The sequence below is a fragment of the Manis pentadactyla genome, chromosome 16, assembly GCF_030020395.1.
Source record: "Manis pentadactyla isolate mManPen7 chromosome 16, mManPen7.hap1, whole genome shotgun sequence".
Lineage (NCBI taxonomy): Eukaryota > Metazoa > Chordata > Mammalia > Pholidota > Manidae > Manis > Manis pentadactyla.
The window spans coordinates 60167464-60239552 of record NC_080034.1 but is presented as its reverse complement, the minus strand read 5'-3'; the positions used below and the strand labels follow the sequence as shown (position 1 = coordinate 60239552).

At 38.7% G+C, this 72089-nt stretch overlaps 2 protein-coding genes across 5 annotated transcripts; both read right to left on the bottom strand.

The window, feature by feature from the left end:
* Positions 1 to 23038: 23038 nt before the first annotated feature.
* Positions 23039 to 47119, bottom strand: SLC35B3 (solute carrier family 35 member B3). Of its 4 annotated transcripts, none has more exons than XM_036888720.2 (11): positions 46985 to 47093; positions 44899 to 45004; positions 43795 to 44088; positions 41352 to 41473; positions 37883 to 38037; positions 36497 to 36604; positions 33394 to 33491; positions 27892 to 27984; positions 27365 to 27476; positions 25353 to 25422; positions 23039 to 24281 (listed from the first exon to the last, which is right to left on the bottom strand). In XM_036888720.2, exons 3-11 carry the CDS (start codon positions 43993 to 43995, stop codon positions 24131 to 24133), a joined length of 1110 nt encoding a protein of 369 aa, XP_036744615.1. In that variant the 5' UTR covers positions 43996 to 44088; positions 44899 to 45004; positions 46985 to 47093; the 3' UTR covers positions 23039 to 24130. The 4 variants fall into 4 exon arrangements, with proteins under 4 accessions (XP_036744615.1, XP_036744616.1, XP_036744613.2 ...); XM_036888721.2 differs by lacking the exon at positions 46985 to 47093 and adding an exon at positions 46774 to 46978; XM_036888718.2 differs by lacking the exon at positions 44899 to 45004 and having other exon boundaries at positions 33394 to 33458; positions 46985 to 47119.
* Positions 47120 to 49841: 2722 nt separating this feature from the next.
* On the bottom strand, positions 49842 to 52137 carry LOC118914170 (histone-binding protein RBBP4-like). Its single transcript, XM_036888758.2, has one exon. The coding sequence runs from the start codon at positions 52067 to 52069 to the stop codon at positions 50792 to 50794; it is 1278 nt and encodes a 425-aa protein (XP_036744653.2). The 5' UTR covers positions 52070 to 52137; the 3' UTR covers positions 49842 to 50791.
* Between the last annotated feature and the right edge of the window lie 19952 nt (positions 52138 to 72089).

Sequence of the window (72089 nt, the reverse complement as noted above, 5' to 3'; positions counted from 1 at the left end):
CACTCTGGGGCTAATCCTGGTATACTCGCTGACCTCAGAGGGGGACTACCAGACACAGTTAGGGGAGAGAAAGGGGACAAGGAAAAGTTCTCCAGAGCTGTGCATGCCTAAGGGGAATATTAGGACAAGAAGGAATTAGCCAGAGTAGGAAGGAGAGGAAAAACATTCCAGGCAGATGGAAACATTTGGTGAGAAAGAAAGTGAGAAGAGAAAGCTCGTCACCTGTCTCGGTTTGGCTAGTGTAAGACATATGCGCCGGGGACAGTGAGCAATCAGGCTGGAGACGCAGGCAGGGGCGAGGCTAAGGGGAACCCGGGAAACCACATTGACTCTGGCAGTGGTACCCCTTAATAACCAGCACATTGATGGAAAAGCAGGAAGGAAGAGGCCTGGTTAGAGCACAGGCTTCTGTGGATGTTGAGAGAGAGAGATGGGAGAGTTTGGAAAGCAAAGGTAATGGAGGGCTTTTCTTGTCTTTCACAAGCAGTTTGGATTTGAGCTGGAAGGTAAGGTGGCCACTGCAGGCTCACATTCCTGTTCCAGCACTTATTTTTGTGAAACTTATTTGACATGAGTTTCATGATCATGATAATATGCAGTGAAATAATCAAGCCCGATTGTGTGAATTGGGGCAATCAAAGCCATCCTCTCTGATTTAGCTATTTGTCCCAATTTCTGATGTGTTTGAATTCCTTGTATACAAAAAAAATGTGCTAAAGTGAATCTGGACATCATAAGTGGTACATTTTAGATTTTTAATACCTACTTATAGATTAAGAACCTTCAGGAGTAGGGCGACCTAGCACTATATTAAGAACTGTGAAAACTCAGTGGACACTGTCTTCCTTGGTCTCAATCAATCAAGAACATTTGGAAGGTCTTTAACAATAAGGTCATGTTAAATGGAAATGTGGAAGAGAGACCAAGGGTGGAATATTGCATTGTGATGCTTCGGCATGATTCTGAAAATGAATTCATTCCATCTTGCTAGTGAGTTTACCAGCCTACAAAATGCCCTTAAAGCTTTCCCACTCAAATGCCCTAGGGATCAAAGCAAATAATGGCAGCTCTCTGTGTGACTGTAGGATTTATTGTCAAAAATGGAAAGTACTATCATTTAGAGATTTTTATCTCTTCCAGGTGTAAGCAAATAAGTACTGTCAATAATCTAACATGCTTGTGCAACAGACAAAAATGTTGAATCTTAAAGGATAAAGATAAAATGATAATTAAATTGCCTAAAATTTTTATGTAATGGAAGAATAGGCTGTTTTTAAATATAGTAATTAGAATTAGAAGAAGTGTATTCAAGGTTATAATATTTATGAAATCCTTATAGACCTATAACTCCGGGGGGTAAATCCCAGGGCAAAATACCTTTGAAACCAAAATCAGTCAAAAGGAGAAATAAAGTTTAAGAAACCCGTTTATTGCTTACACGCAGTCATCCCTTGTCTCTATCGACTGGGCTGCCACAGCAGAGCAAGCTCCACCCAACCTCTCCAGCCCAGATAATCCCTTGCTCATCCTTGTAATTACCTATTGACATGGACATGGTACTTCTCTCCACCCCTTGGAAACACCTATTGATATGGAAATGCACTAAAGCCAGGCAAGAGATTCTGGAAATACTGCAATTTTACCCACAGCCCAGTCCTCCAGATATCTCACCTTAAAATCTATTCGTTCCCCATCTTCTGCAATGGTCCCTGGGTGAGAAACTTGGAGCATTGTAACCAGACTAATAACATATGATAGCAGCAGCAATAAAATCATGATGATCCTCAAGCCGGAGGATTCAGCTTGGTTCCAAGTCTTATGCAGATTAAGTCCATAGCTCGCCCATTCCACAGGCAGGCAGTAGCTGAACAGGTAGGAAGGTCAGAGCAATCATCACGAAGCAGCTGCAGCCAGGGGATGCATCCAGGCCACAAGGATGGTAGAAAAAAACAACCTTAAGGGCGATAAGATACATGTTTTAATGACACCAGCATAGGCAAATCTTGTCCATCTCTTGACCATGCAAGAGTGGCCCTGTGATAGGACAGTGGCAGGAATGGGATCTCATCCTGGTCTAATATACCAGAATGTTCCCCCCTCCCTGTGGGATATAGGGCTATGGGAGGTACATGCACTGGCCATAAAGATAAAACAACTTCCCCACAAGATGCTCTCACCTCCTGGATGTTTTAGGTATAGTACTGTGATCTTTGGTGGCCGCTCTGCTGTTACTCCAGGAATACACAGGAGGCCAGCTTCCAGGCCTTTCCCCCAAGGTGCCAGAAGGGCCAGCCATCGCAAGTCTATATGTCAAAATGTCCAGGGCCACGTCCAGCCAACAGAGTCTCCAGGGCTTAATGCAGTGGGGCTGGCAGCAGGATGTTGCTCTGCTAGTCATATCCTGGCTTTAATAACTCCTCTTTAGTTTGCACATACAGTTGTATAGGAGACGCAGCAATGTGTGTTAGCATGTCCACAGGACTCAAGGCTCCTTTCCAAGGACTTCTCATTCAAATGCCACAACCCTGTCCATATGGGAACTGACCAGCCCCATAGACTACTGGTGTCTAACTTCATGGCAGATTTCAACAGACGGTTGTACCCCTCTATCACAACTGCCCTGGTAGGGTTATATGGTAGATGAAACTTCCACTTTATTTTTAATTGCTGCACCAATTTTCATACCTCATGTCCAGTAAAGTGGGTGCCTTGATTGCTCTCAATCACCTGTGGCTGGCCATAGGCTGCAAAGAGATGCTCCAGGCCCCTCTTGGTGGTTTGACGATCTGCACACCGTGCAGGAAAAGCAATCAACAGGCCAGTAGCCATGTCCACACAAGTCATGGCATACTGATATCCTTCTGGTATGGGCAGAGGCCCAGTATAGTCTGTCTGCCACCTGACAGGGGGTCCTGGCCCCTTTACTATTGTCCCATGTTGCTGCAGGATTCAGTGGAGGCCCCTCTTAGAGCACACAAGGCACTCCTTCAGGGCTCTGCTGACTTCTTCATATGTCAATGGCAAGCCCCACTGATGGGCTACAGCCTACATTGTCTTTTGCTTCACGTGCAACAAACGCTGATATAACCATTGGGCTACATCAGAGGCAGGCTTTCCTTCTAGCCAGTGCACCTGGGCCAGTGTGTCTGCTTCATCATTCCCTGGGGATGCCAGAGGCAAATGGCCAGTCACATGATATATGATAGAAGTCTTAGTCTGACCACAGACCCATAGGTCTTGCCACAACTCTTGCCCCCAGAGGGGCTGGTGACCAACCATCCAGTTGGCATGGCACCATGTCAGTAGCCACAGGGTCAAGCCCCGGTAGATGGTCTAGCTGTCAGTGCAGACAACTACAGGGGAGGGCTCCTGGGAGATTGGGTAATTAGCTGCTCTTCCCCTCTCTGTCCTCCATCCATATTGTCTCAGTCTTAGGATGGAAAGCCACAGCCCTCCACTTCGGGGGCTGCTCACAAATGGAGTCATCTGTATACCAAGCATCTTCAGTATAGGAGCTTTTCCCTCCTGATAAGGACTTTTGGCTACCAATGGCTCAAAAGCAAGTTCTTTCTGCTGTCCACTGGTATAGGTCACTGGCCCCAATAAGCACTGGAGTTCTCCATGGGACTAGTAGAGAGGGCTCTACGCTGCTGTAAATATGCGTCCTATTTGGCCAGTGTAGGCATCTGTGCTATGCTACCCCATGGCCTTTGGGTCCAGTCTCACACCCACTCTGTGATGGGGTAGGTGGTTATTGCCTTGATCAGAGCTGTTCCGGTGATGGCCTCCACAGCCAGCAAGGCGTGGTACACAGCAGCCAGTTGCTTCTCTATCAAGGTGACCCGGACCTCTCCTCCTTTCCATAGTTGTGACCAGAATCCAGTAGGTTGGCCTGTCTGTTCAAGCTGCTGCCGAAGACCCCGTCCATAACCATCTTTGGTTACAAGAACATCTAGCTCACAGGGCCTTGATGAGCCCATTACACTCGAGGCCTGTATGGCCTTGACTGCCTGCTCAGCAGCAGTGAAAGCAGCTGCACATGTCTCATCCCAGTCCCACCTGATGGCCTTTCATACCAATTTGTATAAGAGCTTTAGAATTTAGGCCTAGTGTGGGATAAACTCTGTTCAGTAGCCCAGAAGACCCCAAAACTCTTGTAAGACTGCCACAGTGGTAGGGGTGGGGAAAGCCCGGACCTTGTCTATGACTGCTTCTGGAACAACTTTAGTTTTACCCGACCAGACAACCCCTAAGAATTTCACAGACAAACCAGGTCCCTGAGCCTTGGTGCTGTTCACAGCCCATCCTTTCTCCTGTAGATGTTACAACAGTCTAGGAACTGCCCCTTCTAAATCTGAAAGAGAATCAGTCGTGAGCATAATATCATCAATGTAGTGATACAACCACATCATTTGCAGTTTCTTCCATGTGGCCAAGTCCTGGGCTACAAGTCTGTGACAGATGGTGGGACTGTGGAGGTGTCCCTGTGGAAGGACAGTGAATGTCCACTGCCGGCCCTCCCACGTGAAGGCTTTCCTGGCTTTCCTGTGCTATGTCAATAGAGAGAAAGTATTAGCAAGGTCTACATAATGATACGTCCCTAATTCATGACTTAGTGTCTCTGTAAGGACTTCTATAGAGGGGACAGCAGCATGCAAAGGTGTGTCTTTACTCAATTCCCCGTAGTTCGTGGTCATGTGCCAGGAACAACCATCTGGCTTTTTCACTGGCCACACTTGGGAATTAAAAGAACTATGAGTGGGGCTTTATGATGCCCACCTTCTCCAACTCCTGTGAAGTTTCTCCATTTCTTTGTGACCCCCAGGCAATTTATACTGATTAGTATTTGTCACCCACCAAGGTACAGGCAGAGCTACAGGTGGGTGCTGAGCATGTCCCCTCAGAGCTGACTTTACCACATGTACTCTCACTCTGAACTCACCTGCAGTGGTCGGTAACCACAGGCCCTGCAGTATATCTACCCCCAACATATATTCAGTGATGGGAGAAATGTACACAGTATACTCCTTTGGGGGTAAACAACCTATCCCCAATGAGATATGGGCTTTCTTCACTCTAACTACCCTACCCCCATAGCCATCTATCAGCAGGGTTCCTGGGAAAATGCTCAGGGTTGCCATAAATCAGAGAATATTGAGCTCCTGTGTCCACCAGCACCAGGACACATTGTACATTCACAGGGGACCAATGAATAGCTAATTCTACATGTGGTCTCCCATTCCCACCACGTCTCCCAAGGTGGGGACCTTGACCCCCTCCTTAGTTGAACTGTGATGCCTAAACATCCTCCTGTGGGGGTGAGGGCCCAGGCAAATCCTGAGTACTGTCCCCCAGGAAGTTTTGCAGGGACACGGGCTGGGCATGAGGCTTTGACTCCAGCTTCTGTGTCCTGGACCTTAGAGGTTGGAACTGCTTCTCTGGCTTTAATTGGTCCACAGCTCTAACAAGATCCTATTGGGCTGCCCATCAAGTTCTTCTGCCTTTATCAAATCAACCCACATCTGGGTCCTTGAGACCTTCATGGGGCCTTTTGCAGGTCTCCTTTCAGTCATGGCCCATACTTCCCTCCATGCCCTTGCTGTTTCGACCTCCCCCAGATCTGCTAAAGTACAAGTAGCCCCCCTTATGGGTTGCCCTAGGTGGGGGGCAAGAGTAGTCACTAGGGACCCACAGAGAGAGGTGGGAGCTGTGTGCAGCACCAGGCTTCTCATTCCTATGGAGAACAATTCCTCATCCGGGCCCTGGGGCCCATATTACAGATGATATTTTTCATGCCCAATTCCCGCAACACCTGTTGGAGCTCTACATATCTTTTCCAGCTAGTGGTTAAGTATGATAAATCACTCTGATTAGGCCAAACTGCCCTGATGGCAGCTGTCAGCCAATCCAGAAGCGCCTGATTTCCTGAGGTATGACAAGCACTTTGCAACTGTTGCTGGAAGGGAAGGGTGAGTTGTCAGGGAAGCCAGTCTACTCATTTCAGAACCTACATAACAATGTTTTCCACCCCCATATCCCAGAGATGTAAAACCCACATAGGCTAATCCTGGGTATAGGGGCGAAGCATGGAGTGCTCCACAATCTTAGCAGGGGGTGGCTCCTCCCACTGAGGCGCCTTTGGTTGTTTTGTTGTTATTTTTTTAAATTACTACCTGGTGGGCCTTTAATATAGGAGAAGATGGTGCCTGGGGCAGTGGCCTCGGCAATAGATTGGCCCTCAGCCCATCCCCTTATCCTCTCTTGGCACCTCCTCCACCATCTTTGGGGCTGAACTCACTGCTCTTTCCTCCACCACCCCCATGGGTTCCTGCAATGTGGCCTCTCTTACTGTCTCCCCCATTGTCACTGCAAAGGAATCTTCCAGGAGTGCGACCTGTCTTCTCAATAACTGTCTCTCTTCCTTAAGGGCATCCCGTAGGTCATCACTCAGCTCCTCCAAGCAATTCTGAAGTGTGTCTCTCTCCTGCCAAAATCACTCTGTCTCCTTGATAACATTTCCCACTATCTCGAGGAAAAGAGGCCCTACAATGCCAGCTGCTACATGGCCACTCAGGGCCTCTAAGCAGTCTTCTATCTGATGAAGGGCTAATTCTGCAGCTTCCAGTGTCTCCACTTTTCCCAATTTTGGGGAAGGCCCCACCCCTCTAGGAGGTGCTTTACCCTAGACCAATTCCCCACTAGGGGCTCCCCAGTTGGAAACCCACAGATAGGGGGCTCCTGGGTGAAGCTGCAACCTCTACTGCTGCAGCCACTGGGGCCACCCCATTATCCACAGACGGGGGATTCCAGGCATCTCCACACCATCTCTAGGGGAAGCCCACCCAATGGTTGCATTCTTATAGACAGATTTTGGGTTCAGAGGTCCTGCTGACTATGGCCAGGTGTAACTCTGGGGGAAAAATTCCAGGGGCAAAACACCTTTGAAAGCAAAATCAGTCAAAGGGAGAAATAAAGTTTAAGAAACCCGTTTATTGCTAATAAGCAGTCATCCCGTTTCTGTCTGAACCCAGATGCCTCAGCACAGCAAGCTCCACCTAACCTCTCCATCCGGATCCAGATGGTCCCTTGCTCGCCCTTGAAGTCACCTACTGATATGGAGATGGACTACTTCTTCCACCTCTTGGAGACACCTACTGACATGGAGATGCACCAAAGCCAGGGGACAGATTCTGGAAATATTGCAATTTTACCCACAAGACCTTATCTCTAGATACGCCACACTGGGGTGAAAGCTTTAACACATGAATATTTTGCGGGGCACAGTTCAGTCCATGACAGTCATCAATATCAATTCTGAGAAGAGTTGAAGCAGAACTTACGTTATTCAAATGAACACTAAGACAGTGTCCTCCACTGTCTTATGCATTTATATAAATTATTTTTAGTCACCTAAGTCTTCATACCTGGTGTCATTTGTAAGCTCTCAATGCATTTATAAGAATATCAGCAACACTGACATAATTTCTTTGGAGATTTAAGTAACACTCTAAGCAAAGCAGTGGATAAGAAGTCTAGGTTGTGACAGCCAGGCGGAGGAGGAGAGGTCACTAAAGGGGAGGAACAGAGCCAGGAAGAGGCTGGACTCACCTGCAGGCCGAGAGTGGAAAGAAACCTGTTCAAACTCATTTCTTCAGAGAGAACAGCAGGTGTGGTTTTGAAAAGCTTGCTGTTGTTATTTTTCTCTTGTCCAGAGCTTGGAAGTCAGAAACTTATATTTTGTCTCAACCAGTTGTGCCAATACCTCAGTGTAAGAATTTGGATAATTTGCAAAATCCTGAAGCCCTCAATTTCCTCTTCTGCATAACGAGGTGTAGATGGTAATAGGACCCTATTCTATTCCTAACAGTCTGGCTTCTGTGACCCTAAGACTTAGTTCTGGACAACATATATGGGGTTCCAATGTTTCTAGAACACTTGCTATTGCAGCATATAAAAATGTTCCTTCCCTTTTTTGATGTATTGCTGTAATGTCAAGCTTTATGCTCAACTTGATTGAACTCTGAGGTGTAATCTGGAAACCACTGTAGTATGAGAAGCAGTGAGGAAGAAAGAAAAAAACCCACAATATAAAATCCCAGTAAATGGCCTTATTTCCATGGTGCTGTTCTGTAGTTAGCTCGTTTAGAAGTAATTTAGTTTTAATTACCCCAATACTGTTTCCATAATGCTCGTATTAAAAAGGAGAGACTGAACTTAAGCTTTATGTGTTGAGAATAGAATGTTTGCTTAATAAACATTAGAGTTTTATTTAGCAAATGCTGTTCTTAGTTTATTGGACAACTCAAAACATTTGCAGTTATATGGGACATGTCACTGTCAAAGAATGACATAGTGGAAGCACTTCATATCATTCATGCCATTAGTCATACTTTTTAGGAGTTTCCATGTATAGCATCTATATATGGCAGATGTTAATCAAATTATTTGCCTTACTCAATCTTTTTCTCAAGAGTATCATTTCCCATGGCCCCTATCAGTCAACATTAAGAGGTGGTCACATAATCTAATTCAGGCCAGACCAATAATCTGACCTGAGAGTGTCTTGGCTAGTTGGACATTGATATTACTTCTGGGGTCATGTAGATGTAGGGGGTGGGATTCCTTTAGGGATATTGTAGATTGAGAGGGAGCAGAGAAAGTTACTCCATGAAGGAACCAAGAGATAAGAAACAGCTCTGTGGACAGGAGTAGGTGAACTGCCCAAGATCCTGGTGGCTTTCTTTGTCCTTCCAGGTCCCTGGGAGGCTAGTTTGCAATTCCTGTTCTGTGTCCTTCTAGGAGATACTACAACGGCCTGACAATAAATCCACTCCCGCCCTTCAGACAAAGCTACTTAAATATGGCTTTGTAGCACTTGCACTCAACACTCCCTTCACCACCATACTTTACCTTGGCAGACCACTCTAGAATTTAACTGGATTTGTATTGCTTTTTCAGTCAGTGTTCCCTTATTAGCTTCCCCCCTAAAAGCAATTATATATAGTTTGCTCAACTAGTCAGTAATATTGTGCTAATTGGGCCATGCATGGCCCTAGACTAAAATTTAATGAGTTGAATGACTCATTTCATGATGAATTCCAATGTGCCATGTTAGTGATCTAGCATGATTTTCAATAAATGCATGCCATTGGTTAACAGGGAGTGGTTAGATTTCAGAAGAGACATATCACTGCACACCCACACCAGAATCCAGTGGAAAATGCCCAAAGAGTGTAGGTTAGTAGTGCCAGTAAGGGAAATGAATTGTTACTCGTCATATTCACCTTATTTGTTAATTTATATCAGCAAACACTGGCTGAGATGAGAATTACCCAGGAAAGCTCTTTAAACATAAATTCCTGGGACCATTCCAGAGCTGTGGGAGTAAGAACCTGTGGAAGATGAGGTCCAGGGGATCTGTAGATTTATAGGTAATTTTTGAGGCTCAGCCAGGTTTGAAGACCACTGTTCTAGAACACATATAATGACCAGGGGAAATGTGTGACAATAAAATGCCAATAAGTATAGAAAAAACAATTGTATTTCTATATATCAGCAATGAGAAATTGGAACTTGAAGTTTTAAAAGTACAATTTATAATAACACTCAAACTATGAATACATAGGTATAAATCTAACAACATGTACAAGATATATATGCTGAAAGCTACAAAATACTGATGGAAGAAATCAAAGAAAACCTAAATAAATAGAGATATATAATATAAATGGATTGGAAATTTTAATATTGTTGGAATGTCAATTCTCCCAAACTGATCTATAGTTTCAACTCAATCCCAATCAAAATCCTAGTGACAATTTTTTAAAAGAAATTGACAAGCTGATTTTAAAAGTACATGGAAAGACACAGGAACTAGATTAAACAGTTTTTAAAAAGGGGAACAAAGTTGTAGGACTCACAGTATGTAGTTTTGAGATTTATTTTAAAGTTAGAGTAATCAAACAGTGTAGTGTTGGCAAAAAATAGATACAGAAATTGATGGAATAGAATGGAGTTCAGAGTTAGATTTATGCATATATAGTCAGTTGATTTTTGAGCAAAAGTATAAAGACAGTTTACTGGAGAAGTGAACATCTCTCTAATAAGCGATGCTGGAACAATTGAAAATTCATATGCAAAGCAATGCGCTTTGACCTATACGTCACATTATTTGCAAATATTAGCTCAAAAAGGATAACTAGATCTACATATAAAACCTAAAACTATAAAACATACAGAAGAAAACATAGGAGAAAATTTCTGTGATCCTGGGTAAGGCAAAGCTTTACTGGAAATGATTGAAAAGAATGATCTACAAAAGAAAACAATAAATTGGACTTCATCAAAATTAAAAGCTCCTGCCCTTTGAAAAATATTATTGAAAAAGGACAAGCCACACACTGGAAGAAAATATTTGCAAAAAAATGTATCTTCTAAAGAACTTGTATCTAGAATATGAAAGAACTACTAAAACTCAATAATAAGGAAACAGTCAATTAAGAAATGGGCAAAAGATTAACTTTCACCTTTTACCTAAATGAACAGACACTATACCAAAGTAGATATACAGATGAGAAATAAGCACATGATAGTCAATATCATACTCATTAGAGAAATGCGTATTAAAATCACAATGAGATACATTTATACATCTATTAGAATGACTGAAATTTAGAGATCATACAATACTCAGTGTTGGTGAGGATACAGCTGTAACTCATATGTTGCTGATGGGAAAGCCACTTTGGAAAACAGTTTGGAAGCTACTTAAAAAGTTAAACATGTACTTACCATATGGAACAAAGATCCCATTCCTAGGTACTTATTTATTCAAGAGAAATAAAATATATGTTCATATAGAAATCTTTACATAAATGGTTATAGTAATTTTATTCATAATCACCAAAATGGTCCATCAACAAGTGAAATGATACACTGTGGTACATTCATATAATGAAATATTATTCAGCAATGAAAAGGGATGGTCTACTGATACACTCCACAATAGGGATGAATTCTAAATGCATTAAGTCTGAAAGAAGTGAAAGAAGTCAGACCAAAAAGGCTGCAAATAGTCTTTGATTCCATTTTAAATGACATTCTGGAAAAGATAAAACTATAGAGTCAGAAAACATGTCATTGGTGGCCCAGAGCTGGTGGAGAGGTTGAGTGTAGAGGTCATGGGGAAATTTTTTGGGTAGTGTAACTATGATATGTTACACCACTGTATGTGTTTGTCAAAATTTATGGAACTGTATATGAGAAAGGATGAATTTTACTTTATGTAAATGATGTCCCAGCAAACCTATTTAGAAAGAAAAACAAAATGAAGACAAGCAATATCCCAGCTTAGTGTAACAAGGGTTATGTGTTTTAGTTTCATCATTTCTAGGAAGCAAATTATCTCTCTTATTCTTCAAACTGACCAACGTAATAAATGGGCTGCCAGTCTTCCCTGCTGTGGTAATTCTGCGAGGACCGTGTGTTATGCACCACTCCATTTGTTGTGAGGGGTTTTCAGCATCTACCGTTATTTATTGTACAGACTTAGGATATAATGGAGAGGTCCCTGCCCAGCTGCAGTGACATATAAACAGACCAGACAGGAGGAGGAGACGAAGAGCTTTGTTCTGTTTCTATTATAGGCCAGATTACCTGTGGGATGAAAAAAAAAAAGTCAACAGGTCTAATAAAAATGTTAAATTGCACACCAATTTTTGCTCTTTACACAGGCATGGTTAAGTAGTTCTCAGCCACTGGGCCTCTGCATGGCATTTTCCCAAGAATCTTCACGGAGAGAGGAATGCTGTGGTCTCAGGGGTACCTGTTCCTCTCTAAGCAGGTCCTATGCTAAAAGAAAATATTAACTAAGCCCCAGAATGCCATCAAATTTTTTAGTATCTGGTAGTATGCTTTGAGTACAAAAGGGTTTCGGAATATGAATTGAACTGTAAAAAATATACTCAGTTTATTTAATTTCCAGAATTTTCCATCTCCTTGTTGGACCTCAGATAGGTTAAGTGATTTGCCCACTGCTGATAAGTGGCAGGAAACATATCAAAACTCAGATTTCTGACTCCAAGGCGAGGGCACATTGTATTGCTTTACTTTTTCTCTTAGAAGTTTGCAAATGCATGAGCCACGGTTGTGTGGCAAATCACACGAAGAGATGCCAGCAGTGTTTCTTCTCTTGATTCTAGTGCTATTAAACGGAATGCAACGATTTTTAAATTAATTCTTATTTGGCATTCCATTATCATTACATTGATTCAACTCAGCTACATGTTTAATATTTCCAAGTTAGAAGATACATAGATAGCACATCATTTTATTTTCTTTTGTGACTTTTTAAAATACTTCAGAAATGAGGAAGGAAAATACTTGGTAACATTCTTCACCAGAGCATAACATTTCAATCCTCTTGCCTTCCACGGCCCCAGCCTCTCAGTTCTCCCTTTCTGTCCAGTTTCCTCTAGATCCTTGGTGGGACTGTTTCACTCTGCTTGCTTGTTAGATGCTGGTGGTTTTGGTTTTGTCCTGCGGCCTTTCTCCTTCTCAGTGTACATGACATCCCTCGGGGGTCTCATGCATTCAATTTCCTCTGCTCTGTGGAACAGTGACTTTATCTTCAGTGCAGACCATTCTGACCTGTAGAACCAACATCCCATTTCTTTCTTATTGGATGGTACTGCCTGGAGGGCCCATCGGAAACTAAATGTCACATACGCCCAGTGGAATCCATTGCCCTCCCTGCCTCTGGTCCCTCCCTCTGCTCCTCCTCCATTCCCTGTGGTCAGTGGCACCTAGGAGTCATTCCCAAGTCCTTTCTTTTCAAGCCTTACCGTTCTGCCTCCTCTATGTCTCAGGCTCCTCAGTATCCCTGCACCACAGTCCTCCTCAGGTCCGCTCTGCATTATTCTAAAACAGCATCCCTGCCGCTTGGCCCCCATCATTCCTGAAGAACCCAGCTAAATCATGCTGCTTCCAGCCGAGCACCCCGCAATGGCTTCCTATTCCCAGAAGGCAAAACCCGACTCCAAGCCCTCCCATCCCCCTTTGCAGCCTGACTGTAATCGAAATCTGAGTTTCAGTGTGTGAGCTACGTGCAGCTATCCAACTACTTTGGCTGTTCATCATCTTCATCTATTCACTTATGCTGCTTCTCCACCCAACCTCTTGGTACTGGCATATTTGGTCTTTGCCTTTAATGTCCTTGTCATTTTGGATTCTTTCAACAGATGTTTATATATATCTATATATCTAAAATATATTTTATATTATATATATATTTTAGCATTTAAAATGATTTATTTCCATGTTCTCACCCCATCCCATTTTTTCACAATGAGCAAGCAACTCTTTTTAATGAATGCCTAATGGATTTCCCTTCTTTATTTCTCTGATATGGCTCAGATGAATATAGGAATTGTAAAACTTCAAAAAGTTTATCATTCTTTTAAGTCTATTCCTTTCTTCAAGGATTTCAGTTTTATGTAGAACTCACACCATCTTGAAGCCAGCTTGGGGGTTGCGGACTTATGTCCAGATCTCCAGTAAGAGTTTAAGGCATTCCTTGCCTACCATCGTTGGTTTCTTTGTTCCCTTCTAATGTCTTTTGAAAGCTAGTGGACCCCATTTTTTAGTACAGTTCTAAATTTACAGAATAATTGAGCAGATAGAATATAGTGTTCCATATATGCATCTCCTTCCCCTCCACTGGCCCCCCTTTCCCCCCAAATGCAGTTTCCCAATTATAACATTCTTTACTACTATGGTTCATTTGTTACAATTAATGTTCAATATCGACACACTATTATCAACTATATTAGTTTACAGTAAGTGTCCACTGTTTACATTAAGGCTCACTCTTTGTGGTGTGCAGCTCTAGGGGTTTTGACAAATGTATAATGAATGTAACCAATATTACAGTTTCACACAGAATAGTTTCATCTGTGCTTCATCTGTTCATCCTTCCCTTCCCTCTCTTCCCCAACCTCTGATCTTTTTCCGGTCACTCCAGTTTTTCCTTATTATTATATTTGGAGACAGAGATTTCATCACCTTTTTAGGCAGGCTTCTGTTTTCTCAAAATGAAGAAAGAGTATCTTCATGCAACAGTTATTTTGCATAGATGGTAAATGTTCACAGATTGAATTTTCTTAGCTGGCAGGAGAGTTTCTTCCAAGGATCAGGTTGCATTTCCTACTTCTATGCATGTGCTTACTCTGGATACGTCACTGGTCAACTAAAGCTACAGGAGGAAGAAAGACCCTTGGGGACAACAGAGGGTCCAAGTAAGACCCAGAAATGCCCACAAGAGATGCTGATTTCTCTAATTTCTTACCAAATTGCAACCAGCAGTAGTGTCAACCACTTGGTAAGAGTTTATTGATTTCTTACATATGAGAGTGATAATTTGATCTACAATCTAAGTGATTGCAATGGTCAGTATTATCATTTTCTGTATTTTTCCATCAGAGAACCCCCAGTTGTGAGAGTTTACGGCAGACCTCAGCACCATTCATTTTCAAATAGGCCGTGATGGCCCATTTCTAGATGCCACTCCCATTTACTTCGATGGTGCTGATCTGAACGAATGGAGCACATACTTATTACTCTTTGTTTTGGGGTAAATGATCACAAAACCAGTTTAGTAAAGCAGCTAAAAGCTCGGTGCATAACCCTGTTCGCACATGTAATTCACAGGCAGGAAGCTGTGACCTTTGCTTGACCACATTGAAGTCATTTGATAGAAAATAAGGGGACACCGAATGATCAGAAGTTTACATGGGATATGGCCAACATAAAAAAGAAATTCGTTTTTAACCATGAAAGCAAGGTATTTTGGCTAAGCTTTACTTAGAAAAAGCTGTGTTAGAAGCAGAGTGGATGGATGTCCAATGGTATGGAAGAGGATGGTCAGATGAAAAACTTAACAAAAATTAATATTTTTACAGTGCTTTATAACCTAAGTACCTTTTACCATACCTAGTTTGGTACAAGTTATCCTTATCAGATGTGCTATTAATGTTGCAGTGTTTTAAGGTTTTGAAAATCTGCTGCTAAGAGCAAGAGATGACTAATCAAAATGATCCTACACTGAAAACAGGTCTTTCCTCTTCCTCTTTGCTTGAGTTAAATGCTTGAAAGCCTACTCTTTTGAGCTGGAAGTATGATTTGCTATCCCCAAATTATTTTAGTCTCAGCAGAGATGGAGTCTGCACATGCATTTTCTATAAACAGGGATTGACTCACAATAGGGGGTCAATAAATTATATGATTCATGTAAGCAATTGCTGCTTTTGAAATCACTTCCTACCATAATACTGGCCACTTCATTACAGTGGTAATTAGAAAGAAAAAACAACAACCAGAAATGGCCATTTGAGGGGGAAATTAGTGCTTAATTTCCAAGACTGTTTTATTCTAATGGATGCAACACTGGCAGGGTTTTATACTTAAATTGCAAACGGAGGAATGATAAGACTAGTGTTTTTAGATCTGTCTTCTAAATGGAAAACGCTTAATGCAGCATGTGATGAAAATGTATCTAGTGAATGAATACATCTCTTAAAGTCAAATATACTGTCTTTGACGTAGGGCTTAAAAATACACATGTATATGTAGGTAGGCACATGTGCATAAGTTACATCCTTTTGTTGCCACTGTCTTTAAGTAAAGAACAACTCTTTCTGCCTGCACCTTTAGCTCCCTAAAGATATTCTAATAGAGAGAAGGCACTGTTAGAGGAAATCTCATACTTTATTAAAAGTGTCTGATGAAGTCCAAAATGAAGGAATGGATCTCAGTGGACAAGGAAAACAAGATTTAAGACAAAGAAGTAAGCACAGGGGTTGGTCTAAGATTTCCCCTTTGGTAGAGAGCTACTGAGTCATCTCCTGAAGAACATGTTTCCTGTTTCCTGCCTATTTCCTTTTAGAAATCTGTTTCACTGTGGAAATACTCATACTCTAGAAAACTGTACCAGATAAAAAGATACAGCCCAGTGGTTGTATGAAAGGGCACAGAGTGTAATCACCAGAGAGGGCAACAGAACATTGCCAAACACGGTACAGCCCCTCCTGCCGTGGCTCTGCCTTCCCTCGTTCCCCTAAATGCAATTGTCTTTGATTACTCCCTCGCTTTTCTTGATAAATCTGCCACCAAAACATGCATCCCTAAACATTCGAGTTTTGCTTTGCCTTTTTTGGGGAACTTTGTATAAATGGAACCATAGTTTATATTCTTTTGTATCTACATCCTTCCATGCAACAGTGCAAATGTGAGATTTATTCTTGTCAATCTTTCATATCCATTCCACAATATGTATATACCACAGTATTTTTTATCCATTCTATGATTCTCAGTTTTTGCACATATGAACAATGCTGCTCTGAATACTGTGTCCTGATGTGCATATGCACATAGGTACACACATGTATGTGCGTGTGGATAGGATCGCTGGTTCACTGGCTATGTTCTATTCAAACCTGGTAGATAATGCCCCAGAGCTTTCTGAAGGGACTGTGCCAATTTACATCTCTACCAGGTATCGGAGAATTCCTCTTTCTTCACATGGTTGTCGGTATTTAGTAGTTACCATCTCTAATTTTAGCCTTTGGTAAGTTTGTAGTAGATTTTCACTTGAGGTTAAATTTATAGTTCCCTGAAGACTAATGGGTTAAGTACCTTTTCATATATTTATGACCATTTGGTCATCCTTTTTTTGTGAAATGACTCAAATCTCTTCCCAATTTTTGTGTTGGGCTTTTTTCTTATAGATTAAAGGGGCTTTTCTCACATTTCTAGAAACAAGTTCTTTTTTATTTATATTTGTGTGGTGAATTTCTTCTCCCATTCCATGGCTTGTGTTTTTGCTTTCTTAGTGATATCTTTTGATGCAAAGAACTTTCTATTTAAAAATTTTTTATTTTGAAGTCATTTCAGATTTACTGAAGAGTAGAATAGAAAGAGCTCCCATGTGCACTTCATGGAGTCATGTACCCAATATAGCAAGCATTTTTCAAACTGAGAAATGAACATCAGTGATATTACTAACTGAACTACAGGGTTTATTCAGATTTCACCAGTGTCTCCACCATTGTCCTTCTCCTGTTCCAGGATCCAATCCTTGCTCCGCACTTGCCCTGAAACTCACACTCTCACCAGTCCTTTACCCTCTACCCCACCTCCACTGCCCCTAAACCCCTCTCCCTATGATCAAGTCCTGTTACCCATGCTTACCTGTAAGATGGGCCCTCCTGCTGACTCATGGGTGGATTTGACTGATCAGGGATACTGGCAGAAAATCCCTTCTTTCACCACATTTGTGCCTGCCTCAAAGACTGGTTGAGGAGGCAGTGTACTGAGATGGTTAATAGGGCACCAGCAGATTGCTCACAAAAGCCCTTCCTTGGAGTAAGTCTTGCTCAATTTTAGCGGACAAGAGAAGGCAGGCGGTGGTAAGTGCTTTGGGAGGACACAGAAGCAGAACTGGGGAGGATGCCGGTCCTGACCTGGTGGTGTGGTGGCTGGAAGTCATGGAGGTTCAGGAACGGTGGGTTATCAGACAGGCACTAGGATGCAGTCATGGAAACGGGCTCCAGGCCCACTGCCTCTTACCACACGGGAACCTCAGGGATGGTATTTAGCTTATTTTAGCTTGTTTCTATGTCTGCACAACAGAAATTATTTCTGCCTTTCCTGTTTCACAGGGTTTTGTTTGGGTGTTGCTTCCTTCCCTGGGCACTGAACAGCACAATGGGGAACTCTTAACAAGGAACATGAATTGGCATCATCTCAAATATTCAAAGCTTTAAGGTGTCGTAAGATTTTCCAATCCCAAACAACCACCCAGATGTAATAAAAACAATCTTAGCTAATTAACCATGGTATAAAACTTAATGACTGAATTCTATGTTGTATTTCCATCACTTAATTGTCCTCCTGAAAGATGAACTCTATACTCAGATTGTTAAATATTACAAATCTCACTGCTTAAATTTGAATTTTGCCAATTTAAACTGGTAAATGTACCAATAATTCTAAAATAAATTGAATCAAAATAGCAGTCAGCAAGCTATTATTTGCATGGATTGGGGAGGCAAAGCTGATAGTCATTAGTGTAAATCTCTAAGGCAAAGAACTGGGAGAACTTCCTTCTTATTTAGTTTTGACTCCTGGCAAGATGGTGAACTAATACAGGCTGTGGGCTTCTTCCTAAAACATCTCTGGAGAAACTTGAGAGACACGGAGAGGTAGAGAGAAGGGGAGAGGGAGTGGGGGCGGGCAGGTAGACATTCTAGGGGAAAAAAAAATACCAAAAGTGAGAAGTCCTGAAAGATCGTCTTGAACCTTGGAGTATGGCTGGGAAGCGGCATGGTGTGTGGTGAGGAGGCAGTGGGCAATCCTTAACGCCTGCACAATACAAAAGTGTGTGATTACTCATTAAAAATATCTACTATCAGAAACAGGACAGGGAACTCAGGAATTTGAAATAATATCGAGAAATTTGGGAAATAAGGGAAAATGCTAACATGAAGCAACATCAAGAAATCATCAGAAAAATCCAAGTTGAAATGTGTGAAAATATAATAATTGGAATTTAAAAAAGCATCACTACAATGGGATAAATGGCAAGTTGAATAGATAAAGAATAAATAAATGTTGAGAGGTCAGATTGAAAAATTTTTCTAGAAGCAGCAGGAAACAGCAAAGAGATGGAAACCATGAAAGAACAGCCCAGGGATACGGGAGTGGAGATAACATCATAGGAGTCCCAGGGGAGGGGGGAAAGTCAAACTACCAGGCCGTCTTAAAAACTTTGTGAATAGACAAAACCTCAGGATTCAGGGGAAAAAATTACTACCCACGCCTTGATTTTATGAGAATAGCAAGCTACTAAGAACTGAGTGAACAAATAAATACATGCTAGTAAGATTAACTTTCAGAATTTATGAAAAAGCCGGGACATTTGAAAGGGCAAATTTCTCTCTTGCTCAGTATCTGACCGTCAGCCTGCGCACCTCACCATCTGTGCTAGTCCCGTAAGTGTGGACTTGCTCCGTCAGCCGCCTTGCCAACAGGGCCAGGGCGCTCCTCTGGTTCTGTGCTTTTCCTGAATCCAGCAGCAACTCCCAGCTGTTTAAAGACAGACATCTGTATGACCCGAACTGGTTGTGGGTATGCTTGCAGGCATTTTACAGTAAATTTCCCCCAGCCCCACCCTACCTTCTGAGATCAAACCTTTTGAAGAACAGGCATTTCAATCAACTTTGATTTAATGAGAGGTGTCAAATATCTAAACAGTCCTGAGATTAGCAACAGATATTGAACACGAACATTCTATGAATTAAAATATAGTTAGAAACTAGAGAAAAGATGGTAACTTGACATTACAAATCTTCTCTGGATATATATATATAAAGCAAAAAAAAGCTTTACACAATTAAATTAAGATACATTAGTGGACTTTTTCAGAACATATACAAAAATCAATTCCCAAGTGCTCTCATATCCTGTTGAGTCAGAAATGAAACACAATATACACTTGAGCCTATTTGATTTTCACTCCTTTCATTGTAATTGGCATGAGAAAAAAATGGGAGGTGGGTCCTGCAAAGAAATCTGTAATAGACAACAAGGTCTCATTTCTATCATTAACTATTGTGAATAGTTATCCACATTTTACTTATTCCACCTATTTAAATCTTATCATTTGTGTAAAACTGATTAAAATGGTCAAATTAATTGTTTCAGAAATTTTGGGGCATATCATAGGATTAAGATATTTAATAAAACACATTAATGATTATTTATTAAGATATTTAATAAAACACATTTTGTGATTAAAGTCGCAGAAGAATCCCTTAAGTATTAAGTCCTCCTTCCCGAATCCCCTGTAAGTGAACATATTTCCTTCATAACGTCACTACAAAATAGTATAAAATTATTCTAACTGCATGACATGAAATTAAAACAACAGACCGTACTGGCAGGAAATTCTGGGTTTATCTTCCTTTCATGAAGATTTTTTAAAAGTAACATTTATGGCGAAAGTAATGAATATTAAATCTTTCACTCATACACATAAATGATAAAGAACTCTTCACTTACACCAACTTTACAACATGGTTAAGGTTTCTGCTCAGTTTCAACAGACACTCTGAGAAAGGTTAAATAGGCTATGCAGACTGGAAAGTTTAAAAAGTAAATGGAAGGAGATCAGGTGAAAATTAGCCAAATAACTTAAGATGCCTTGATATTGAAAATACCCGGAGTTAGAGTCTAAGCCCTCAATATTTGTGTATGGTGCCTCAGCTAGCAGCATTGTCTTGTTGGAGCAAAATCTCAAAACTCCAAGCCAATCCTGTGGATTAAAATCCTCCCTTTTTCAGATCCTTGGGTGATTCAAATGAATATTAAAGTTGCAGAAGCTGGGGAATGGCTATTTTGAAAACTTAAGGCTAATGAGATACCTTACGACTGCCAGGAAACCCCAACATAGCTTTTTTAATGTATTTTTATAGAGATTGTAGCAAATCTTCATAGCAAATAGGTGTTCCCTAAGAGTGAGGGTTATATTTGATTCCTTTTTGCATCCTCAGCATCTATTTTAATGCCATGCTCACATTTGACCCAGTGAGAATGGATGACTATATGGTGTTAAAATTTTAAAATAGCAGTCAAGTCAGTAATGTTACAGTATTTGTTAAAAAGGTTAAGATGGTTGGCTCAATGGGTAAGTACAAAGACATTCAAGGGAGACACATGAAAAGCTAAATAAGTGAAAATAGAAAAACTTTTGCTCAAACACATAATGGAAAACACTGTTAAGGGCTTAATTAGTGAGAAGCACACAACGGTTTTGAGCATCATTATGTATAACCTGTTAACTTCTTAACCACATAGAGCAAATGTGATATCAGAATGTATACCTATTTTCATTTTGCTAAGCCATATTATTGGTCTATTATCCTGGTCAAATTTGAATGGAATTCTGTGCACTTTGACCAAGGAAGAATCTAGAATGTAAAGTGGGTTTTAGATAAAAATCATCTGGGGAAATGGACTCGGGTTACAGTTCAGAGAATGCTAACAGTTACTCACAAATACTTGTTAAGCATAAAGCCTACAGTGTAATTCTACCAGGTCAAATTTCACAGGCTATAGCCACCTTTCCACACCACTGCCCTCCCCTCAGTGCAAGTGCTGAGGATCCCAAGGGCCACTCACACTTGTTACCAGCTGGTTACAAATACAGGGGTTCCCACTAACCCTCAAGTTCAATAGTTTGACAGGACAATTCACAGAACTCAGGGAAGGGCTCTACTTTCCATTAGTTTCATTATAAAGTATACAAATCAGAACCAGACAAAAGAAACGTATGGGACAAGGTCAGGAGGGTTACACTGAGCTTCGATAACCTCAGGACACATCACCCTCCGGGCACATCGGTGTGAAGTTCTCACCTCGTAGCCCTGATTGATTGAATCATTGGCCACACAACTGAAGTCAATCTCCAGACCCTTTTCTTTCCCTGCAGATTGAGCTGATACCATTTAGTATAAACCCTAAACTGTCAATGACATGGTTCTTCGCCGTATGGCCAGCCCCCGCCCTGGAACTATCTAGGAATCTGCCATTAATAACAAAGACACTTTTACCACTTGGGAAATTCCAAGGATCAGAAGCCCCCACTCAAGAACCAGAGACAAAGGCCAGCCAAATTCTGTATTCTACAACAGGGCCTGCTGAGGATTCTGGCTTGCCTTCAGGTCCCATCTTAATACAGTGATCCACAAGAGTTGGCCAGATTCTTCTGTTATTTCATAGCACTGAACATTATGCCAAAAAAGGGGACTTAAATATGGCAGAATTCAGAACATCAATTAGACAGTAACTATTTTGGTCTAATGGTATTCTTTGATGATAAATTTGTATGACATGCATACTTAGTGTCTAGTACATGATAGGCACCTCATGTGAACACTGCTGAAGAAAACAATTTGTATCTATGCACGGCTTAAAACAAATTGAACTGCATTTAACTAATGTTCCAATCAGATGATCCCTGCCTTTTCACTTAAGTATGTCTCACAAATTCTTTACTAAAAACACTTCATCATTCATTATGTTACTTTGGGTTACTTAAATGTTCACAGTGGGTACAGATAATATGGTTTTGGGTATGGCAGAACTGGGTTCAGAGCCCAGACCTATCCCACAGTAGTCAAGTAACTGTGAGCCAGTAAGTTCCCGCTCTGGTCCTCAACCTCTGTATGGTGAAGAATGTGAACATGCATAATCACACCTACTTAGCCAATATAGTAATTAAGAGTGTGACTCTGCTTAACAGCTCCGGCATTCTAGCTACGTGAGTTTAGGAATGCCACTTAATTTCTCTGGCCATAGCTTCCTCATCCATAAAATGAGGTAAATAAGAATTTGCCCTCATAGAGACAGTATGAGGATTAAATAAATTATTGCATATAAAGCATTTATATAGTGCCTGGCACCTAACAAGCACTTAAATATTAGCAAGTGCAATTATTTTTATTCTCTTATTACTTATTTTGGTTGTTGGGATGACATGAGATCAAATTCATTAAAGCTCAGATTATAAAATCTCACACTAAAGAATGCTCAAATTTATTTCCTTTAGTATAGGAATTCTTTTACATTTCAGACTATTTATGGGTACAAATAAGTGAGATGAAGTTTACCTCCATCTGATGGCAGGTGAACAAAAAGGAAATGGAGTATAAAGGGTTAGTTAGGCTGGCAAACTCACTTTTCAAACAGTGCTAAATTGTTTAAAATTAGGCAGGTGGGATGAGGAAACTGGTGGTAACAGGCAAGGTAAAAAGTTAGAAAAGCATTTCTTATTTTTTTAGAGTTTAAGGCGGCATGATGAGGTATAAATTAAGATTCCTTTCATTTTAACATACAAAAACCTAAAAATGATCACCATTAATTTGGGGAAGAAATCCCCACATTATTTTATCATATGACAAATAAAAACCAGAAATCCTTATGCTAGATCTTTAAATTATCATGGGCTCTTGTACCCACATATTTATTTATAGGTTAAAGTCATCATCAGAATACAATGGAACTTTAATAATGAAATTAAATATTCCAAGTATATTATACTCACAAAATATGTGGTATCACCAATAGCATAGATATTAAGCTGTTTTAACCAACATTACTTAGAAATAAAATGAAGATAAATAGGAGTTCTTTAATAGAGTGGAAGCAATTCCAAAACTTACTGCTAAAACATAAGGGCCAAAATTTTTGTGTTTAGACTCAAAACTATAAAAGCAACATATTATTTTCAAGCTGCCAAATTGAATTTTACTTTGATGAGAAAAATTATTATAAAATAGTAAAATTATGTGTTATTTTCCCTTCAATTAAAAAACCTGAATTATTAAATCTTTTAGTATTTCTTTGATGAGTAGTATCAAGTATTTCTTGTGATGTACACTTACAGGATAACAGGATGACGACTCCCTTTACTATTTTGCCTGTATTTCGCATCCTCAGAGTATACTTTCTCTAAAGAGTATTTTTTAAATTACTGGGAAATAGGTTGTCTTAAAGTTTCTGTAAAGCCTCACTCCAACCGTTTCTTCCCTCTTCATAACAAAAATCTACTAACACATTCTTTAAAAAAAAAAAAATCACAGAATTTTTATTTATAATGAAGTATTTTCTCTAGACTTTAAATCATCAGTTCACTCTTATAACAGAGAATCAATTTAAATAACACCAAAATGGAATGAAGACAAAGCAATCTGCTATTACATATCAATTTCTTTGATATGTCACAATGATATCCAATTAGTCTTGCAACATGGTCGATTTCCAGAGAATTATGGTCCTTTCTATGACATTTTATCCTAAGGTGCGCCAGACGTGGCTGTCTCGATTGCTTCAGAAGGCAAGCAGTCCAACAAGTGTTCTGAAAAGGCTGACTTCATGCGTAATCCATCCATCCACAAATGGATGCCTTTATAAGCTTGCCTTCAGATCCTTTGGTTTTTATAATAATCCCTTTGGAAAGTTAATTAGTTGATGATTGTTCCCATAGAACTTTATCTTAAACTGGATGAATTGCTGCCTATACAGTTTGTGCCAACGTCCTTGACTTTCTCATTTCTGCCTTTTTGGATATCAGATCATATAGTGATGGTAGTCTTATTTTATCCATATTTTTGCTGTAAACATTGAGAAATATGCCAAGGACAACTAACAAACCAGACCATACATACCTAAAAGAGAGAAAAAAGGAAAAAAGATTAATATCAAGGTACCAATTTGCTGTTAACGACAGAATTTGGTGGTAATTGCATTAAAATAAAAATGGTATTTTTAGGTCAGGTTAGCTAGAATTCTATATCTTTTATGTTAAGTATATATATATAGAGAGAGAAGGTATTTTACAAAATACTAAATGTAGTTCATTTGAATTTTTCGGACGACCAAATTCAAAGCCCAACTCCTACTCAAATCTTAAGAGTGTATTTAACACACTGGATGTGCGAATTTGCCAACAGAGGTTTTCGGGAGTCAATCCAGCAGTCCAGCCAGTTACCCCAGTTGGGTGGACTACAAAGACAGACAACGGTGCAGGCACATCCCGAGAAAGAAGGGGCGTTGGCATAGATGACTGTACTGCATACCTAGCGTGTGCAGAAAGAGAGGCTGACTTAGAGAAAACAGACATTCATGGAAACTTATTTTGTGATTACCTTTAAGCTTATACATTGATGATTTCTAGGTTTGAATCTTCTCGATTACTAACCAACGTAAGTTTGAATCGTGCTAGTTTCAAACACTACTAGACAATAAAGAAAACAGTAAATACTTGCACAAAAGCCACAAACTAAATCATTAGGGTACAGCTTACAGAATACTTCTCCAACTCAAATCCTTGTAGGAAAAGGCGGCAAATAAACTTACTTTTAAAAACCATATATAATATGTATTTTATATATATACATATATATATTATACATGTTTATATATTTTATGTATACATATATTATGGTTTCATATATGTTTATATGTAATTTACATGTTATATATAAAATTTATACTTTCACATTCATTTATATTGGGAACTCATTCATTTATACTGGAAACAGGGTCACACTTACATTGCAACTCTAGTTAGGTAATTTGTGTTCAAAATCATTTCTTCAAAATAATTACATTTCTGAGACAGCAGAGGAACATCAACAAATTAGGGGTCAAGATGAAAAGAAATTAAGGCTGTCTGAGAGGAAATGTGACACAAAGTAACTATGAGTGGAGACATTTGTTGAATTGAAAGTACTTACTGAAATGTGAATGGCTTAGCAAAGAATATAAATGAAAGTACAATGGTCATTGCTTTTCTTCCTGTTGTCACTGTGGGAGAAAAAAGGCTGGTTTAGAATGTGTCTACTATCTTGGTAATATTGTGGAAATCACTTATTAGCAAATATTTACAGAGCCTATTAGGGGCCAAGGTCTATGTCAGGTGCCAAGGGAACGACGTAATACAAATAACATGTTCCTGCTACTTTGGGGCTTACAGGCTAGTAGGGATGCAGACATTGAATAATACAGCAAATGTTAAAGTATAAAATAGGGACTTGCTGGAGGCCAAGACTCCATGGAAGCACTCCTTTAGAGAAGTTTCCTTAGTTTGGCAGGAAAGAAAGGCTTTCCCAGGGAAGATATGACTTGGCAGAGCAGGGTTATTCTTTAAAAGTAATAATCTATAAAGGACCTACTAGTATCTTAATAACGGTCATTTCTGGATAAGACTAAGAGTGATCTTTATAATCCTCTTTACATGGACGTATTAACTTTTCCCTGCCCTTCAAGTACTACCGTGAAGTCTGCTGTATGGCCTGAACCTTCCTCCCGGTCCCAGCCAGGTGACGACAGGAGCTCTGCACGTACTTCTACTGTGGGCTTTCCCCCACTTTGCATTGTCAGTTGCTATTTTCCCACTAGACTGTGTGCTTCACTTAGTTCCTTGTCTTATTCTACTTATATCCCCAGACTCTATAATAGTTTCTGGCACTTAATATTCCACACTTGAATAAAGAATACCAAGTGAAACTGTTTTGGAAACATGTCAGAGCTTGATTTCCAAAATCTATTTTTCCTTCTACTTTACTGAAAGGAAAAGTAAAGAGGCTGGAATATATATCTCGTTTTAACTGGGCATATCTTCCAGCCTCTCTTACACCTATGTGTGCCCATGGACTAGGTTTTGGTCAATGAAAAGTGAGCAGAAGTGCTATTTCTAGAAGTGTGATTTTTAGGAAGTTTCCATAAAGAGAAAGGTGAGTCTTCCATCTTTTCTCCATCCCACTGCCTGGAATGAGGATGAAGACGGCAGAGCACACAGGAGGAGCAGGATTTCTAATGAGCGTGCAGCTGCCACACCAGCTCAGGAGGCTGTATAACACCTGGGTTGAATTACTTTATAGGATTAGTGCAAAATTAAATGTACATATGCATCTGGATGGAAATTCTACAGATCTCTGATAATGATGACCAAGTCCAACTCAATCAATTCACAAAAGAGACAGGGAGCTCAGAGAAGAGGAGAGACTTACTCTCCAGGTCACATGTCATTAAACATCAGAGCTGGGACTGGGCTCTACCTTCTGACATCCCAGTCCAGCGCTCTTCACGACATGAAATACCATTTCCAATCCTGGGCTGCATCTAGGGCTTTTTCCATTTGGAAACATCAAGAGCATCCTTCATCTGGACCATTTATTTGGCCAAAAATATAAGGTAGCACATGAACTCATCTGTCCCCGTGATCTGTAACCCCTCATCCAGTCTCCTGACTCTCCAAAGCAAAACAAAAACAATTTCGACTCCTCTAAAGTGCCAAGCAAAGTCCCTGCATAGAGCAGGTAAAAGAGAAGTTAACCTGATTGGTGTCCTCAAAAGCAAGTATACAAATGAAAGGTTTGTTTAAGCTAAACCTGCTAGCCTTATGTGCAACAGAATTGGAATTTTCAGTTCTAAATTAAAAGTGTATAAAGGCAGGATTTTTCTCTGAATGCATGCTTTTAAATAAAAAGTTCCTTTAATGTATTTAAGAATTACATATTTGATGTAAGTTTATTTATAAAATCAAATTTAAAATGAAACAAACTGAGATCAAATATAATTTTCCTTATAATTAAAAAATAACTAAGAATTTTTTTTATAATCCCATAATTGAAATATGACAATTTTCTTTTTAATGAAGAGTAAATGCTCCCTATATCTTTTGGAAAAGAGCGTCAGAGAAACTGAAATGCTTATTTCATAAGCTAAGCAAGTATACCATTCCTACCTGTTACAGCAAGAAGTGCACCAAAAATTTTAATCAAAGCCAGAACAAAGGAGATTCCAAAGTACCCAGTGAGGGAAAAAAGGAAAGCATAACCATAGGTCTGAACTGGATTCTGCAATGTATAAAAAAGCCTGTTAGAAAAATGCAAAACAAACCCTGACATATTACAAGTGAAATAAAACTACAGATTTTAATCAGTTTCTTGAGTAATAATAAGCCATTCAACAATGCAGTCAAGCAAAGATTCTTACTTAGTTTTGATTTAATGAACAAATAATGGTGAAATTAAAAATGAACAATTTGTACACTATGAACAGCTTAAAAATTAACTTATAGGTTACAGCCCGGAAAAAATAAACTTAAATATGTATTATTTCATTTCTGAAATAATTTATGATCTCCACATACTATATTAAAGGAGTTATCAAATTACATAAACCAGTCTTTCTGAACAAAGGGGAATTAGAAATATAGACAAAATTATTTAATGGAAGATGCTTATTTTTTAAAATGTGATTAGTGTTTACCTTTGAACAGAAGACTACTGCAGGGCCTAACCCACTAGTGCACGTCAATCCCAATAAAATGTACACAAAACCGATTGAATACGAATACAAAACCTAGAACAGATAAAAATAAGGTGGAAAAAATGCTATCAAACCAAAGGTGGGAAATGAAGGATTTTCAAAGTATGGCTTAATTAATCTATTCAATGAAATTAGTAGAACAAATTGTTTTTTAAAGTAACGTCATTGTTTCAATCTGGAAGCCTTCTCGAAATGATGGTTGCTTCTAATTTTTTTAAGTTTACACCTTATCTTATATACAACACAGCAGTCCTGATCCTTTCAGATATGGTTATATAATTACTCACTTTTTTTTTAACCTGACTTGATTACTGAATTCAAACCAGATTTTAATGTTGAGTTTCTAAAAATATACATAATCAAAACAAATTTTAAAGCTACTTATCAAACATGAAAAGGCCCAAATATTAAGTTTGCAAAGACATTAATATAACAAAATAAGCAGTATATGGAATATCTATTGATTTTCCAATTTCCCTACCAATCTTTCCGTTCCAGTTTATTACACTAAACAGAACCAGCATTAGCATTATCATCAAACTTACAATACCTGCTCTATGCCAGGTACTGTGCTAATAATGCTGTGTATGGATTATTCAATTTATTTCTCAGAACCAACCTAAGGGAGAGGTACTTTTTCCCTAGTTTGTAGATGAAGAAACTAAAACTTAGAGGAAGTAAGTCATTTTCACCAAATAAGAGAGCTAATAAAGCTAGGATATGAACGGAGGCTATTTTAGTCCAGAGCCTACAGTCTTAACCATTATATTATATTAACTATATTAACTATCTACATATCCTTAATTCTCTTATCATTTATCTTTTCAAGGAAGACTGGTGATGATGATCAAGAAAACCCCTTACCAAGATTAAAGTTCCTATGTGCCTAGTGATTCCTTAAAGATGGCCCACTCTGCTGACAAAGCACCAGGAAAGACCAGTTGTCTGTATCATCAATGCAGTATGCTCTGTTGATCAGGGTGACTGACTATAAATTAATGCAGGACAGGAAAAGGATGGCAGTGTGAGATGTGAGGCAGAAACCTCCTCCCAAAATCACATAAACACAAAAATACAGCAAATACAACTAATCCTGGAAGAGCAACCCGAAGACTGCAGAACAGACTGTCTACCTCTGGAGAAAAGAAAAGACCTCACAGAAATGGATAAAGTAGCAGTACTGTGATCTGGAGGGAACCAAGTCCTTCCCCCACCCCAGCTTACTGGTGGGAGGAAGAGAAATGGAGTGGGGAGAGAGTAGAAGCCCAGGACTGCTAAACACCCAACAGTGGAGATCTGTTCCTGGAGTACGAACTCACATTACATGGTGCTCTGGAGATTAGTGGGGTTGGAAAGCAAAGACAGGCAGAATACTTGGAGAGACTGAGACTCCAGCCACTTGTGGAGAACAGGTACACACACTGGCCCCTCCAGGACAAAAGAAAAGCAGGCACTTTGAAAGACTTCCCAACAGCAAGAGGGGTGCTAAAGGGGCAAAGATTACACTGAGCTTGCTGCTCAGGAGAAAGGGCAGGTGGACAGAATCGTCCCAGGACACTCAGGCCAGCAGGTTAGGAACTCTCAGGAGCTTCAGATGATCCATCCCCCTGGCTGGCAATTCAGCCCTGAGGCAACCCACTGTGATACGCAACCTGCCCATCAGGCTATCATTAGACTTCTCAGCAGAAACCTTACAGGCCAGAAAGGAGTGGCATGATATATTTAATGCAGTGAAACAGACGGGACTCACACCAAAAATACTCTACGAGGCAAAGACACCACAGAAAAAGAAAAATTACAGACCAATATCCCAGATGAACATACATGCAAAAACACTGAACAAAATACTAACAAACCAAGTCCAAAAATACATAAAAAAGATCAGCCATCATGATCAAGTGGGACTTATTCCAGGGATGCAAGGATGGTACAATATTTGATAATCCATCAACATAATACACCATATCAATGAAAGGACAAAAATCACATGATCATTTCAATAGATGCTGAAAAGCATCTGACAAAATTTAACATCCATTCGTGATAAAAGCTCTCAACAAACTGGGTCTAGAGGACAAGTACCTCAACATAATAAAGGGCATATATGACAAACCCACAGCCAACATAATACTTGACAGTGAAAAGCTAAAAGCCTTTCTTCTGAGATTGGGAACAAGACAAGGATGCCCACTCTCCCCACTTTTATTCAACATAGTACTGGGGGTCCTAGCCACAGCAATCAGACAACACAAAGAAATAAAAGGTATCCAGATTGGTAAGGAAGAAGTTAAGCTGTCACTGTTTGGAGATGACATGATAGGGTACAGAAAAAACCCTAAAGAATCCATTCCAAAACTACTAAAGCTAATAAATGAATTCAGCAAAGTTGCAGGATACAAAATTAATGCACAGAAATCTGTTGCATTCCTATATACTAACAATGAACTAGCAGAAAGAGAAATCAGGAAAACAACTCCATTTACAATTGCATCAAAAAGAATAAAATACCTAGGGAATAAACCTAACCAAAGAGGTGAAAGACCTATACCCTGAAAACTACAATACACTCATGAGAGAAATTAAAGAAGGCACCAATAAATGAAATACATCCTATACTCATGGATAGAAAGAATTAATATTGTCCAAATGGCTATCCTACCTAAAGCAATCTACAGATTCAAAGCAATCCCTATCAAAATACCAACAGCATTCTTCAATGAACTAGACCAAATAGTTCTAAAATTCATATGGAACCACAAAAGATCCCGAATAACCAAAGCAATCCTGAGAAGGAAGAATAAAGCTAGAGAGATTACGCTCCCGAACTTCAAGCTCTACTACAAAGCCACAGTAATCAAAACAATTGGTATTGGCACAAGAATAGACTCGTAGATCAATGGAACAGGAAAAGGAGCCGAGACATAAATCCACGCATATATGGTCAATTAATATACGATAAAGGAGCCATGGATAAACAATGGGGAGATGAGAGCCTCTTCAACAACTGGTGTTGGCAAAACTGGACAGCTACATGCAAGGGAATGAAACTGGATTATTGTCTAACTCCATAAACAAAAGTAAACTTGAAATGGATCAAAGAGCTGAATGTAAGTCATGAAACCATAAAACTCTAAGAAGAAAACATAGGCAAAAATCTCTTGAATATAAACATAAGCAACTTTTTCCTGAACACATCTCCTACGGCAAGGGGAACAAATGCATAAATGAATAAATGGGGCTACATCAACCTAAAAAGCTTCTGTACAGAATACCATCAAGAGAACAAAAGGACACCATCAGTAGAACACAAAGTCATCCTACAGTATGGGAGAATATATTTGTAAATAACTTATCCATTAAGGGGTTAACATCCAAAATATATAAGGAACTTACATGCCTTAACACCCCAAAACCAAATAACCCAATTAAAAAATGGGCAGAGGATCCTAATAGACACTTCTCCAAAGAAGAAATTCAGATTCTGCCAACAGGCACATGAAAAGATGCTCCACATTGCTAATTATCAGGGAAACACAAATTAAAACCACAGTGAGATATCACCTCATATCAGTTAGGATGGCCAACATCCAAAAGATGAGAAACAATAAGTGCTGGTGAGGATATGGAGAAAGGGAAACCCTCCTACACTGTTGGTGGGAATGTAAATTAGTTCAACCATTGTGGAAAGCAGGATGGAGGTTTCTCAAAAACTAAAAATAGAAATAACATTTGAGCCAGTAATTCCACTCCTAGAATTTACCAGATGAAAACAAGATCCCTGATTTAAAAAGACAGATGCACCCCTATGTTTATCACAGCACTATTTACAATAGCCAAGATACGGAAGGAAGCAACCTAAGTGTCCATCAGTAGATGAATGGATAAAAAAGAGGTGGTACATATACACAATGGAGTATTATTCAGCCATAAAAAGAAATCAAATCCTACCATTTACAACAATATGGATGGAGCTAAAGGGTATTATGCTTAGTGAAATAAGCCAGGAGAAGAAAGACAAGTACCAAAGAATTTCACTCATTTGTGGAGTATAACAACAAAGCAAAAACTGAAGGAACAAGACAGCAGCAGACTTACAGACTCCAAGAAGGGACTCGAGGTTACCAAAGGGAAAGGGGGTGGGGAGGGAGGGAGAAGGGGATTAAGGGGCATAATGTAGGGAGGTCACAGGGAAGGCAGTATAGCACAGAGAAGACATAGCATCTTACTATGCTGACGGACAGAGACTGCACCAGGGTGTGGAGGGGCACTTGATAATATGGGTGAATGTTGAAACCACAATGTTGTCATGCAAAACCTTCATAAGATTGTATATTGATGATTCCTTAATTAAAATAAATGTTTACAAAATAACAAAATAAAATTAATGTAAACAAATACACAATAACTTTCCAGTATTGCAAACACCAACCAGTTATAGGTTATATTGGAAAGGCATTATTTTCACATAAAGTCACAATGGCAAAAAAGATGAAACCCCTAACCATAACTCTAAGTAATATGCTGGATTTATATGAAGACAACTTTAAAATCTAAGGGACATTAAAAAAAGTGAATAAAAGGGAAGTCATACCTTCTTCTTGGACTGAGATAATCAAGTGTATAGATACCACTCTCCCTAAATTACTTTATAATTCAATGCCATGCCAATCACATTAACAATGGGATTTCTAGTTTATTTGGAGATATCAATACCCAAGAATAAGCATTGGCAGTTATTTTCTGAAAAACAAAAGGAACAATGATGGCTGGTCCTAACAGATGGTAAATGTGTGAGAAAGCTGCTGTCATCATTTGGTTCTGGTGCAGAAACCAACCCAAAAGTATACAATTTTGAACCCTATAATGGAATATGATATGATAAAAAAGAGACTTAAAATGAGCTGGAAAAGCAGATTATTCAATAAATGATATTGGGACAAGTGGATAGACACATGGAAGAAAATTTTCTAAAGGTTCTGGCTGAATCAAAGACTTAATAAAAAAGGAAATCATACAAGCAGTAGGCAACATGGATAAAATTCTTAAATCTTCGAGTTGGGAAAGCCTTTTTACCATAATACACAGCCAGAATCCATGAAGGAAAAGATAACTGTGTCCTGTAAAAACAACAAACTTCTAAATGGAAAATAATACCAAACGCAAAGACAGGAGAAAAGTGATGTAATGAAGGATTTTTTTAATATGTAAAAAACTCTATAAATCAGTGAGGAAAAAAGTTACAAAATATTTTGCAATAAGCTACTAACAGTGGTAGTGGCATTTTAATTTTTTACCTTCCCATGTTTGAATGTATTACTTTTATGAAAATGATGATAAACTAGTTCAAAACTCCAATGCAAGTCTTCAATTGTAACTATTCCACAAAATTAAGTACATCACCATTTTTGCGTCTGTCTGACGTGAAGAAAAAGCACTATTTACCATTTCCGAATTAGAAGCATTATGCAGTTTCATAGCTTTCTCTTGAACATTTCCAATGACAGCATCTGCACATAGTGCCAGGGAAATAAGGATCACACCTTCAAGAAGGCATAAGAGAAAAAACAACCTCCTTATTTAAACATATGAACGATAATCAAGATTGATCAGAGATTTAATTGGGCTGAAAAGCAAAAGGAGATCTTAAATCACACTAGCTCAGTAAAGCTGAGTAGTTTCATCCACAACCAGTTACAATAGGCACGTATGTGATATTTTAAAAAAGTAACTAACACTAATAAACTGCATTAATGCTGTCACTATACTATCATGTCAAATACTAGTTCTGCTTTCAAATCTGATTATGTGTTTGTAAGAAAAACTACATTAAATACAGAAGAAATTCTTAGGCAATCTACTGGGATTGTTAGTTAATTGAAAAAATCATATGAAGAGGGAAATCATTAAAAAAAAAACTACCCACATTATTGAAATGTGTAATCTAAAGCCCATAAACATGCATGGAATTGCGAAGGTCTTTCAAGTAAAGGTCCTACCGAAAATTCTGCATTTTCTCTTTGCACTCACACACACACATCTCCAAGCTGTTTTTGCTAAAAAGCTCACCTAAAATTTTGGAACTTTTAAAAAATTACAGTGCAGAATCCTTTCATATTTGTACGATATCCCTCATCTTTTACAGTTGTTTCACCCACATCTAATTCAGGAGTGACTTTATTGGCTTGTTGATCAAGTTGTTTCAATTAACTTCATTTTCATAGAAGCAATTTTCTTCAAACTCGCTTTTAAATAACTTCAGTGCAATTTAATCATTGAATAATTATAAAAACAGGTACAATTGGCATAAACAAATCTGGAAATCAATGTACTCAAACAAATGTGCATGTGTACCTGAGAAGCAGGCTATTTAACCCCAAGTGTTTAGGACAGTGGTCACCAATCATGGTGATTTATTTTACAGAAAGAATAAAGCAATTGTGAGTTGAAGGGATTTAAGGCATCTTCTTTTTTTATTCTTTTTAATGAATAAGCAATCATAGGTAGCAAAAAAATACCTGTACACATGTATGCACTTAACTGAGAATTCTCAAGTTTGCATATTTATTCTTCAATTTGAATTTTTGTCACCTTTGCATTTATTACCTAATCATATATATATTTTTTACCAAACTTCATTCTAAATGTTTTTTTCCTAGTTTCAAATATTACATCTGTCCTCAAAGGAAAAGACACTATTATTGAAGATCCTGAAAACAATGTCCTAGCTCCTAAAAGACTATTCAAAGACATTCAGACATGTTTTGAACAATGACAGACAATAGCATGAAAATACCTGCATTGCATCTTATGGCGAATATTATAAAGGTGGACATTTATTTGGATGAGTTCTGATATATTCACTTCATACATTCAAAGTTTTATTTATCTCTATCTTAAATAACTATCTTAATAGTCAATCTAATGTCCTTTAGGTAATATGCTCTTATTCATCAGGTAAGTATATATTTACACTTACAAGTACATGATAAGTGCTCATTGATTATCCTTAATGAAGTATTGTTAGGTTCTAATTCTCTTAAAAATATTTCCACGGAGTTCAGAAAGGGTTAGCACTTACGTTACAGGGAGAAGTTACAGAACTACTGAAAATACCTCTTCCATCGCCATCAGCACTCACACGTGTGTGCATTCACACCCACTATGCCCTCATCTCAAATTCTATCCTCCCACCACCTTCATGTGAGCCAAGCAATCATCATTATCTCTGTCTCCCAAGTGAAGCCCTAAGGGGTCTGGCAATTTACCCATGCTTATAATTTTAAGTGATTTGCACAGAATTTGAAGCCATGTCTCTGATTGTGAACTCTGTGCCTCCTTTAAAATTGCTTTTTTGTAAATAAAAGTCAATTTCCTCAGTCTTCAAATGTAATCTTTCTTTTAGAGGTGCTGACAGGAAAACTTAAGCATTCCTTAAAAACCTAAACTGTGGTAGAAATATCTGCAACTGTAAGCTTTCTCAAGGTAAAAATCACTGAAGTAATGACCACTTGCATTCTTAATGATCAAAGTTGAAAGAATAGATGTAAGAGGTTCTGCGAGAACTTTCTGATTTAAAGGGCTGATCCAAGAGGCTGAAGCGGTTACATTTAAATCCATTAGCAGCCTGGTTAACCAGGTTAGTAAGGAAGGTGGGTAACAGCTGGTATAAGAAAAATTTTGATTCTTAGAAAGAATACCAAAGCTTATGTAAATGAGTTTTTTCATTATGTAGAACTTTTTTCTTACGAATAATTAGTTTGTACTTGCTGATTATATATATATATTTCTTTGTTCCCCCTGTTCTCTCAAAGGTTCCTTTGAAGATGTAGGTAACTTACATATTATTTTTGTCAGGCTAGGAGATGAGATGATACTAAAACAATCTTATGAATAAAACTCAATAGTTTAAGAATAACAAAACTGTATATATAATAAACGATTTCTTTCTAAGGTCTTTAGAATCAAAACTAAATTCCAACACATATTTTTTTATTCTTATTTATTTCAAAACATGTTATAGTACTTATTCTGTTTATGAAAATCTAATCTAAAAAATTCCTCATGGCACACAATAAAGAGACTCTTTATGGTAGAAACTATGCACTTTAAAGTTATGACCATATTTGTATTACAGTCCAATATTAAAGTACAGCATAATTTTCCTTCTTTAGCTAAAACAATAAGTAAATGGCCAAGTTTCAGTTTTTTTAAAGAAAGAATACAAACAATTACTATAATTATTTTGCTATAACTTGTATACATTTCCAATTCAGCCCATAAAAAATTGACCTATCACACTTAGCAAAAGAAAATTTCTGACTGGGCAAACAGCCTCTTGTCATGTCAAAATGCAAGAGTACTAAAAGCAATGGTCGTATTTCCAGAGTTACAGTATTTCTACTACTTCTTATATGAGAAGTCTAAAAGCTTTATGTTAGATATGAGAATCACAGATGCCACACCATTACTTTAAATCCTTATGATACTGTAAAAATCCCCTAAACCAAAATGTTTACAAAATCTAGGAAAAAAATAAATTCCTTACCTGTCATGTTGAAATTGGGTGCAATGGTGCTATCAGCTAGGGTAAACCATATCAGGCCAAGACTCATACACACCGCAGCAGACACGTCTGCAACATTGTAACGCTTCCCTGTGTGAGAAAGACTTAAGTTAACCTCATTACCTACACATTCACTCAGTGCATTTCTAGATCTATGTGTTTAACTAAGGATAGCAGAGATCTGCTTTTTACAGTCAAGGTAAAAAAAACATATAAAGAGCATTTAGGACGAGGCATGAGATAGCCACAGAAGAGCTTCTGAAAATTTAAATTACCAATGAGCTTTAACAGGTCCTCATAAGTTAGATAGGAGATCCTACTTATCTGTTTGGTAGTGAGTAAATAAGAACATTTAAAAAGTTTGTAGAAATTAGTGCCTCTTTTAATGTATGTATAATATGAGGCTACAAATTTTCTTACAGTTTATAAGTTCAGAAAGTAACCAGGGTAATTATTCAGGATATATAACTTTAGATCTGTAAATACCTCAATCAGGTAACTTCTTGGTTGGTGAGAATTAACTTATATTAATATATCCACATTTAAATAGCAAAATCATGTAGCACTGACTTTCTGTAAGGATTGCAATTAAGTATTAAATATGTCAGTTATGATGTTAAATGTGATTTTTAATAGGGATCAATACTTTTTCCTGCATGAACACTCATCCTGAAATTATATGTGAAGTACTTGACATACATACTTTCACTTTAAAAGGTTTTTTTGGGAAGGCATCTTAATGCATAAAATATAGTCAGGCTCTCTAAGAACTTCAGTGATATAGAAAGACTGGTTTATGGAAACCTATATATTCTTCATGAACAACCCCAAAACTTGTTCCACTGCTTTCTGCTATCATTGTTTTTTCTTTACTCCTTTTCCCACATAGCCTGTGACTTAGTCGGGGTTCTAAGAAGTCAGTAAGCCAAGCAGAGGTAGTATAAAAAGCAGTTCTGCTCAGGTTAAGCCTTATTTCAGTGAGAACTGTCCATTTGTACAAAGAAGACCGAAAGTGCAGCCCTGATAGGAGGAAAATGAAAGAATTGAAAAGAGGAGCCTTTCAGGTGCTTCTGAGCTAGGCCTTCCATTAGTGAATACAGCATTTCTGTAAATGGCATAAATTCCAGACTAAAAGAATAAAATAATAAACAAAACACTTTTATTTTTCCCCAACCCCAATTGATTTCAGATGCGAAGGTATATCACATAAGTATCAGCATTGTTATAATGCCTCAGTTGTATAAGAATTTTATAGTATCTAGAATGTTCATTCAAAATATTAATCAAAGTGTAATGTTTTTCCTAATGCTAGATGCTATAACATTTCCTATTAATTTCAAACAGTATGAAAATATATCATTACTATACCTTGAATAAAAACTCCTCCTATCATAACAGGAATCAATTTGCAGCACTTGAAGATGACTTGGGTAGGGTAATTCAGGTAGCCCAAAGAAGTATTTGATAACCCCATAGTACCCACAGTTAGAAAAGCTATTATCATGTAGGTTTGTCCTGGTATTCTGTAAAAGACAATTTTTTAAATCTTCATTTTGAGACTTAATTCATAATATTGTAAGATAATGTGTTTACAACGTGTAAATGCCTCAGTTCTGTTTAATATTTCAGAATTATTGGTAAACTATCACTGTTAAAAACACTGTTTACTTGTATAAAAGAATGTTGGTAAAAATAACAATATACCTTTATTGAATCAATCATAAGCGAGAACTCTAAACTGTGTGAAAAAGTGGTATATTAGAGTTACTTAGAGTCTTACTGAAGGTATAAAATGCTGGGGAAAAGTTTTTCAGCAGTGCTATGTATAAAAACTACCTGATTCAAAAAAAATACTTGTAATCGTAAAAGGTACCTTAATTAATTTTTAACTTCTAAATTGTCACTGTTTCCTAATGTTTCCATCTAGCATTAGGAAAAATACATCCAGCCACTCAGCTAGAGTAACCTGAGGAGAATTTCTTTAGAAAAAGTACATGGTGATTTAAAACTTTGGACATCATTTGTATTACCACAGTATCTTACAATTAAACTATAACTGTATTCTATGAAATGCTGAAATATTCAGCTTTAAGATGAGCAATCTGACTCTCCTCATGATCCCAAATCATCTACTTTGGGTTCTACCTGGATTTCCTAAGAGATTCTTAATTTGGCATCTTCAGAATTTCGAGTTAGAATTTCAAACATATGCTCCGCTTGACTGGACATTTAATGGCCTAAAACTATCTTGTATGTTGGTGTGACTAACACACAAAGTACTATTCACATAATTATATTATGCTGCATACTTAGATCTAATTCCTATTTGAGATTTTTGTTCATATTTAAAGCAACAAAACACCTCCCTACTTTCTCTATGGCTAGGTATAAGGCAAAATAGTTTACTGGAAAAATTCAATTAAAATGCATTCTTTCCATTTACATTTCAATTTTGAGGCCTTTAGCTACCTAACTACTAGTATAGTAGTCAACATTTAAAATCCATGTGGAAATACTCTGGCAGGACCATATGCATCCACGGACACACCAACGCTGATTCTCATGCTGTCTGGGTTTAGCCCTCAGGGCGATACCATCAGTGAAAGAGGCAGCTACTTATCTAGGTAAGGATCTAAGTCACAGTAGTCAAATTTCCTCAGAAATATATTACAAACAGTACCCAGAAAATAAAAATCTCAAGTCAGAAAAATCATTAAGAATGATGATTAGAAAAGTAGTATCGTACAAGTAGAAAAAGCAGCCTGCAACTCAGGAAACCTGAATTCTAAAGGTTCCAACGCTGAGCACAACGTGCTATGTAGCTCATGAAAATCCCAGCACTCCTCTAGGTCCTTACTTTCTCACAGGTAAACTGAGGACGCTAGACTTCATCACCTTGCCTCTAGGACTGTCAGTTTCTCTTTTACTTAATATCCAAATTACTTACATCATTAGACATGGTGGGAAAATTGCTAACTTCAACAAGCCCCTTCAAAATCAATGTGACATATCTCCTGTATTAAAAACTCACATAAAGTAATTAATAATAAAGTGACAAGGTGACCTTTGGTGGAAAATACCAAGCAGTATATTTTAGGGCATTATAGTTTAAAATGTGCATTACCACATTTGATCCTCAATATAAAGTGGAGAATCAGATAATTTAAGAAACTTTCCTGAGGTCTTGACAGAGCTATTAAGGGGAAGTGTGCTAAGACTCAAATCCATGTTTTCTGACTCCAAATTATGTACTCTCTCAAGTACACAGGTATTCATATAAACATAGAAAGAAAGAAAAAAACCTAAGTGCAGAGTTTGGCTAATTAAAAATCTGACGAGCAGAGCCACTTAAAAAAATTCAGAAACATGTAATTGGGCATATTTTCATTGTAATACACTTTTGAAGACTTTTTCTAAAAACGCTTTTAATGTGCCTTGGAATGAAAAGGTTTCTACTGATAATTACATTTATCATGCATCTGTAAATTCTCCTAAATTCCTTCACTTATGTTTAAATCAAACAAATGATTTTATTCTTAAGTAGTTGTGGTCATGTGGTTTAAAGTTTGGATAAACATGGCTTGAGGCCACTCACCATCTAGTGGGAGAGGGAGGTGTGTCTTTTTGAAATCTAACAGAACACCATCTTTGTGTCACTTCTCATTTAACAAAGACAGCATTAGATTCTTTCACTTTGGAAGCAGAGGTCCAGCAGTTTGCAACAGGTAATGAATCATCAGGTTTCATTATGTATTAGTCTTGACGATTATATTTAATTACTTTCTATCCTACCACCTGTGGCTAAATTTTAGAGTTTCAGAACATGAAGAAAATAAATATCCTCAGATTCAAACCTTTTACTACTACTGCTATAATAATTATTAGCAATCAAGAGAGGTTGAGAGGTAAAATCAGACTCATGAAGAAACAATGGCATTACAGATTTAAGTATTTAATATTTTATAGTTACCTCCATACAAATATACCTCCATCAAAAACATTTGTGTAAGACAAAAAGCTGTGAGATTTTTTATTTTCACTGAAGGATTAAACATTTATTGTCAGTGAAGGCAGAATGTCAGTATTATAACTGCTTATTACATTAAACTGCACTCTATATACATGACATATGAGGGTCTGACATGACAGGATAACCATACTTTCATTTACCAAGAATATATTCAATTTTCTAATCACCTTTTGTTTATAAGTAAAGACTAGATTTTTACTGCATATTGTTCTATATGTTATTAAAAACACTTTGAGGTATTTCTCAAACCTAGATGGTCAGTTTATACTGTCAGACAAGCTCCTCTGGTTTTGAAGAAAAGGAATGTTACAAAATTTCTCTGCTTTCTAAGAATGCATTCTCAGCTATTGGACATTACAAACACAACAATGGTTAAGCGGAATATATCCTACAAAACATTAAATACACATTTTAAAAACCACTATAAAGACAGGTATTGATATTTCATTTCATCACTTTGATGTTAATAGTACTACAAATCTTTCAGTGATCACAACTATTTTAGTGCCATATATACATCTGAATACTTCCTCCTGTTTCAAGAAGATACATTTACTGTAAGTTGAACCTAAATTACATTCTTATTTGATAACATTACATTTAAAAGAGAGACCACTTTTTTAGTGTACAATGAAATTTATTAATTTTCTAAATAAGTTGATATGATATAAGTTCTTGGGTATATGTTTTGTTAATGGAAAATGTGTTTCATGTATAATATACACCATATGCCCCAAAATAAAACAAACATTTAACTACTACTAGTGAACTTAAGTGTCAAAAAATAAAAACAAATAAACCACATACCTTCTCCTTTTGTCCTGAATAAGCTGAAGTTCTATTAGGCCAAATATGGAGTAAAATGCAAATTGTACTAAAGTAAGGTACCAGCCAAAGGACTTAAGACCCTCCACTGAAAATATTAATTCCTGTCAAAAAACACATGCAGACTGTTAAGTTCAAGGGGGAGATGAATTTCCTCACAATAAATTTCTATGAACAGTATAAATCAAGCATCATCTGCAACAACAGATAAAGACCAAAGAGCCAGAATCACAAGGCTTCTCGGAGGTAAAATTAGGGAAGTTAGGGGCCTTTGCAAAGAACTGACAGTAGGTATCAAAAGATTTGCAAATCAGCAGAAAAGTAAAGGATGGGAGGGACTGAGAAGCCATGTGATCCTATGCCTTTCTCTTTTTCTAAAAGAGCAAAATTAAAACAGTTGCCCAAAATGGTGAGAAAGGGAACTGACTCAAGAACTCGTTTACTGTATAAAAAAGCACTATTTCTTTAGAAGTCTATCATCTTAGGCCTGTTTTTCTATAGGAATATAATCAGTTCAATCAATGTTGTTTTTGGAATACATGTGTCACAGATTATACAAAACTTCTTGTAGAAGAAATGGTTACTTTGTAATGTTGAATCATGAAGTAACATTTGCATTAATCATTAATAAGCCAATATAACAAGTCATTAAGAGGTATTCTAATAACATTATCTGGCTTAACTGAATAAGTCAAACTTTTTCCCACATATATATTACAACTGTTTTTTAAATAAATTTTATAAAGATGAGATTTATGGATTACTTTCTTCCCAAAGAAAAAGTAAACAAAGCCTCTAAACAGACCCTGGACCTAGATTTTATACATGTAGGATATTGTGTAATTCCCCAGATTTAGATTTCATGTTCAAGTGTGCAAGGTATTCAGGATTTTTCTGGCTTATGAACTACAAAACATGAAAACAGCTTTATTACGTATTCTGGCATGCAGACACAGCTCACACACTCTCTCTTTCTATATATATATAGTTAACTTCATTACAAAACCCCAACCATGTTCTTTAAACTATTTTCATATGCAATTATATGTTTAAAAAAGTAGCAATGTTAGTTTTCACAAAGTAAAAGTGATATTATACACATAATTATCAGCAGTCTAACTTTAAAAGAAACTGCACATACTAGTTACAAATTAAACCTGATCATTACTCAAACAGAAAAAATTTAATCGAATTGTAGAATAAATTTCTAATTAATTTTCCTTTGCAATGGCTAATTTTGCTCCCAAGCTATGTGCTAACAGTGGTAGAAAGAGAAAAAAATGTTTCTCAGTAAGAAATTGCAACCTTTATTTGTTAAAATTTACTATTTTTCATTGTTCTTCATTGTGATATTTGAACCTTTACATCATCTTCTCATGGGGGAATCAGTTATTATAAATATTAAAAATTTTAATTTGTTTTTTGTTTTACATTAATACTCTTCATAGTATTTTGCAAGCTAAAAGAGTCACAACTCTATTTTCTTCCTCCATAAGACAATGGAAAAGAGTACAATTTTTAAGATCACTCTGACTAATATTTAACAATACCAGAAATATTATCTGTGTTTTAAGAAAACACACCAGCTTCCTTGAGTTGTAAAAGGTTCTCTCATGTTAGGAAGCTGCATTAAGAAAACAAAGTTAGTAACGGCTGAAAATATTAATGAACTGACCATTGGTGATATTAAGCCTCCATTCAAACATCCTGTTTATAATAGCCTGGATCCTTACCATCCAGTCCATGTCTTTGAAGGTCAGAAATTTGCTGCTGGTCAAATTACAGAACTATTCCATAATACAATGCAAATAATGTGATACGAATTGTGGCAATATTAGAAGTGCTTTGCAAAGGTCAAAATCACAGAAAAATAGGGCTCTGGCAAAGTTAGATGAGAAGAAACTAACAAGAATGAGAATACAATAGATGCTTCAAAAAGGATTGACTCACATAATACAGGATTAAAGAGATATCCTTGAGGAAACACAAAACATCCTGATACACTTTTGCAAAAATACCCTTTATATTTGAGCTCCAATGATTAAGAATGAACTGGAATATGGCTTTTGTGTTATTTAATTTTATTGAGAATTATGTCCAAAAGACCAACCAATACTTGAATCATTCTTTTAAAAACACATGGTTGCCCATTACCTATATTTTGCTAGTATTTCAAATTTTTTCATAATTTCAGTTTTTTAAGATTGTCTCTCTCCCCTCCCCAGACTTGAAACGCTGAACTCTGAAATTCTGATCCATTTTCAACACACTTACTTTTAAGCCCTTGTCTACTACCAAACTAAAAAACTCAAAATTTGTGTTAAAACTGGTATCCTATAAAGAAAAATTTCTTAGACTAAAACTTTTAAGTGCCCATATTGATCTCAATTGTTATAATGAACACCAACAAATAACTATTTTTTACCTGTAAATATCCATAAATTAGGTAAAATATAAAAACTCCAGCAACACATATGAAAAATTGAGTAAGTTTGTTAAATTTGCTGAGATTTATGCCAAGTACTACAATGTCATCTATTGACTTGATGTGAGGTGACATTGTTTGGGTTTTGCAAGGGACAGTGATGGAAATATATTTCCTGGAGTTGTTGAACTTGAGATCCATGGTTCCAGTTCTGCTGCATTCAGTGCTTCCAAAGTTATCTTTGTTGGTTTCCTCTCCTTTGTTCTGGCTTTCTTTTGCTTGCTCAGCCAAGTCCTAAGGAAATAAACAATTAAAGCAAAACATTTGGATCATAAAGTATATGCTCCAAATAGTACTTCAAATGACACTTTAAAAATTACACAGGTAAGTCTCATTCAGTCTGGATATTAATATATTAACTCCCCTATTCAAGCTTCCATTCACCCAAAAACAGTTATGTCTACTTTCCAAACGATTTAACTTCACCTGATAAAGACCAATACATCACTAAATTAAATATGTACCATTCTCATTTCCACAGAAACCAAAAGCTAACCTTGCATTTATTTCATCAAAGTAGTAAACATGCCTTAATTATGTTTTTGTATGTAGTAAGAATAAAATTTTTAAAACCCACAACAGTTTCTGCATAACATCTTCAACATTCAAGTCTTTAATTGCAGGAAAGAAAATTGATGTTTCTTTATATGCTAAAACAATTATAAAATTTATTTGCTAATGACATTTTAAGATCACGTCAAGTTAACTCTAGTTACTTATGAAGTTAGATGTACTAGAGACTATGAAAGGATAATATGCTTTAGCAATAGCATCTCTTAGATTAAAAGAAAACATTCTCTTCCTTTGGGGAAATTAATTCTAATTTAAGAAGTCCTTGGGGAGTTGTTCAATGAGTATAAACTCTCAGCTATACAAGATAAGTTCCAAGAGCTCTTACACCACACAGTGCCTATAGTTAACACGGTGTTGTGCACCGAACAATTTGTTAAGAGGGTAGGTCTCATGTTAAGCTTTCTTCACCATGCATGCATACACACAAACGGGGACACAAGGAAACTTTTGGAGGTAACAGATGTTTATTACCTTGATTACGGTGATGGTATCACAGATGTATGCATATGTCCAAACTCATCAAATTGTATATATTAAACATGTGCCTTTTTTGTATATAAATTATACCTCAATAAAGCTGTTTAAAAAAAAGAAATAAAGTCTTTGAGATTGTAAAAAGCTGAAATACACATCATTTTTTGTTAGTCTATCCAAAAAACTATGAAGCCTCCATAGATGACTGTCAATTTTCCTTTGGATTTATATAAACTGAAAAATGAACTGTGTGTAAAGGATGAAGACATTATGACAGAGAATAGAACAAACTTATAAAGAGAAAAATTAACTTTCTAGAAAAGACTCACCATCTGTTACAATTCCAGTGGGCACTAAAATTTGGACTATTTGAGGGAAGATGTAAGGATAATTCTGACAGTGAACCCTCCTCTGGAAATCTTTAAAACTGTCATATCGTGGTTTAAAATGGCAGGAATCAGAGTTGCCCCTTTAAGATCATGGAAATAAATTCATTTCATTTGCTTCCTGGTTACCAGTGCTAGAAAACCTACCCTTGCATTTAAAATTCAGTCTTACTAGTCAGAGCATCACTGGTCAGATCATGGGTCAGATGAAAAAAGACACTGTGAGCTCTGATACCCAAACACTGTGATCCTGAAGGTTCTCCATATACCTTCCATTGTAGACATTAATGATGCATATTAACCAACATATAAAGAAAACAGGCCCATGTTCTTGTGGTGCAAAAATCAAGCATAGAATTAAAACTAGTTTACAACTTAAATGGTCAACATTTTGCTTTGTTTAGAAGCTCACAGTAACCCGCAAAACTAGGTCTAAAAAACCCACACGTGTGCATAATTGCCTGAGTTATGTCAACACACATATTTAACTAGTTTCCTGAAGGTACAAGTAAACTCGTCTTTTCCAATCTTGAGAAGTCTCCCACCGCAAAAGGGTAGAATATGAGGAAACTATGTATATCATTATAGTGTGAGTAACCTAAACAAAACTGATTCTGTATTTTGTCACATCAATGGTGCAAATAAAAGAATCTTGCCATTAGATCTACATTAACTGGTCTCTAAATATTAATCATTACCTATGGGGTATAATTATGAAGCAGAAAACAAGTTTCTGTCCCATTTCTTTGTACATGCTGCAATACACAAAGTTCAACCGTGTTCTAATTTTTGATGGCTACTCTATTTTTCCCAAGGGAGAAGGAGAAACTTAAGATTTTTTATACATACATAATATTTAATATTTTATATATATGATTATATAAGATCATATATATGAATATGTATACGACTAAATTAAGTACACACAATACTAAATTATTTTCAAATGCTTAAGTCTCTCTTCCAAGTCCCCAACTACTCCAATTCACTCAGAAAAACGTTTACCTAAAACCAATTCTCGACATCTGATACCGTACAGTAGAAGAAATGCATATGACCCAAACTAAAAAGCTCTCTTAGCACAGCAGAATTCCACCTTCTTTCAATATTTCCTTAGAAAAATAAAAAGGCGGAGGAGAAAAATTAAGCTGCGAAGACAGGAGGAATTTGTATAACTTTTAGTGAAGTTTAGGGCCTGAATTTAATAACCTGTCAAGAACCACCACCTTGCACTGCAAATTGAAGGACTTCAGGGAACCAGAGTGCTCTATTTAAACACAGATCCAGGAAGCAGCTCTCAACTAAAAGCCAGTCTGGGGAATCCTGGAGACTGACAATTCTCCAGGGGCTCCGACAGTAGCCTAAAAGACCCGCTGCAAGTGGCCTCACGCCTGTGAGCCCACAGACGGGCCCGAGGGAGTTCCAGCCAGAGGGGGTCGGCAACGGATCCAGACACTCCTCTCTAGAAATCATGCCAGCAGGTTACCGTTTTTTAAAAGGACGTCACCGTGCCCTCCATCCTGACCTCATCCCCTCCCTGCCAGCTCGTTAAGGATGAGGAAGATGGGCAGTGTCAAGGTTCTCTTGGAGTGCGGGGAGGCCCGGGGGGCACATCCACTCTAAAGCCAGTATGTTCCCTGGAAGGGTGACCCCAGCCAGACGGAGCGTCTTCCCCTCCCCAAGTCCGTCGCCATCACCTCCTCCTTCTCCTCTTCGCCTACTCTGGTACTTCCCGAGGCAGCCGCCGCCTCCATGCACTGTATTCGCATCGCCGGCGTCTTGGCGCCACTTCCGCCTATGTGTCCCTGCGCGCGTGCGCAGCCGCGCGGCCCCTCCCGCCCCGCCCCTCCTCGGGCCGCTGGCGGCGTGGGCGCGGCGTTCTCTGCGCGTGCTCCGTCTCCTCGGGACGTCGGCAGATCGCGGTGCGGCTGGGCCCGGCGGGGCGAGGGCGGCGCTTCCATGCCCGCTGAAGATGGTGCGGTGGCCGCCTGCGCTGGTGAGGTCGGATGCTCTCATCTTGCGATCAGTGCCCTTCTCGAATCTGGTCTCGAAGCCTCTGAGTCTCCGGAGCCCCCGGGTTACGGCGGCCTGGGAGTCCCTGGTCCCGCGGCCGTGGGCGCCGCGCAGGAGCGACTTCTTCAGGAGCCTGCGCTGGACTTTGAGAACGAGGCCAATTGGAGAATGTTGAACTTGGATTTAGAAACCCGTCGGGTTCCGTCTTAACTGTACTTGATCCAAATGAGACGGGACCGTCACTGTACCTTTCTCTGTTTCCAAGTTGTTGCCTGCCTCATACCTGCTTTCTGGGAAGGGGGGCTGAGATAACACAAGTTCTTCTGACGTTATAATTCAGCTTGTACCTGCAGCCACCTGGTCCTTAAAACCTGACAGAAATGTTGCCAGCGTTATTTTGACAGTGGCACTTACTGCACAGAATGTAAGGTTCTACCAGCCATCAAAGCCGAATATCTACCCTGCATTTAGGGCTACATCTACAGTCACTGAGATGAAAAGATAAAAACCAAGATAAGACAGGAGATGAGCTGTTTTTAGGTAACACTAAAATCACATGGGAGGCAAAGACTCCTTATAACAATGCCAGAACATTGAATGCATGCTTTGGATGTCCAGAAAGGGATGAGTTAGATTAATATATATGTTAGTAGCCAATCAGCTATGCGCAGCTTTTAATATTTCACAGGCATTATATAGAAAAGGCAGCGTTTTATTTTGTATTGGGTGTGAGGCTTTATGTTCAAGTGTGGCAGATATCTTTAAGGGCTGGGTCTGGTTAGGCATTTGCATTGAATCTACCAGCTTTGCTGGGTTGGTGTTAATCTGCACTTTATAAATGTTGAAATTAAGTTTTAGGGAAGTTAAATATCTGAAAGAAATAGTAAATGCCAAAGCCTTTCAACGATGTTTGTTACCTGAATTATGTGGATTTAATACTACTGTTAGGCATTCAAACATTTATTGAGTGAGCACCCATTAAATGGGCATATGTGTATGTCATACATAATCCGTAAATTACAAGTATGAGTTCTCTGCCCTCAAGGAGTTCTGGATACTCATGAAAAGGTAAATGTCACTATAAAACAACTTACAATGAAAGAGGTATAATAAGGTACCATTTACTCACGACCGGACAATTACAGTAGCTGGACAGGTGTTTCTATCTTTATTCTTTCCTTTTATTTCTCTACACCCTAATTCCATTTGGCAACTGTGATGATCCTTTAGAATCTGTAACAGAATATACCTTTCGTCTGCTCAGAGCCCTTTAATGCTTAGCATTTTCTGAGATTAAAGGTCAAAACCCTTATCAGGCTTGTAAGAAAGAACTTGAGGACCACACCCAGAGCCACTCTTCAAAGCCCATCTGACCCTCTCTAAGCGTACCGAACATCTGCCCTCTGGACTTCCTGCCCCTTCTCCCTGGAACGCTGCCGTCTCAGATATTCACAGGATGTGTTTCCCCACTTTCTTTGGGTCACCGCTCAAATGTGACCTGCTAGTTTTTCCCAGACTACCTTATGTGGGAGAGCTTCCCACTCCTCCCCCTGCTACACACAGTCCTCACCTTGCTTTTCTTGTCCTCTTAACAGCTTTGTTCACTTCTCACACATTTGGTGTTCTGTCTCCCCCACCTCTTTTGCTCTACTGGAATGTTTGTTCCATGAGAGCAAGGTTTTTTCACAGCTGTATGGCCATCATCCAGGAAGAGTGCTTGGTAAGTAGTTGGCACTCAGTAAATACTTGGTGAATGAAGACTTAAGTGAGGTGCCAAATGAGTGTTAAGTAGTACGGAGATTCAAAACAAGTCAAATATTGGCTGGGGTGGCTTTTGAAAGTTTCCTCTAGAAGCCAGAACCTAAATGATGGGAAGGATTCAAATAGGTTGGGAATTGGGGAAAGAGGGGAGGGGAGGGTAGTCCAAGTAGAGTCAACCAAAATAGACAGAGACATTAAGAGAAGGCAGTAATCAGATCTACAGTAATGCTAATATGCTGACCTCTACAAGCATAACTAAAATAGGAAAACTGTTAACAGCCGATCTGTGCAAATTTGGTCTTGCCTCTCACCAAGGACTGGTTTATCGTTTCGCTCTTTACCAGCACATCCTGTCCTTCCTAGATTATGTCCATCAGCTACTGTCAATTTCAGACTGGCAAATATATTTTGAGAATAGTTAGAATTTCCTTTAAACTAAATAGCTTTTAATGTAAAGGTCAAATGTTATGGGCTAAATTGTGTCCCTTCCCCCCTCCACACACACACAAAATTCACATATTGAAGTCTTAGCCCCTAATACTTCAGAGTGTGACTATATTTAGAAACAGGGTCTGTAAAGAGGTACCTAAGTTAAAATGAGGTGATGAGGGTGGTCCCCAATCCAATCTTACTGGTGCACTCATAAAAAGAGGAGATTTGGACACAGCTGTGTATAGTGGGAAAACGATGTGAGAGCCAAGAGAGAGGCCTCAGAAGAAACCAACCCTACAAACACCTTGATCTTGAACTCCAGAAATGTGAAGAAATACATTTCTGCTATTTATTTATTTATTTATTTTTTATGTAGAAAAGCAATTTATTCCATTATAAGCACTTACACAGTTAGTCATGAAGAGTAACAGGCCTGCTGGTGGAACAGGTCACCCAAAATAGAGATGGTATCAAACTAGTGGTCAAAGACTAACTCCTAAAAAAAAAAAAGCAACTCTTAACCAGGATTAATTTAATTTTAAAACAAATACAAGCTATTGATTCACTCTTTTCTCAACTTAACTGGACAGTCTACCTGTGGTACAACTGTCTGGTAAAAAATACATCTTTACAACTTGGTGGTCCCAAGTTTTTTTTTTTTTTAAAAACCATTTCACAGAAAGGAAAGAAAGAATATGAAAACAGCTCAAGAAATACACTAACAAGCAAAAATATACGGGGCAAGAGGAACAAGTAAGTTATGACTTAACTGAAGAAATTGAGAGGAAACTGGTCTACATAGGAAAATGTGCATCCTGGAAAGTCAAGTGTGAAGATTTTAGAGTAAGAATTTATGTGACTTGAATCTCCCCTATTTCCTGAATAAAAATGACATCTTGCAGTATAGTATTTATACTTCATGGCTCAGACACCTACCTCACTTGGCTTTATTCTTTACTCACTCTAGCCTTTATTTAAATGGGTCTGAAAAACCAGGGGATATAGCCTAAGAAGAAAAATAACCATACACAGTATTCCCCTTTTTGTGGCTAGTTTAGACCTTTGTTACTAAAAAATTCCTTAAGAAAATTTAAATATAAGCAAGCCAGTGGCTTTGATGAATCAAATCCTCCAGTTAATATTTAGAAAACACCCTGTTTGGGCCAATGGCATTGGCTGATGGTACCTACTGTAGAGGGACAGCCAAACAAGGTCTGTGTCTCAAAACCAGTGTTAGATCAATCTCAGGGCAGAGAGGAAAAAAGGGGAGTCTAAAATCACAAGAACCACAGACATATCTAGGACCCTTGTCCTTCTGGATCCACGCTTCCTTCAGGGTCTTCATCATTATAAATGTTCTCTGCCATTTGCCACACTTGCATGATATTGTCTTCTGATACAGAACAAATCACCCAAGGTTCATTGGGATTCCAGGAGAAATCAGATATCTTGGCAGTGTGACCACCATGAATAAACAACAACTCTGGTGGCCCATCTCCTGCATCTTCTGGAGATTGTTCCTCTCCAATTTTACTCAAATCCCAGACATTGAGTCTGCGATCAGTACCACTGGAAGCCAAAATAGTCTCATTGTGAGGCGACCACTGAACTTGGAATATTTCATCCTTATGTGATTCAAAGGAATGCAACTTAAGTTTCAGATTTCTCAGATCCCACAAGGCAACAGTCTTGTCAGCTGATCCTGTGGCAAGAATGAACTCACTGTAAGGATTGAAAGAAAGGCAGTTCACTTCAGCAGTGTGAGCATCAACTGAGTGGCTTGGTTTGGAAGTATTGTTTGAACGGGTATCCCAGATCATAAGTTTTTGATCATCAGCAACTGATCCAAACAGAGACTCATGGAGCAGATGCCAGGAAACATCTTCTACTACTGCTGTATGCCCTGTAAAGATGGTCTTAGCATCCACAATTTTTCCTTCCTTTGGAACAGCACTGATGTCCCACAGACAGATGGTATGGTCGTCTGAAGGACTAAGTAAATGCCCACTGAGATTTGGGTTCCAAGAAAGCCCATAGCCTTCCTTCTGATGTTCACGGAGACGCAAGTCTGGATTGCACTCTCCAGAAGGGTCTGGTTTAGAAGGATGTTTTGTATAGTCAAAAACAAGAACATCACTGGATGGAGTCTTTGTTGCAATGATGCAAGGGTTCTGGGGCATATAACATGCCCTATTTACTTCTCCTTCATGGTTGATCTTGATTTCTATTTCAATTTTTCCACTAACTGAACCAAAACCTCCAAATTCTCCTTTCTCACTGTCGTAGTGTGAAGCATCAAACTGGGCATCATCATTAGGGAGCTGCACACTAGCTATCACAAGATGATTTTGTTCATCCGATGTGTGTGTCCCCAGGACAAGTCGATGGATGCTGAAATCTTTCCCTTCTGGTCTGGTTACATCTGGAAGCCACTGCGCAGTTAAACTGGGCCACTCTAGGGCATGGGTCATCACCAAATCGTAAAGAAAAGGGGTGTTCTTTTTCCATATTTTGTACTCTTCGTTGATCACACGTTCTTCTACTGTGTCATCAAAAGCTGCTTCCTTGTCAGCCATGGTGGGCAGGCAAGCCGGGGGGATCCCGGGGTCGAGCGTTGCGGGAGGGGCAGGGAGGCTGCGGGCGCTCGCTCCATTTCTGCTATTTAAGCCACCCAATCTGTGATACTTGTTATGGCAGCTTTAGCAAAGTAATGGAGTCAGTGAAATATCTTACATGTCAGATTTGAGATGTATGACAGACTGAGTAGTCCTTAAAGAGTATGTATCGAATAATGATTGACTCCATTACATTAATGTGACACCTTTATTATAACTGTTGTGGTAAACAAAGACTTGCAACTATGAACTATCAACTTTTAGGAAATTAACAGTCCAGTTGTGACAAAAGCCTTTGGTGTCCTGACTCATATTCTGAGCATCACCTCTGATTTTTGACTTGGATATGAGGACAGTTTCGTGCAAGCTGCCACTCACTTCTCCCTGACAGTTTCTCTTCTCTAGTGTTTACCAGGTCCCTTTGCTTTCTTCCCTGAGGCTCTTCTGACTTTGCCCATGCAAAGTCTCAGCTCACAACAGGTGCAGCTTTGAAGTATGGGTAAGTTAACACTCCAGGGACCACCTTTCAACCACTAGGTGACAGTAGCCAATGGAGAAAGGCTCCTGCCTCTTATCCTTTAGCTGGACAGTTTTGTAAGGTCATTCTGTGTTCTTCTCAAGTGATCTTGGTGAAATTGAGTTCTGGCTGCCCACAATAGCAACTTCAATTATGTGTTCTTATATCATCTTCTATATCTTTCTCCCCATTCTCTCACTGCTTCTCACTAGACTGCCTCCCAAATGACCTGGGCATGCACAAGTAGTTGTCTTAAGTTATGCTTTTAGGGGAAATCAAGCTGTGAAATTTGGTGTAAGAAGAAAGCCTCAAATGCAGTCCCTTAGGTCTTACGGCCATTCGCTAGTCAGATTGGCAACAGGAATAGCTTCTGGTGAACTGCTGTGTCGCAGTTACTAAGAGTCCTCTTTCCTGGGGTGAATAGAAATGAAGGTGAAATATTAGTCTGCATGGTAGCTCTAGCACTTGAATAAGAAGGGAATGTGGTAATTATAAGGATGACCGAATTTGTTAGCTTTTTTTTTTTAACTTTCATGGTCAGCCAGCTATCAACTCAGGGCTCACCATGAGAGTTGGAAAGCCTGCATACCAGCATTTAAAAAGACCCTCATTTTTGAAGCCATAGGATAGACTGCTACAAATCTGGCTCAAGCTTTAATTAAAAGGTCAGCAAAGCTGCAAAGGTGATTGAAGGCATATCCTTGGTAGGTCTCTATGCTAAAATCAAGGCCCTGAGGGGGTTGGGGGAAAGGCCCTGAGGCCTAGGATGGGAATAATTGTGTGAGTGATCCTTGGGAACTTGAACCCTAAATTCCCTTGAGCCATTTGAGCTGGTGGAAGCAACCCATCCCCCTTGTCCAAGCAGAAAAAACTCCCTCTCCTGAAGACCATGAAGACTTCATCAGAAACATATGCCTGACAAGGTCATATTTGTCCTCAAGATTTGCTCTGACCTCCCTTCATTGTCTCCAGACTAAACATGAGGGTCAGCTCTCAGTATAGCCTGAGTGGGAAAGTGCAAGTGCAGATCCTTCACAGGGAGGACATTATTTTGTCAACCAGAGTCACTAGATCTAGCTGATAAGAACTGCCAGTAACTGGGAGACCACAGGCCAGAACCTAGGAGTGGATATTGCAGGTGTGGGACTTGAGGGGTGTGGGAGTGAACAAGTATAAAAATATCAGTTTGGAGAAGGGAGGACTGATAGAGAAACGACCCCCGTGGCTCAGTATGTCATAGTCAGGCGAGGACACCTGGATGGACTACCAGGGCCCTGCTGAGATGGTTCTTTGAAGCTTGACTGCCGTGAAAGCCTGCAGGAAATGAAGTAGGGATAACAAAATGGCCTGGACAGAATACTGAGGAAGGAATCAAGCCTCAGGGAGAAGCAAGCCTTGGAATGAGTTTATCATGGGAGAACAAAGGCCCCAGCCCCTGACAATGTTCCCTGGGAAGGCTGGCTGGACAGAGCCTTGAGTCAGCTGATGAGGAAAACACTGGTGAGAAGGGCAGTGGTATCTTTGAGAAGCTCAGTGTCCCCTGTAAGGCTGAAGTAGGAGATGCTTCCATGGAACTAGCATCCCTAATAATAATAATGACTACAGGGGTGATAGGATTCCGTAATAGTCCAAGCTTAGTGGCAGCATTTGCACAAGAGAGGCAAGCTGGGTGTAATTACCAAAACTGGCAGCAAAGCCAGAACAGCAATCAGGTTACCTTGGTCTGTGGGCACATAATGAAAGTGTTCCTAAGGGTGAGATGGATGTGTACCCCAAGCATATTGTTTGCCGTGAATAACCATAGAAACCAAAAGACCTAGTAAGCAAAGGCTGACATTAGCTGCCTTCTTAAAGTAACGTCACACCCAGAGCGTCAACTGAGGCGGCAGCCAGGTCCCTTGAGGAAGAACCCTCAATGCCACTGCAAGTGATGTGCAGTAAGTGCTCCCCAATACGTCCCCCCAGAAACGGAAAGATGTTTCCCCAAGGACGAACACACTGTGGAAAGTGGATTTTCAGATTCTCAAGGGCTGCTTGACACAGGGACTAGGGACTGATGCCAAGCACTCAAAATGGGGGACAGATGATAAAAGGAGCTCTGGTCAAAGTCTGTTCCATGGCACATCCATGACTCCCCAAGATATAACCAATATTGACATGCTTAGCAACTGGCAGAGCCCTCTTTGATCCATGGTAAGAATTCTTATAGTTACGAAAGGCCAAATGGAAGCTCTTTAAATCATCTTTCCTCCTTGGTCCAAGAAAGTAAGGCAGATGCTTTTTGCATTCAGGAGGAATTGCACAGGTTTCACTACCAGAAAATACTTTTAAATGCAGAGATGATAGCTTCCATCATATACCCATTTAATTAATCTTTTTGGCCCTTGAAAAAATTAGGTGGATCATGGTGTTTGTTGGTAGACTATCTAAACTAACCAAGTGGTAGCTCCAATAGCAGCTGTCATTATGCCAAATGTGGTAGTTTTGCTAACATAGGTAAAAACAGTCTTGTTAACTGGTTATCACACTGGCAAGTGTCCCACTGGTAAAACAGAACAAGAGCACTTTGCTCCTTTGTAAAAGTGACTTCAATACACATTTGCTGTCTATCTCTAGGGTTAGGATTACCTTCCTGCTCTCTGTCAACATTGAGTCCTGCAAGAATTTTTGATTGCCATGAAGTCTTCTCTGCTGACATCATGCTACTTGGACCTAGAGAACAGAAGGCAAGCTCTAGATACTCTAGGGTGATACATGTGGGCCACAAAGTAAAAGAGAAACACTACAACAATTCAGAATCTGCCAAAGTTAGGGGCACCTAATGATTTGGGAGAATCTATATGACCCTCTATTAGTTTGGTTTCACCTGAAATGTGAACTTGAGACAAGAATTTGTGTGCAGGTCACTTCTTCGGAAAGTCATCCCCAGAAGAAGAAGGTAAATGAGGAGAGGGAGGGAGAGGAAAGAGAATGCTGGGATTCATAGGGAAGCCATCGTCCTGGACAATGGGACTCCATTCCCTCAGGAACTGAAAACTAGAGTTTGGAACTCCTGTTCCTAAAACTCCCAGGATACACATGAGCATTGTCTAAAGGGTACCCGTAAAGTCAAAGAAGACCCAGAGGCAGGAAGCAGGGACACTCACAGTGCCTGCTTGAACTGAAACGCTGTACATACAAAGTGGGTCTGAGCTGTGACCTAAGTCAGACATTGCTGTGGGGGATGTCATGTGGGGCACAGAAGCACTGGCCACATCCTTTAACGTGAAGGAAGGGCTATTGCACTTTGCAGTCCCTATTGCAAAAAAAAAAATACGTGCTTAATAGCCCCTTGATTTTGGAGGCCACACTTAGGAATACTATTTCAATCCATTCACTAGGTGACTTGAAAAACTGTCAGCTCTGAGGGGATTCCAGGGAAGCAGAGGGCCCCCCAGCAAATCCAGGCTGTACTGGAATGCGGCAGCTCTGCTACTTGCTACCCAGTAGATTTAATGGGGCTGGAAGCATCTGTGGCAGGTAGCAATGTTGAGTGGAACCTGTGGAAAACCCCGGTAGAAGAAGCACAGTGCCAACTGGAGAAGGCCAGTCTGCACCTTCTATAGCAGAGAACTGCTGACTTTGATAGCTCCTGCAGTGCTCCTGGGGCTGAGCTGAGACGGGTGCAGACCATGGGATGTCAAGTGCCGTGACACTGCAGGTGCCCATCATGTTGAATTTGGACCCCCAGAGGTTGGGCAGGTGCAGCAGTAATTGCTGTAAAAGAAAAATGGTATGTTAAGGATCAGGCCAGAGCAGGTACAGAAGGCAAAGCCAGTTAGATGAGTGGGTGGGCCAGACCCTTCCATCACCACCCGTCTGGCACCAGTGCTTGTCCCTCAACTCACACCTACGGCCTCAGGAGGGGTCTCCCTATGCCAGTCAATGAAAGCAAACAACATGTGCCTTCTTTGAGGACTGGTCGGCTGGATGGCTTGGGGTGGCTGAAAATGCCCTGCTGCTCTGCTGCAGCCCACTCAGGGGTGGCCCCAAGAAGGCACAGAGGGGAAATGCCCCCAGTGGGCAGAGCTACAAGCACTTTACTGTTCACTTAGTGTACAGGAAGTAATGGCCCCTCCTTCCTGATTAGTGTCCACTTTCCGTTAGGGGCCAAGAAGATGCCAAATTGGCAGGTTGGAGGCGAGGAGCTCTGGGGAAGAGGCAGGTGGATAGCCCTGAGGGTGTGGATTCAAAAATCCGCCAATGTTTGTTTTCATTGTTATGCCCTGTATAGAGTCTTCATTGCAGAGGAGGCACAGTAAGCAAAGGGACAGGGTGGCTTGTCCAGTGTGTGTTAAGCCTTGTTCTCAGCTGCTTCGGTGCTTGCCCGGTGTGGTCGCGTACAGAATAGCCATGCTGTTATGGTGGGATGGGTGGTGAACGCCTGGCCCAGCAGCTAAAGCTCCTACTAAGTAAAGCTAGTGTAACTACTGCCTTTTGGAACGTCCAGCCTGTCAGCAGAAAAGACTGATGGTAAATCCTGCAAGGAGAGCAGCCATCCCCGTGATTAATTATGAGAGCCCTCCTTCCCTGGGGAGAGCAGTGATTTGTCCTTGTGGAATTGACACTTCCGTCCATGTGAGTTGGTCCTGCTCCCAGGGCCTCTGCCAGCACTGCAATCCAATGGACTCACAAAACACCTGGTTTTCTGATATACTGCCTCTGATTAAGAGACCCACTTCCCGGTAAATGAAGTGTGAGAAAGGGCACATGATCATAGGATCTACTGTCCCTACGGTAGCCTGAACTACCTGGAGGCGATTGGCCTGGCAGAACACTGGCATGGTCTAGTGAAGCTCGAGTCCCCAGGCTCAGGAGCAATGCCCCAAAGAGGTTGGGAGGCCATTGTCCAGGATACTTACATGCACAGAGCCAACAGCAGATAGATACGGTCCTGTGGCCCCAGCAGCTAGAATTTATGAGTCTGAGAACTAAAAGTGGAAATAATGCTGGTCTTTCTCACAATGCCTCCCAGGGACTCAAATGCAGAATTTGTGCTTCTCATTCCTCTACTGATGAGAGATTTGGTCGGTGAGGAGAGCTCGTCTACTGGGGAATATAAAAGAAGCTGAAAACACCTTGCTCACTTGGGTGCCTCACACTAGTGGATAAGCAGGTGGAGGAGAGACTTGGATTCTTATCAGGACTTGCTCTACAGGTGTCACGAGTGCTGCCCTGCATAGTGGGACAAGGGGTCTGTATGTTTGCAAAACGTCTGGATTTAGTGGGTGTCACTTGGTATTTCTGTGCCAAATACAACTGGTGAATGGGCAACTGCAGCAACAACGGCTTGACAAAAGCAAAACAATTAACCGCTCGAACGTCTCCATCGGGTCCCCACTAGGCGAGCAGTCAGCTGTAGTGCTGGCCAAAGGTCACCAGTGAGATAAATCTGGGATGGCTGGTGGGAGGGATAAAATGGCCGCCAGCTACAGCCTCAGGACAGCAGGATCTCTAGCTGATTAGGCTGACCCTTGGGAATGAAATCTTCTGCTGAGATTGCTTCAACTCAATCTCACCCAATCACTTCTTGCTGACAGTGTCCTGCCTCAAGCTTGCATTATTTGTTTTTTGCTTTCTGCTTTTCTGGTGCTGCAGAGGCCTGAAGGAGCTCATTACCCACCCCCACCCCTCAACATACGTGTGCACGCCCTTACACAGACACACTGACATGCGTATGCACAGCTGCCCCTTGGAAGGTTTGGGGAAATGAACACCCATGGCAAGGATCTACCCATGGGGGATGGATACCCATGGACAGATGCTCCTGCTTTCTCTCCCCCAGGAGGACAATTCTGGGAGACATTCTTTATGCTTCTCAGGTTTTCAGCATGTCTTGGGGAATCACCTGGCCTAGTGTTAAGAATTAGGATCTAGAGTCAGACTAAATTTAAATCCTTGCACCACCACTTGCTTGTTAGAGTCTTTGGGCAAATTACTCAGACCTTCTAAGCCTCACTCTCCTGTGTAAATGGGGGTGATAATGGTACTTTCCTGATTAGTTGATACTATGATTTAAGTGAAAAAGGGCTAAATATGGTTAAATGGTTATCACAGTGTCTATCATCTGGTAAGCCCTCAGTAAATGTTAGCTACTCTTATTTTTGTTAATATCACTTTCTCTCATTATATATCATCATTTCCATAGTAGTACCATCAGTTGCCCCTTTTCTATCTCTGCCATTAAGAATAACTTAGATAGCATTTTAAAGCTAGTTCATTGGTAGATGTGTGGCTCCACATGCATTGAACAGAAAAACAAGTTATTGCAATTGTCATTAAACATTCATTAATAAATATTAATTGAGCAGTTAGACTATACATGCTACTGGGCATGTGGGCGTGTTGATGAATAAAGTGGACATGGATCCTTACCCTCACCAAGCTCACAGTCTGTGGTGGAGACGATTAATTACACAAGTAATTACAATGTGATTAGTGTTAATGATAAGAATTAACTACAGAATATGATGGTAACTATAGGCTATGCTAATGAGGCTATGGTTGCAGTTTTAATTTCCCTATTGGTTGGTTAACTTCCAGGGCTACAAGCTTTGCTCTGCTCTCACCCAAATGCACAAGGTTCATGGAGCTGGGCTGCTTGTGGACCCCAGCTCCCACTCCCCTTCTTTCCCAGCACTAACTATTTATGTGGTGAGAATTCTACATAGAGTTAGCATATGTCATGAGATGGAGAAATAGTTTACTCCTTTAGAGCCCCGTGTGAGAATCCCTTTAGGGACAACATTTTTTTTAAAGAAGTGATTTGATGAGCTTCTTAGAAGACGATTCCTAAAATAGTTTCTGTGGAGGGTTCATCTTAAAACGAAGTCCTTCTCCCTTCTTAGAGCAGTGCTGTCTAATAGAAATGTAATGTATGCTACATATGCAAATTCAAATGTCTTACCAGCTACATTAGAAAGGTGACATGAAACATTTTGAAATTAATTTTAATAATGTTTTATTTAACTCAATATATATTTCCATTTCACCACGTAATCAATATAAAAAGTTATACATTACTTTTTTTTATAAAATCTTGAAAATCCAGTGTGAATTTCACACTTCCAGGACAACTTAATTTGGACTAGCCATATTTCAGGAGCTCAACAGCGTGACATGTGACAGCTAGCTACCATATTAAAATTTTAGAGCATTTTGATAAATTCTGGTGGTACATTTGGAGGGACATGGGTGTAAAGTTGTAGAGAAAGTTCAGGAGTGTGGAACAAAGCTGCATGGAGGAAGAGAGAGAAAACAGAACCTCTAGGGTGGTATGGCTGCAAAGGAGCTGTGGAGACAAACAGGTATTTCACTGGAATTAATTTAACATTAGGTATCTAATTTGTAAATCCATCACTATGACTATCTGGAAAGCTTCAGCAAATCTGCATTGCTCACTAATGCCTCTCTGCAACTGGATTATTTCAGGTGAACTGAAAGGAGGCTAAATTCTGTGGCTGGTTTGGTGTGGGGGAAAAACAAGGACAGTTCCCAGGTAGGGAGGAGCACGTGGGTGGGGAACTGTCCCCTGTTTTACTGAAGACAGGCACCTTTCTTCCCCCACTCCTCTACACAGTGTAATCCCTGAAGGTTTATGGCGTTATTGTCCAGCCTGAACACCTTTCATCAGGCCTGTTCTTTTTCTCTTGGTCACAAAGAGAACTGTGGAGAACCAGCTTCATTTTGCAACTTTCCTCTTTGTTGACTTCTATAACATGCTTCCAGATCTCCTACCTCACTTGCTCCCTGTCCTCCTTCCAGCCTCTAAATGTCCCATGTTTCAGTCTTTGTCTTCCTGATCTTTGCATCAATTCCTTTTTCAGGAAATAAACTCAATTTTAAGGCCACCACACTTGTCTGCTGTATTTATACCTGTACAGATAACTGATCTCCTGTGCTTTAGGTGCATTTTTCACACTGCTTGCTAGACATTGAACATGGGTATATAACCTGATCATCCTAAGCCTGAACTCCATTTCTTTGACTAAACAGTATTTTCCCCGCACTTCTCTATTTCTGTCAATGAAACTCTCATTATTTGTTAACTCTGTTTCTGTCTGTCTGTACTTACTATTCATACACTTTGGTCCATCTTGTGTGGATAACTCTATTAGGGAATTTGCAGGATTCTCAACATTCTAGGCTGTTTCTTCTTGTGTTCCCTAGGTCTAGGAGAAAGGCTCAAACACATATGACCACATAACCGACTTCAAATGGACAAAAGAGCCCTTAGCTCAGGTAACATCCTATCTTATTCAATTGTTGAAGAAACTGATTTTTAAACTGTAGGATTCATGCACAAACACATTTCTGGAGGTTTTGATGCAACTATGGAGATGCATTGTTAACATTGGAATTGCAATGCATGCATAGACTCATGCTATTATTAGAAAAATTTACCCCAAACATACTTGATAAAAATATCTACTATTACATGCACTAGCAATGAAAGCAATGAAATCAATAACGAACAAGATAAGTTTAAAATAATGTAGAATTATAAAGAAAGAATAAGAGCAGTTAAGAGCCATAACCAAGTTTAATTGATGATACAGCTTCTAACAACTCTATTGAGAATAACTGACATAAACAACACAGAGTTAAGTGTACAATTTAAGTTTTGATATATGTTATCCACACAAACATCCCCAAAATCGAGATAATGAGCACATCTAGTATCTCCAAAGATTCCTTCTGTCCTTTTGTATTCTGTCCACCCCACCTATCGCTGCCTTCTCTAAGCAACCATTAATCTGCTCTTATCACTATAGATTAATTTGAATATTTTAGAATTCTAAGTAAATGGAAACTTACATACTGTTTTTTGTAGTTTACCTTTTTTTCACTTAAATTAATTTCTCTATTAGTCAACCATATTGTTGTGTATACCAATAGTTCATTTATTTTCATTGCTGAGTAATACTCAATTGCATGTGCTACACTAATTGTTTATTATTCTACTTGTTAATGGACATTTGGTTTGTTTCCATGCTTTGGCTGTTATGCCTCAAGCTGCTATTGAGCATTCATGCACAAATCTCTGTGTGGACACAGGTTTTCATCTCCATTGGGTAAATTTCCTTGTGTGTAGAGATATTGAGCATCTTTCCATATGCTTATTTGCCTTCTATGTATGTTCTGTACATCTTGGGGAAGTGCTTGCTCAAATATTTTGCCCACTTAAAGAAAAATTTGGTGTGCTTGATTTCTTACTATTGCATTTTGCGAGTTCTTTATATATTCTTGGTGAGTCTTTTTATCAGATGCATTTTAAAATGTTTTCCTACATGTTGAAGCTTATTTATCATTCTCTTAACAGTGTCTTTTGAAGAGTACTTAATTTTGATGTAGTTTAATTTATAATTTATAATTTTATAATTAATGTATAGTTAATCATATATTTCATATCATTTTATATAATTACATAATCACATGGTATGTGTTTATATGATTACTTTTTTATAATCATACTTATTTTGTTGGATTGTGCTTTTTGTGTCTTAGCTAATTAATATTTGTCTAACCCAGTGTCACAAAGATTTTTCTTCTTTTTTTAAAATAAGTTTTATAGTTTAGGTTCTATGTCTGGTCTATGATCCATTTTGAGTTAATTTTTGTTTGTGTGTGAGGTCTGTAGTTTACTTTTGTTTTTGGAAGTTATTTTCACTGGATTTTGAATTCTAGGATGACACAAGTTTTTCATTCAATTTAAAGGTGGTGCCACCCTGTTTTCCTGCTTGCATTGTTCCCATTGAGGAATCTGCTGCTTAGGACACACCAAAGATGAACATGATTCTTGTGGAGTTTTGTTCTTGTTGCTCCTATATTTTCTGTGCATGGATTGTGACCATTGAACAATTGGAAGTATGTTATTGTAAAATAAGTTAAATTAAAATTTCTGTCTGAAAGTGATTGCTTTATATTTTAAATTAATTCAGTAGCAGTGGTCCTCCAGCAATATAAAGGAGTTTGAATTTTGGGTATGTCCTGAGCTAGGGCACCAGTCTGTGCAGCTCCAGGCTCTGCCGTGTAGATGTCTTAGGAGACAATAGTGTAGCAGGTATTAGATGGCTGTTCTTCAGCTTTAGAATAAAACAGTTGCTACTTGACAAAATCTGGTGCCAGGCAAATTGTATACCTATTATAAGGGGAGACATATTAAAAAGAAATCTCTATCAACACATTTCATCCAAGGTGCTTTCGTGGAAATGAGAAGTTTTGATTCATTGATGTAATTGAATGAAGTAAAAATTTAGTATATCAAAATTTTGAGTAACAAAAAATTTAGTTGGTATCAAATCTTTTTATTTGTCTATAAAAAGTATCATAGTTTGTTTTTTTAATATTTTTTAATGACTTTTATATAAATAAGGTGAAAGATTTTATAAAACTAGCCTGATTTTTCTGTGGAAGTCACATGAATTCTGATGTTATAATTGCCGTTAGAGGCAGTTTTGTTACATTTAATATGAGAAACGAGGTAAAAATCTCAGAGCAGCATAATATACTCAGATATATTTAATAATATAATATATAAAATATCATCCATATATAATTGACATAGAAACTGCTTTCTAAATATATTATATTTTTGCTTTCAAAGAAACAAAGAGTCAAAGAACTTGGAGGAAATTTGTTCTATTCTATTCTATTCTATTCTATTCTATTCCTCTAACTAATGTTAGACCAATTCAGGACAGAAAGAGGTTTTCACCTGTTTCTGTTTTCTCTGTACTCTAGAGAAGAAGTTTCCACAGTTGAATACATACAACTAAATGAAGTCCGGAGAGATATATGATATGGCTATTTTTTCATCTTTTAAGTTATAGTGTACTTAAGGTTTAAGAAAATACTTCTTTCAGCTTAAAACTAAAGCCCTTAAATTGAAATATTATAATCAGTGACCAGAAAAGCAGTTCATAATCCTGTAATAACAAAATAACCTAGAAAAATGTTAACTCACTTTTTTATAAGTCACTTCTGTTAGTAATGGCCGAGTCCCTTGAGTTTCCTTTATTGTATGGAAAGTATCCTGATGCATTTCTACATATGTGCCTGCCTAAGATACTTGCATGTATTCTTGTTGCTCTTTATAGAGTAAGAGTAAATACAACAATGTGGTTTAGTGTGATGACTTTTTTGCAGTTCTTTGAATTAGCCTTAAAAATGAGGTTGTCTTTCCTTATAAGAAATTTGTTACTTAGCTATGTTTACCATGAATAGTTTCTTCCTTGAATCATGTCTGTTATACCTGTGGTTGCCAGTCTGATTACCCCATATCATAAAAATTTAGTATCTTTCTACTGCAGTTGTTACAGGGTTATTGTTCATTTTGAAGGTATAATCAAGTCCATAAATTGCTAAAATGACCATTGAATTTAAAGCAACTAGCTGAAGCCTCTTCCCCTAACAAGGCTTTAGCTCTCCCCTCCCCGCCTCTAAAGTCCTCTGAATCAATTTTCATCACAACTAAATAAGATGTGACCATGGTTCAGCTGCCTTTATTTATTTATTTATTTTAACTTTTTAATTTAAAAGAAATTTGGTACCATTAATATACAATTACATGAGCAACAATGTGGTTACTAGATTCCCCTCATTATCACCCCCACCACACACCCCATTACAGTCACTGTCCATCAGCGTAGTAAGATGCTATAGAGTCACTACCTGTCCTCTGTGTGCTATACTGCCTTCCCCGTGCCCCCCCCCACAGTATGTGTGCTAATGATAATACAGCTGCCTTTAGTTTAATTTCATCACAATAGTTTTTCATAAGTTTTTATTTCATATATATGTACACACTACTCTGTATATTTATACATATGTATATATATATATATACCTGTTTTTCTGTTATACTGTGTATGGCTATTTTAATGTGATTTAGGTCTTAACAGCAACATAAATTATTTTAGAAATAAAATGGCTCACTTTCATTCATTTAGACATTTGGTATTATTTGCAATAGGGCTAATATGGAAAGAGAATAATATTTGTAGCAATTGTCTATTGGATTCACCTGGCAAACAAAGACTGGGACCAACATAGCTTGGAGAAAAATTATTGTATTTTGGTTTATTACACTTTAGTATGCTGTGATGTAGAAGATGGTGTTGTTCCTTACCTTTTTTCCCACATATTTTTTGTCTTAAGTTTGCTAAAAATAGTGGAGTAAAAAAGGTGTATCTTTCAGGCTTATGAGATAACGGAAGTTCCATTCATATGTGTGGCAACATAAAGAGCTGAGGGATGAGGGAATGTGCATAGTTGGCACCACAATGTATTTAAGACATTACACACAAGTTCTGTTTCCACGGGCAGGCTGCTGAATATAACCTCTTTGAAGAAACCTGATTCTGGGGAAGTATAGTGCACATCATTTTAACAAATAAAACTCAAATGATCTTGATGGTCATTCTTTTCTTAATACATAGTGGCATTCTTGTTTTATGTTAAAGGCCATTCTTGGTAGGATCTTTGAGAAAACTCAGAGTTGTACACAAGCTATATCTTCCCAATAAAATGGTTTGGGTGGCAGCACTCCCTGGTTGTTACCTGTTATTCGTGCTGTGGGCTCTGAGACATGAGCATGGCATCATAATTCCTCTGCAGGCAAAGGATTGCAGCAATATTTTCAGTTGTCTAAAAGAGTAAAAAGTTATCTATTGCTTTGCAAATTTGGACCTTTGCTACCTGTTGGAAATAAGCATTTGGCTTGAGTACTTCACTTCTTAGCAAATGTAACATCAGAGGTTGTAATTGCTTTGCACAGGTCTGAAAAGGATAGGATATTTGGACATTGTAAGTAGTCAACTCAGTTTTGTATTAAATTAGCTGCATTAAGCCAGGTAATCCCTCTGAAATACATTCTGTTAAGTAAGAGAGATGGTAATAATGAAGATTCATTCTTGACTTCCATGCTAAGCATCCTGCTGGGATAAGAGTTTTGAAGCAACACCGTCTGACAGCTGGTTAGTTAATGAGCTCTCAGCACCTAAGTGATTGTAAATAAACTGAATTGGACTCACAGTTTTGAAATAACACTTACACTAGCTTTGCATATCTATTACCTTCTACATGAAACTGTGTATACAGACATATGTTTGACATACTCTGCATGTGTATGAGTGTTAAATGCGTTTGGTACCAGGTCAAAGTTGTTTAAAAGGTCTTTTTTTAATTCTGTGAAGTCGGTAATTGTTAGCAAGTCACAGCTTAAAAGCATTGCTTAAATTAAATCTCATTCCTGTGTGTGTGTGTGTGCTGTAGCTACAGTATTGATGACCTTGGGCCAAATTGTTAAGGACAGTGTAGCAAAACAAATAGTCCCTGGAAGTCCAGAGATCTGAATTTAAAAGCAGGCTCTGCCAGTGTCAAGCTCTGTAACTGTGAGAAGGAGCTTCCTCTGAAAGATCCCTCACCATTCTCCTCTTTGCCAAGTAGATTAGCACTTCTCTTTTGGGCCACCACAATTCTTAAACTCATACCCGTTTGCTTCTATTAGAGTAGTAGTCACAGTGTTTTGTCGATTTTGTGCTTCTCTCTCTCTTCGCTAACTGGGCTGTGAGCTCTTGGAAAGTACTGATTATGTTGTATATTTATCCTCTCTGCCCAGTGCAGTTTGCCTTATGGGGAACACTCGGTGAGCATGTGCTGAATAAGTGGATTTGTGTATGAGGCAATTGAGATGGAGTATCTTAAATGACTCAGTGCTTCCTGCTTATAGCTTGATATTTAGTTGATAGAGTTATTTAATACAATTGGTATGTAATACATTGAGTTGGGAGAATGATTCCCAAACTTATCACTGGATTATTCCAGATTACAAATTCTTGGGTTGGCTGGGTTTGCGATGAACATCCGAGCATCATTGGTTGTGACTTATCAAGAGTAATTGTAATATTTTATAGTCATTCAGTCACATTCCAAACCTCAACCATAGAAGAAACTTTTTTTATGGCTATTTTTGAAACAGGACAATGAGGTTATTTTGCCATACCTTTAAGAGTGTTTTTCTGATTTTTAATCTCATTTGATTATTGAATGCATTAGGTATTGACATTGGTAAAATGGGCAGCAATGCCATAATTTAAAATTTTCTTGAAACCTCCAACCAGAACACACATGAATAATGTAATTCTGGATTGCTGAAATTTCTAAAAGCATGAGCATTTAAAGGTAGTAATACAGAAATATGATTTTGAGATTTCAACAAGAGAATTACTTTTCTCCCCCATTTCCACATATATGTAGGGATGGGTCTTCATTTGGATCTGAACCCTGGAAGACAGTCAGCAATTTGGGGATTGAACTAATTTTCCCTTATGCCTAATTAATAGGCTTTGCTTCAGACTACTTGCTAGAGAAAATGTCCCAGACATGTTTTATTCTGGCACTCATGGGGCTTTTTATTTAAATACTTACATATTTTTAATTTTATTTTTTGTCTTAAGTCTCAATGTTATTTATGATTGTGAAATATATCACAGAGTTAAATATTCAAAAGTTGCAAAAGTATATGTAATGAAAACTTGATTACATACCCCTGGTCTCATTTACTTAGTTCCCTCTCCTAAGGCAACCAATGTTACTAGTATCTTAACACATTTCCAACAATATTATATGTACAAGAAGTATACACTGCCCTCCCCAACACATATACATTTCCTTTTGGAAGTTTAAGATGGTAATATAATATTTGACTGTCTGTCTCTGGCTTTTTTTAATCTAATGCTGTATCTTAGAGATTTCTTTGGTTGAAATAATTGAAAAAAACTAGATTCATTCTAAACAGCAATCAGTCTTTATAAGACATACAACTTCTTTCTGGTCTATTCATGTATGTTTGCGTTTTATTTAAAGCTATATTACATTTTTATTTTTTGGTTTATCTAGTCATCCTGCATTTAATCATGACATCTTCAGTATGATCAACTGTTCATTTCAAATTTTTGCTTGGAAAGGGATGCAAAGGACAGATGTTTTTGGGCATGGTATAAATTTAACCTTTGGGCTTTGAGCAAATATTTTTATGCATAACAGAGGATCTATGCTATTCAAGGGTGTGGAAACTATGATATGATGAAGAATCATTGAAATAAATGAGTACTCAATTATCACCCTCAAATATTAAGGGTCTATTATAAAAGACAGAATTAGACTTATGTGGCTCTGAAAGGCAGAACTAAAATTAAACTGAAATATGTAACACATCATTTCTTGTTCCCCTGACTTTAAACATAGTGACTTTGCAAAATGAAATGGGCTGTCTCGTAAAGTGCATACCCGAGACTAGACTGGTCCTTTTCTGGGGTGTTGTATACAGGGGATCTCTGTACTGTAGATGTGCACTAGGTGACCACTCCCAGCCCCCAGCCCCCTGCCACGGCCTCTCCCAGACCACTGCTGACAAGGTCAGGGCTTGGGCTGCTTCATGGCTGAAGCTGCTCCTTCTCGGTCATGAACTCACCTAAGGAAGGAGCAACACCAAAAGACCAGCAGCGGCTCGTGACCGCAGGCAGAGACGAATGGTTATGGACTTTTACATGCCAACCGGTAGGTATAATAGAAATAAAAGGAATTTTCCTTAGGTTAAAACTAATAGAAAAATGTAAGAAACATTTCAGACCTAAGCAGCTCCATTTTTGTGCTGAAGGAAGCAGTTCACAAGGACAGAATTTTCCCCTTGAAGAGCACATGGCTGTATATGTTTATCTAGTGCACACCTAGTGAGTAATGAAACAGTGCTAACTAGTTCTTGATCTGTTTTCTTATTTTCAGTTTCCAGCAAGGTTCTTGAGAGCAGGGTTCGTGTCTAATACACCTGGAAATGCTCCATCATCCGATCACGGTGTCTGGCCAAATATTTGTTGAATGCCTCATAAATCATAATCTCAGTCAAGGCCAATTTCTTTACTGTCCTAGATGAATATTTATAATGATCATTATTAGCAGGAGGGTGCCCCCTTTTCATTCATTTTGCTTCACTAACCTAGATTGTGTCCTTTTCTCCAATTTTTCTCCAAGTTCCTCAATCCTTCAAGTGGGATCTACTTTTTTAAACCTCATTATTGTCTCTTTCTTTTCCATCTTCGCTCTCTTTAGATACCTTAATACTTAATACCACATAGTTTACACTAAATTATTATAATCTTTTATTATTCTATATATGTATATGTAGATATATGTATATATGTATAAATACATATGTACAAAGAGTTCCTGTATACCCCACTCACACCAGTTTCCCCTATTATGAACATCTTGTATGTGAGTGGTATATTTATTACAATTGATGAGCCAATATTGATACACTGTCATTAACTAAAGTCCATAATTTGCATTAGCATTCATTCTTGTTGTCTATAGACTTGGACAAATGTATAATGACATGTCATGTATCTGCCATTAGTGTTGAATAGAATAGTTTCATTGCTCTAAAAATCCCCTGTGTTCCACCTAATCATCCCCCACCCCTGGCCCCTGGCACCCACTAATCTTTTAATGTCTCCATAGTTTTGCCTTTTCTTGAAAACATATCATAGGAATCACACAGTATGCAGTCTTTCAGATTGACTTCTCTCATTTAGTTGTACCCATTTAAACTTCCTCCATGTCTTTTCATGGCTTGATAGCTTTTATCACTAGATTAATATTCTAATATATGGATGTACCACAATTTGTTTATCCATACACCTATTAAATTCACCTATTAAAGGCCATTTCTGTTATTTGTAAATAATAATTTTTCCTTTATACAATGTTTAAAGGATTAATTAAATGCAGGAATAAAAACTAGCTAACGTAACATTATTTTCAGAAACAGATTAGAAGATATGCCTCAGTGAAACATTTGACTAAAATCTCCTTTACTATGAGATCAATACCTGTATTTTATCGATATAAGACAATATTTAGATTTTAAAAATAAACATTTTCTTTTTCTAACTATAGAAAAAACATTTTAAAAAATTCATTTTATGCATGATCAGGATCTTCAGAAGTATTACAGTGTAGAGAGAAATCTTTTCCTATGCGTGTTTATCTCATTGTTATTTTTCAAAAAATATTAGTTAGAAAGTTTTTAATGTATATTTTGTTAAGGCTTGTTTGTATTAGCGTCCTAGAATGTACAAAGGGAACTTTGAGTCATGTGGTCCAGTTGATCAATAGTATCTGAATTTCTTCTCTGATATTGAAGGTAGGTAGACTTAGAGCATGTTTGAACAGTGGGTTTCACTTTTTCAGATAATTCTAATCATTAGAAAGGTCTTCCTTTTATTGAACTAAATTCTGTTTCCCCATAATTTCTACACATTCAATCTAATTCTACTCCATGAATCATAAAGAATACATTTTAGCTTTTCCCCAATGACAGCCTTCTGAATATTGAGAATATAGCTCTAATGTCACTTTACATTTTCAATTCCTAAGCACTTTATCAACTTAGACATCTTCCTCTGGGTGGTTGTGTTAATATTGTTCTTCAAAAACATTTTGTGGATGCATATTAAGTTTTTCTCATTCATTCATTTGCCATTTTTGGAGTGCCTACTACCTTCCATATGCTGTGTTACATTGAAAATATAATGGTAAACCAGGCAAAGGGTATCCCTTCTATCATGAAACATATTTTTCAGTGGGCAAATAGAGACCAACTAAAGAAAAAAGTAAATGAAATACTATCGTTTGCTTACTCTTGTTGGAGAGAAATGGATAAAATATTGCCCTTCAGCTGAGATCTGGCAAATGACATGGAGAAAGCAGGGACTTTGAATAACACCTAAAGGTTTCTGGCTTAAGCAGCCAATGGAAGGTATCTCCTGTTTGTTGTTTGTTTGTGTGGGTGCTAGTGTAGGCAAATCAAAAGCTCCCCTTGGTATACGTAAACTCTGAAATTGTAACCGCCCATATTGCCTGCTTTTATTGAAGCCCCTCAGACTTCTCAAACAAAGAGAAACCTGAGTCTCTTAATCATGTCCCAGAGTGTGGGAATTAGACTGGGTAATTAGAGATTAAAGGAAACCTGACTTTGCAAACCAAAAGAAAGCACACTAAACAGACACAGGACTCTTAATTCCCCCTCAAGGCCATAGGTTAACTCTAGACTGATGAATCCTTGAGATGTTTTACAGGAACTTAGACAACCACCAGATGAACCGCCTGCTGACCACAAGCAGGAGACCCTAGACTGGGTGGAGCTGATGACTAAAATTCCTGAAACCATCCCCTGTCACCTCACCACTGACCAACCAGAAGAGTATGCACAAGTTCATTACACACCCTGCATCTCTTTCCCACAATTTTGCTTTAAGAAGTCCTTGCTTATTAGCCAATGGTAATTTGGGGACCTTGGGCATTAGCCACCTATTCTCCTTGCATGGTGCCTGAAATAAATGCCCACTTTCCTTCACTCCACCTCAATGTCAGTGTTTAGCTCTGCTGCATATCAGGAGAGCAGGCCCAAATTTGTTTGGTTCAGTAACATGATGTCTGTAAGACATATAAATTGGGATGTCAGGGAGAAGTTGGGTATTTATTTGCATTTGGAGTAAAAAGGGCAGATAAAAATGTCAGCACAGGCAGATAAAAGATATTTTTTTTCATCCATGTTTTAGATGACTTGGGCGTGGGGCAGTGGATGAAAGGTGACAGGGACACTCAGAGCCAAGCTCTGAAGTACCACAGCATCTCAGAGCCGGGCTCATGAGGCTCCATTAAAGGAAACCCAGGTGAGCAGGAATAGGAGGGGCAGTAGGGTCGGCATGCTGGAAGCCACAAGGGCAGTGTTTTTCCAGAAGGAGGGAGTGGTTAGTTGTGTCCTGTTTGCAAAGGTTGAACAAATGAAGTCATAAAAGTGACCTTTGGATTTAGCATGGCAGTTTTTGTGGAGTAGTGAGAAAGGACGCAGGTTTGTAAGAGGCTGAAAAATACATGGGACGTGAGCCAGTAGAGATAGCCCGCCCGCAAACACTACTCCTTAGGGAGGATTTTTCTCGAAGGGGCAAGGATAGCTAGATGGGGATGTGGGATCAAGGAGATTGAGGCTAAAGTCAGAAGACACTAGAGCACATCTATATGATAGTGGAAACTTTTCCTCTTAGAGAAAGAGAATGATTGATCATGCAAGTGAACGAGGGGCAGCTGAAAGTGTAAAATCCTGAGAACAGCACACACACGTTTATGCACATTCATACATAATTTTAAGAATAATTAATTGCTATAGTACAAACGATCTCGATTGTCAGAGGAGAGTTATTTAAGCAGTATGTTCTATCTACCATTTTCTGGTGAGGCAGTTTTGCAAAGTGGCTAAGAATCCAAAGTGGTTAAGACACAGATTGTTGTGGTTTCTGATCAGCTGTGTGATCTTGAGGAATTTACTTAATCTCTCTGTGCAACGCTTCCCTAACTTATAAA

Bases quoted from the DNA above. Each gene is read 5' to 3' on its own strand.
- LOC118914170 (XM_036888758.2), bottom strand. From the start codon at position 52,069: ATGGCTGACAAGGAAGCAGCTTTTGATGACACAGTAGAAGAACGTGTG.
- SLC35B3 (XM_036888717.2), bottom strand. From the start codon at position 47,056: ATGCGAATACAGTGCATGGAGGCGGCGGCTGCCTCGGGAAGTACCAGA. The intron at 33,492-36,496 runs GTAAGGAATTTA...GCCTTCTTGAAG, and splicing joins ACCCAATTTCAACATGACAG to GTGTGATCCTTATTTCCCTG. The intron at 25,423-27,364 runs GTAGGAATGGTA...TTTCTCCCACAG, and splicing joins TGCACTTCTTGCTGTAACAG to TGACAACAGGAAGAAAAGCA.